This window comes from Falco rusticolus, chromosome 7, assembly GCF_015220075.1.
Source record: "Falco rusticolus isolate bFalRus1 chromosome 7, bFalRus1.pri, whole genome shotgun sequence".
NCBI classification, from domain to species: Eukaryota; Metazoa; Chordata; class Aves; order Falconiformes; family Falconidae; genus Falco; species Falco rusticolus.
The window spans coordinates 11,820,111-11,889,192 of NC_051193.1; the positions used below are offsets into that span (position 1 = coordinate 11,820,111).

Consider the following 69,082-nt stretch of genomic DNA (forward strand, 5'->3'; position numbering starts at 1 on the left):
GTAAATTAAATTCTTCCTTCCTGTCCCAAGCAAAAGGATAAATCCCAATTACACCCAACTGTTTTGCATGAAAAATAGGCTATAAGGAGGCTTTATAAAGTGCATAATCACCCTCCCATCTCTAAAAATTAGATGTCTAATAGTGCTCCAGGCTCCCTTACTAGCTGACAGAGAAATGGCTGAGCCACTCTCAACCAAGACACCTATTTCACAAGGAGATGAATTGCTCTTTAGAAGTTTCTTTTTCTCCCCTTGGAGCAGAGAGGATTTTGAGTGCGAGCTTCAGCTAGTCTCAAAGGCTCATTGTTCCCTTGAATTTAGAAGCTCTAGGGGCCGTTTGAATGTGGCTCTTGCTTTCCATATTGAGCAGACACTCAGAGCCATGGCAGCTCAGGACTTGGTGCTGATCCCTCACCTTGCATGAAAGGCTGCAGCTGCCATCTGCTTGCCTTAATGGACATATTACAACTTCTTTGTCCTTGAAAGCTAGGAAAATTGCTGGGGTATGTGTTGCCCATGACAGACGTTCTGGTTTTCCTGCAAGGGAGCTAGTTTTGGGGTGGCCAATGGTATGTGTTTCTGCTGTCCTGGAACCTGTGTTTAGCTTGCTTCTGATGAAGGGCGGGGGGGGGGGGGGGGGGGGGGGGGGGGGGGGGGAGGCGGGGAGCACAGAGAGAAGAAAAAAAAGGGAGAAATGCTGCTGAAGTTCATGGAGGTGTAATGTAAACCCAGTGTAAGTCAGGGGAGAATGAAAGCCATTCTGTGGTAGATACCAGAAAAGGGATAAGAGCTTATAAAGCTTTTTGTGTTCAGTACGACATTTGTTCCAGACCATACAACTGAGCTTGGATCACTAACTGAACCTGGCATAGACTGTTTAGGTTTTGCTAAGATTTCCTGTGGCATCTTGCTTGTTGAAAGCATGTCCATACATCCTCAGGTATCTGGGCTTTTCCTGTCATGTATGTGCAATATAATTAGATAAACAGTCAAATTATAACAGACTGCAACTCTTTTACTGAAAGAAAAGTCATAAAGACACTGAAAATGGTACAGCATAGAAACAAAATTACAAGTCCAGTCAGCTTTGGTTCTTTGTGGAGGAGGACAAAGAGGAGCTCTGGACCATAGGTTAGGGCTGAAGGGCACACTCATGCCATCACCAGGGTGTATTAGCAGAGCTCTGTCTGACCATGTTCATGCCTGCAGTAGCAAGGGGTGCTTGAGGACGGGAGCCAGCTGAGGCTTGAGGTGAAACCTGACATTATTCCTAGTCCTCAATAAATGTTCTCTGTTTTGTGCCTTGTGCACTACGAATGCCTCCGTGCTGTCAGTTTGTCATCTCCTGTAGTAATCCAGGCAGCCAATGCTGCAAGACTGTCAGCGTGTAGAGGACTACATGCCTCGATGACAAAATATCTGAGCAGTTACTGCCATGCGTCTTTCTGATAGGGGAAGAAAGGACTTTATTGTTCCAGAGATGGTTTCAGAAGCAGAGCAGGCAGGAGCAGCATCCAAGCTGCTCTGTACATAAAGACTGTACTCTCAGAATGGTTTGGAAACCAGACAGAATGGAATATTTCTTCTATTTTCTTTACAGCTGAAAAAACATGAAAAATCACAGGAGTGCATTTATTGCCATATTTCAGTTCCAAAGTTTGCCTTATTTAAAAAAAGAAGAAGAAGAAATAAAACTGGTTTTGCCCACCCCCTTCACTTTCCCCCCCCCCCTCTTCCTTCCCTCCCATTTCCTGGATCAGGCTGAGGTTTTTAACAGAAAAGCTCTCAGTCCTGCACAGAGGCTAGGAACATGCAGAGGGACAATAAAGTGTTTGTTCATAGAGATCACAGAGGAACGGTCTGTAGTTTTACACAGGAGAGGAGAAACCACCGTTTGACTCCAACACCTACAAGGGCATGGGACAGGCTGTTTAAACACACGTGAGAACCTTCCTAATGTCCCTGCTGGATGATGGTGTCTCCTCAGACCTCTTCAAACTTTTGGTGCCCATGTTGGTACTGAAAATAATAGTGCTGAAATAAGGCTGGATGGAGGTGACCATGTGTCCTAGAGAAACTAAGGTCTGTTCCCTGATGGGGAATAAACTGGAGGTGGAAAACTAGTTGAAGAGAGAGACTCCAAGACTAAATGAGTAGTGCTGGTTTTGACTCTTGTTCAGGAGCCTCTTTATATCCACAGTTTTAAAGGAAATATTGTCTTTGGAAATACCTTTATGGCCAGGCATATCTTCTAGGTAATGAGTGGCATTTTATTAGCTGCCAGAAAAAATATGTAAGTGAATTAAAGGTCTTCCAAAACTGAGAAACAAGGATGCTTAAAATGACCCATCCACCCCCATCCAAAAAAAAAAAAAAAAAAAAAAAAAGACAACAGCAGGATTAAGGGTGATGAAAATAAATTTAATTGCAGCAAGGGTGATTAACATGGTCTGGAACAAGTAAAGGCCACAGGAGAAACTGCAGATGGGACTCAATTAAAATAGACTAGAACAGAAAATGCTTTCCAGCAAGCAAACATGTTAGACTGGGCTGCAAATGGGCCATCTGGCTATTTTCCACTGTACAGTCTTACTGTGTAGGCACTTTGTTGGACTTTCACTGTGGTGACTTTTCCTTTTCTTGCTCCCTCCAGATTCTTCAGTCGTTTGAAAGCCTGGGGACAGGGTTGGAAGAGCAAGGGATTAAACCTGTCTGTATATATGTACACACTTCCCTCCACACACACTTAGATTCTCAAATAAACATATTTATATGCAGCCAATTTAGGACAGTCTGCACACAACCTGATACAGAAGCACAGCCTTAGGTATGAAATAAAGCGGCAATAAACTGCAGTGAAAAGGACAGTTGTTCTCTGGGGTGGAGAGCTCCTGAGCCTACCAGCATTTCCCAACTCTGCCTTTTTTGGAAAGGCAAGAGCTTTCCCTGAATTCTTCCTGGCCCAGACTGAATTGGAGAGGGTGTCTCGGTCACTGGTTAGAGAAGGTAGGATGGCTGAGATTTTTGTGGCAGTTTGGTTGGATTCTTGTTCCTCCAGCCTGCTCGGTACCCTGCACAGCGACAGTTATTCTGATGCAGAGGCATAGCCGTGTCCTTGTGTAACTTGTCCTACCTTCTCCTCTCTTCTGGCCACAAAAGCCGCCTACCCCAGCTGTTCTCCCAGCAAGCACAAATGGAGTTTTGCAAGAAAGCAGTCTGCAGGGCTGGAAGGTTTAGGACCTTGCAGAAAGCACAGCGTGATGACTGCTGCTTGTGTGTAGGTCTCTGTGCTGCAAGAACTAGTCCGTCCCTCCCAGTGCTCTCCACTAGAACTTGGACAGTCCTCTCTGAGTGGTCATCCTACAAACAGATCCACCAAAGTGTCTGCAGAGCTTCTTCCCTTCAAGATGACTTTTTCTGCTAGAAGATAAGGACCCTGCAACTGAATTGGTGTTTGTCAGCAGTGATCTGGTAGCTACGATGTGTTCAGTAGCTCGTCTTTTTCTAGTAGCCAGGCTGCCTCAATGATTTTTCAAAAAGGTAGTCAAATGAAGTTATCTCCAGAGGCCTGTGTTATGATATATATGGTAGGGGCATTGCCTGTATCCCCAACATGTTGCTCAGGTCCACCTCTCTCCTTAGCCATCTAGCTACATTGGGGGCCAATCAATAAGATGCTGACCAGGGGACATTCCTGCCACTGCTTAGTCTGCTCCAGGCTTTACTCTGCTTTTACTCAGTCGTGTAGCTCAGGCACTTCCTTATCGATGAAAACTTTTCCTCTATGCCAGATCCCATCTCAGCAAACACACACTGCTTTCTCACACGTGCTGAACTGTACCTTCATGCTCCATGGGCACAGCTCATTCAATCTGAGCCCAGGCCTCTGCAGAGACAACATCCACACTTGAGCTAATCACCCTTCTCTGCTCTGACAGTCAGTGGAGAGGAAGCATCAGTTTTGAGGAGTGTGCTATATAATCTGGTTTAGATGTTGCTTTAGAATGAGAGGAGCAACCTCCCCAGATCCCTTGGCTAGACAGACCAGGTTTCCATCACCTATGTCTACATCTCCTCAGACAGACCTCCGTCTTTATTTACTTCCAGAATGGCTCCTTCAAGCAGCTGTTTGCTGATTACCATGTGCTTGGACATCCCACTAGAAACAACACAGAGCAGACATATTGCAGCATGGAATCACTGCTGTAACAACAGGACATTAATCAAAGGCATTCCCAGCACAGTGAATCCCAACCAGACCTGTGCTCAGACTCAGGGCTGGATCTCTTTGGCACGCTGAAGGGGAATGAAATATGGAGATCAACATTGCAAACAGCACCCTGAGGAGTAGATTGGGTTTCTTACTGGCAGGGAAGCAACTCTTTCACAGAATACACCCAAAACATTGTTACTGTGATTTGTTTAACTACTACTCACAAGGAAAACCCATTGCCTCTGGGTTTCTGTAAGGTGAGGGTGGGGTTTTTCTCCATAACTAAACCAAACTGCAAAGAAACTGCTGGTCCCAGCTATTATCATATGAGGCTCTTTTCCTTTGTGAAAGATCAACATAAAGCTTGAATAAGACTAGGAGTACATGAGCTTGTCTTAGCTTTTAGGACAAAGTGCATTTCCTCTTTTTAGGGCATTTTGTTCTGTGATGTCTAACTGATGGACAGATGAACCTGCTCTCTTCCTACCCATTGCCAATGTAACACAGAAATAACAACTGTATGTGACTCAGAACAATACCGGTTTGCTGTAGGCACAGACCCTAAAAGTCTTTTCAGCCAGCCAGCTCCCGTTATATTTAAGCACCTCTGTTTCCATGCTCTAGGATGTTTCTGTTCCTTAGTAGGTAATCCGGGTCTAAAGCTGCCTGCCTCTCCTGGCTGAGCTTATCTCCTGACACTCAGGGCTGTTCAGCTTACTTGGATCCTGGCAAAATGCAGAGGCAGCTGAAATTTACCTGTTCTAAGGAGCCTGGAGAAGTAAGAGATTTTATTTAGTGCTCAAGTGAGTATCTTGGCTAAAAACTTAGTTACTAATAGCTAGAAAAGTGTTCTCTACCTGAATCCCCTCCAAGTGCCTTCTGCCCAGGAGGGTCCACCCCTGCTCCCAGGACTCACCTGATCTTTGCTTTCCTATTTCTCCTTTTATTCAGAGGGTGAGAATGGAGGGTATCCACCGGAATGGCAGCTTTGAGATGGTGCAAGTAGAAATAATCTGAGCTCACCCCACAACCTCATTTCACAGAGACAGTTCTCACTTGATGTCAGGCTGGTCCCTAGTGAAAGCAGTGACCTACTTTAGAAGGGCTCTGGATGCACAGACTCAGAGTTATTTGTTCTTGTAGGAAGCTTTCCTCTAACTAAACAAGAATATGCTTCAAAGAGTGGACTTCGGTTTCCCCCCAAAGCTTAAAGATACACCAAAACACAGAAGCTGTGTCTGCTTCAAGTTTTCTGCAGTGCCTCATGTGTTACAGACTGGTCTGTAATCTGGAGATGTTCCCCAAAAGGTTAAGCCCTTTTCCTTCTCCCCTGAATCCCTCTCTCCCTACCTGACACGGCCATGGGATGCCTCGCCTGTGCGGGCTTCAGGCATGGCTGGCTGAGACTGAGCAGGGAAGGGGGTTAATTTTACAGGATGCCTTTTTGCCTTAGATCCTACAAGACACGTAAAAAATGTGTGCGATATCCATAAACATGATTCTTTGTACTGCCTAGAGCCAGGCAAGATGAATAATACAAGACCAGAGATCGAAACATTGATACATTCGTATTCATGAATTTTAATGTCAGAAGGGACCATCCTGTTTGTTTTAGTGTCAGATAATGGCAGTAGCTCTCCTGAGTGACTGCTTTCTAGGACACAACATCCCACTGTCAGGCATGCTCTGCATCCCTTCTATAATTTTATATTTGATTCTATTGAAATACAGACTATTTGGAAACACATTGGATCTAATACTGACCCCTGCAGATGCCCATTAGAAATATCTCCTTCAACGTCAGTGTCCGTCAATGGCTCCTTTTAGAGACCTGCCAGCTAAGCTTCTGCTAAGCCATTTCAATGTATGTACTACTGGCATTACAGATCTTCGTATCATGGAACCCTGTGAAAGTCAGACCTTATCAAATTCTAATTACATTATGTTACAACCATGCAGGCACCTTTATCAGACAAACTTAGAATCGTGCCAGCTAATAAAATCAAGTTTGGAAGCACCTGTTTCATATACAAGTGCCTCAACTAAGATTATTACACCTATTCTTCAGTGATTAATGAACGGAAGTCTGTATCAGATTTTCCATTATTTTGCCTGGAATTTATGTCAATCAAACTAGCATGTATCTATGAGGCTTATCTCTGTATATCTTGGCTGACTATTGGCACAGCACTTCGGTATTTGGGACCTGCCCCAGTGCTCCAGCACAGATTATAAATGAACATCAGTGGGCCAGCAATTTACTCAGCCAGCTTTTTAAGGACTCTTGTGTATGGCTGTTTAGCCAAGCTGATTTCAGACTGTTTATCCATAGCAGATGGTGTTTCCAATTCTCCTTGCTTACTGATGAGCAGAAGGCACTTCATTGCCCCCCACCACCCATCCTATGGGCACATCCCCGTGCCATCATCCAGGTACTGACTGCCAAACACTTTGACATCTTCTGCAGCATGGCAGATGACTTGGTACTGGCCATCAGCAGAGGGAAATGGCGAAGTCAACTGTCATGCTGCAGAGAGGTTCATAATACATTGCTTGTGCAGATATCATTCCTAACCAGAGAGACACTCAAACATATGTGCAACTCCACGGTTTCTCCCTGAGCTTGGCACTTACCTGAAATTTTTTTCCCACACCCAGAAGAAATTGAGACATGTCCATTTGATCTTGTTCAGCCATACAGCTGCAAACACGAGCCTTCATGCTTCTCTGCTGATGTGTTCCAGCCCTACTCTGTCCTATTTTCCACCAGTATGGTTGTCTCTGTTAACTAAAGATTTCACAAAGATAAGTTTTTCTGATGTGTCAGGTTGAAATTAATGGAGGTCCACTTTTTCATAAGTGAAAGGCTAATGCTGGACTGTAGAGGATAAGGTTTATTTTTGGCCTTTTCTTGTGCCAGTGAGGGTATTTAATGAACTTTCCTGCAAGGTCAATAGGTATATGCTCAGAATGTTCCGTTAACATTAACATAACTCCGTTAACAGGAGTTAAACAGACAATATTTGGGCAGGTGACCTCAAAGGAAACACCAGTGATTCAGTAGGTGTGGTCCTTCCTTCTGAGTCAGTCCTGAAATGTGGTGCCAAATGATGCTGTGTTGCCAGAGAACATGGGTTTTATTTGAAATATTAAAACCAACTTGAATATATGTGGCTATTTGATATCCCATGGTATTATACTGGATGATAATCCAGACAGGATTAATTTGCTTGGCTTCCCTATATTGCTTCTGCCATTCAGTGTCAGTATGATGCTCTTTTCCTTTCCTAAAGCTTTCAGAAGTAGCAGGTTGCTCTGACTAATTGAGGGACCCCAGGAAGATATTTTTAGGGTGGAGTTTAGATGCCCAGAATTGTATCCTGTGGATTTCTTGTATCAGTTCAGGATCCATTTACAGTTAAGGTTATGTATGCTGGCAATGCAAGTCTATTGGACCAAAGCGTTGTAACCTCTGGGTTTTTCACCATGTAGAGGGCAGGTTTCCCTTCAGAGCATTTTGTGGTATACAAAATGCATCCAACCATCTGGCCTGAGAGCCAGTGCTGGCTTGGATGGGGGATGCTGGTGAGGGGCAGCTCCTGCTCCGAGACAAAGGCTTAGTGGACGTGATGGTCCCTCTTCAGTAAATACATAGTAAGCATGAAGATCTTTTGTAAAATTGTCTTTCTGCTCCACAGGTAAGATTGAATCACAAGAGAGAGAATGGGACAGCAATATAATAAGTGATCAATAGTAACATTTCTGTCTGATGTACATAGCAGAGCATTTTGTTTATTTGTCTTATGGACAATTCAGGAAATGATTCCTGAAGCAAGAGGCACTTTGAGACAGCATCCTTCCCCAAGGACTGGCTTTCACCACCAGCCACATGTAGGAGGCTTAAGGGGTGGCTGAAAGCATTGCACTGCCTCACAGCAGCATCCACAGCTTTCGGCTCCCTATGAACATACACCTGTCATAAATCGTTTCTCCCTGTGTTGTTTCTTGCAGGTAAACTATGACCACTTTACTATTAGTGTTTGTGTGTTTGCGAGTCATCACTGCAGCCACCGCTGTGGAGCTCTCAGGTACGTGCCCTAGGGTGTGGGAAAGTGGGACTGAGCAATGTGCTGCACTCTGGTTCCATCTCCCGATATGTGCAGCTGACAGAAATAAATGTACATAAGATCTGCTCTGTGTATGCACAGGGCTCCTCTATTTGGATGGATGCTATGCCATAACCTCTCACTGTTCTTGGGGAGCCAGGGAGATAGCTCTAGGCAAAAGCAGATTTATGAGGAAACTAAGGGAATTTCAGCATTCCCCATTTTAAACCCGATCAGGTGTGATCCTACAGCATGGGCAGCAGCTACACGGCAGTAGACCCCTTCATTCCCACACCCAGCCCTAGTCCAAACCCAAAAGCAACCACGGCACAAAGGTCATGGTTGTAACTTCCCTTTCGGCCAGTCATTTTCAGCAGACTAGACCAAAAAGCGTATGTATGTCCGGATATGCAGGTACAAGTTTGCAAAGCAGATATAGGCATTGGAGCATACGGAAGCACTGGATATTTTGGATTAAATGTGTTGTTGACGTGACCATTGCTTTGTTTGGGAACTGCAGACAGAAGTGATGGCCTGGAAGTCAAGATACCTGAGCAGTCTCCCCTGCTTGTTGTCCTGGGAAGCTCCCTGAACATCCCCTGTTACTTCAACATCCCAGAGGAACAGGACACCAGTGCTCTGCTGACCCCACGGATCAAATGGAGCAAGCTCTCAAACGGCACCGAAGTTGTCTTGCTAGTGGCCACCGGTGGGAAAATCCGGCTCAACACCGAATACAGGGAGGCGATCTCTTTGCCCAATTACCCTGCCATCCCCACTGATGCCACTTTGGAAATCAAGGCGCTGAGATCCAACCACACTGGGATTTATCGCTGTGAAGTGATGTACGGGATTGAGGACAGACAAGACTCAATAGAGGTCCTAGTGAAAGGTGAGATCCTGCCCTTGCTCTTTCCTCTCAAGATTTGCTGCCTGCCCTGGGCAGAAGGGAAAAAGAAATATATGGGCAGAGAAGGTACTGCTGTCCCTGCAGGCATAAACCCTTTCAGCCAGGTCACAGAGAAGGCAATGGGCAGGCAAGCAGAAGCCATCAGCCAAGCATTTATTTTAGCAGGCTAGGACCAGACTAAACAAACCAGTAAAATGACTCATGGCAGAATATACAGCAATAAAACGACTCTTCTGGCAGAGGTGACTTACAGAGACAGCAAGACGACATCCTTGGCAGGAGGTGGTACTGGATATGCTGGGCTATTGCTCAGAGGGATGAAGCTGGAACAGGGCTGTTACAAGACCTTTTATTTCTCCCAAACATTTTAGGAGATGGGATGCCCTCAGCTGGAGAATTGGTCTGTTCTGGAAAAACTTTCCCTGTTGTCTTGCAAAGCCCATCCTAGTAATAGGTGGATAAAATAACAAGTTTCCTACAACCTTTATCTTTATCCTGGTTTCTGCATTCAGTGTAGGACAGGGAGACAGCTTCCACTACAACAGTTAACCACCATGTCTCTGCTGCTCACGTGCGCTGGAATACATATCTGACAGTGGAGGCTGGGAGCCCTCTCATTGCCTCCTGCTGAATTTCCCACTTGACATAAAGCCTGCTCATGCCAGACCAGAGTGTACCAATAGCCATCCTTTATAAAGATCCCCTTCAACAAAAAAATACAACTTAGATTTGCAGCAGATCTGGAGGTGTTAAGTATATTTGCATCTTGTTAAGGTTTCCTGGGTGTTTGTACAGTGATTGACACTCTGCACCCTTGGTCCTGAGCAGGACCTTGCGAGGTGGCAGCTTTCAAACCTTCACAGCAGCACAGTCCTTGTTCTGCCCCACTGGCTGGTTTCTGAACCATGCATTCAAAATGCTGCGCAAAGCTGTATCAGGGAAGTACTGAGTTCTGATGGTGATATAGCTCTGTGTTCTGGGTGATGGGTTTCCTTCCACTGTTCACACTGCTGTTCAGGTACTGGCCTTTAATGCCCCGTGACTTTGTTACAGCACCATGGGAGAGCAGTTGCTCTCCTAGGTCACCAGTGTGTCCCAAAAGGTCCTGCGAAAGGAGCCCACCAAGTCATGCTTGGCTTGAGATGCTCAAACACAGACAATCAGCATAAATAGTTCATTGTTTCTGGTCGACATGTAGTATCTGTTCTTTGAATCCATCACTTCTTTGGAAGGCAAGGGGCTAGTTGCTCTGTAGTAGACGTGTGAGTGACAGCCATTGTGTTTTCCAGGCATCGTATTCCACTACAGAGCAATCTCCACAAGGTACACCTTGAACTTCGAGAAAGCAAAGCAGGCCTGTATCCAGAACAGTGCTGTCATTGCTACTCCGGAGCAGCTGCAAGCTGCCTATGAGGATGGGTACGAGCAGTGTGATGCTGGCTGGCTGGCTGATCAGACTGTCAGGTAATGAACGGTGGAGGGGAAAGGAAAGCCACAGCAGGGTCATTAGGGAAAGGCTTCTGTAATGAAGCCACTGACCAAAAACGATTGAGAAACAGTTGTGAAATAGCAGCTGTTGTAATTGCTGGCGTGCAGAGGGAGGTGGTGGATTGCAAGCCATTTTCTGCCAGGGGGAATCTATAGCAGGAAAGCAGAGTGACCACTGCCTTCCTCAGCTGGTAGTGACAGCTGAGTAGACAATGGTTTAATCCTGATCCTTCGTCCTCTTTAAACAAAACATGCTATGCCAAAATGCACAAGTGTGTCTCAACTGTACCAAGCTGTGTATCCCTCACAAGGGCAACTTGGCCTGATGTCTTTGGCTGGTGCTCCCAGGGACGTGCTGTGCTCAGGACCATCAGAGGGAGGGCAGGACAGCAGATCACCTTTCCCCATAACCCAGGAAAAGGCATAAATCATCACACTGCACAGTGCTCCACAGCCCCCTTCCAGCCTCACTGCGGCTGCCGGGGTCCTGGCCCCCTCTCTTTACGCTTCCTTTCTCCCCCAGGTACCCCATCCACTGGCCCCGGGAGCGCTGCTATGGCGACAAGGATGAATTTCCAGGAGTGAGGACCTACGGTGTCCGTGAGCCAGATGAAACTTACGATGTTTACTGCTATGCAGAGCAAATGCAAGGTGATTTGGGGCTTTTATTGTTACTAGACAAAGAAACAGCCAAAGCTCTGATCATGCCTAGACTGAACAATGGTAAATACAAAGGCAAAGGGACTAGAGGCAAGACAGGTTGAAGATGGAAAAGCACATACCCCAGCAAAGCTAGATGTTCTCTACAGTCTCTTTGTCAGACCTTGGACAATTTTAATGTCAAATGACTAATGCAGTACAGAGGGTGGAGTCCGTCTAACCTCCACAAAAGTCCGTGCCATCCTGCAAGTCGCTGGTCACCCATTAGAGGGTGTGACATTCAGAGGTGTCCATCACCCGTGCTTATGAGAAGGATCCATTGAAATATCCAGCACATTAGAACTGAAATTGTCTTTTATCTTCCTCTTGCCCTGTGACTCCAGTAAGACTCCCTGTCTCTCGTCTGTATAGGTGGTCACCAACATGGGGATGCAGTTCAGCTGTAATGTGCAAGACTTTTCATCTTATCCAGACTTTCAGGAGCGGGAAGGGGAGAGAAAGGGAATGGGGGTTGAATTCTACAGCTAATTCCTGTGCTAACGGATGGTGTGCTTGCAGGTGAAGTCTTCTATGCCACCGCCCCCGAGAAGTTCACCTTCCAAGAAGCTTTTGACAAATGCCGCAGCTTGGGAGCTCGTTTGGCTACCACGGGAGAGCTGTACCTGGCCTGGAAGGACGGCATGGACATGTGCAGCGCGGGCTGGCTGGCTGATCGCAGCGTCCGCTACCCCATTTCCAGAGCACGGCCCAACTGCGGAGGAAACCTGGTGGGCGTGCGGACAGTGTACCTGTACGTCAACCAGACGGGGTACCCTCACCCCGACTCTCGCTACGATGCCATCTGCTATAGTGGTGAGTGTGTCAGGGCTGCGGGACTAAGCAATGTGTCTCTACACATCAGCAAGCAGGAGCTCCCTGGCCAGAGCTGACCTCTTGCTTATTTATTTATTTTTATTTTTCAAATGGTCGGGGAAAGCGGGTTTGGCAAAGGACTTAGTCCCCTGCTCATGTTCAGGTAGGAAGCAGATCCAGAAAGTGCACAGATGCCTGACCTGTATGGGGGGGCTCTGCGGAGGTGGATGTGACACAGCCCTCTTCTCTCCAGTCCTCCCACACTTTCCAGCTTTGGCAGCTCTCCTGGAGACATGGAGCAGAGCTCAGGTGCTTCATGTACAAGACTTTGAATGCTAGAGATGGAAAAGAAGGAAAAAGAGAACAGGCCTGACCCTGAAAATGTGTATAGTGATATAATGTGCTGTGGTACAGACACATGCCTGAGTTTCCATGCTGGGATAAATCAGAGGCCGCAACAGTCTCTGACAGACAGAAATGGAGCAAAATCACACCTAGGAAGTTGAAAGCAGTCCAGCTACTCCCCTTTTCTTCTAACTGCACATTTTTCTCTGCAGCAAGAAGAGGGCAAAGCACAGTGGTATATGGTCTATTCAGGGCAACCAGAGGCTAACATTCAAATAGGATTGCCATCTTTTTAAAAAAATAGTATTTTAAAGTATGTTTCGAAACCCCTTTGATACAGACCTATCATGCCCAGATGCATGCATGATCAGTGTGTCAGGAGCCTCTGTAAAACCTCCCAGACACCTTGGAGGTATCCAGCTACGTGGCCAAACTAAAGATTGGTCCACCAAGCCACAGACTTCTGGTTATCTCAGGGTATGCATCTGAAACTGCTGAGCACAGCCAGCCCCTGTCTGAGCATCTCTATCTAATTTTCTGAATCCCTTGGGAGCTGAGAGTTACTGGCTAAAATGAGCTAGCAGGAAAATGGGATTGGAAATAAATAGAGCAGGGAAAGTGGTATTAGGGAAAAAAGCCTGATAGTGTCTCATTATCTCTTCCTCCCCAGCCAAGACCTGCCTTGCTGCGTACTCAAGACGTCCCATCCCTCCCTCACCTGGCCAGTTCTGGTTCATGCTGCTCTTTTAACTACCATCCTTGCTGTAGGCTGACCTGCTCAGTGGCATGTTGAGCATGTTCTGCTACAGCCAAGGGATGTGGCTTGAGCAGAAAAGTGATCTGGGAGGGGAAAGGTGGGAGTTATTTGAATGTATCTGGTACAGCAAGTGGCTTTGGCTGTCCCGGAGACGAGCTTAGCATGCTTAGATGTGATGAACTCTTAAGTCATCACCTGGGCAGAGCAGAAGGAGATGGTGATCCTGGTAAGACTTCATGTACTGAGTGTGGGGATCCAGTTGTCTTTCTCCCATGGCTCAGACCTGCTGTGGAGGTTACCCACGCTCCCCTCCTTCCCTCCGGCCACCTTAAATTCCTTGTAGCAGGCACTAGAGGTCAGTGCAGACTTGGATATGGGCAAGGTGTTCCCGGGAAGGAGAGCTGGGAGAGCAGGGAGAGTCCTCTGATTTATCAGCTGTGAAGCATGCGGTGGCTCGTTGCCTCTAACTCATTAACGTGCCCTCCATCCTGAGGTGATAGAAAGCCATCACGGAGGAAGGAAAGCCATTTCTTTTACCAGACTGTCATGATGTTCCTGCTCCTCTTTGAGCAAGCAAACACCCAGCATCTTCTCAGAGACAGCACCAGCACAGCACACCTTGCTAGACTGACCACGTCCTCTCTGATTGCTGCTTTGTCTCCTGATGCAGGGGAGGATGTTGAGACTTTGGTCCCAGGGCAGTTCATCGACGAGACGGGAAGCGAGCTGGGCAGCGCTTTCACTGTCCAGACCGTCACCCAGACAGAAGTGGAGCTACCTCTGCCACGCAATGCCACGGAGGAGGAGGCCCGCGGCAGCATCGCCACCCTGGAGCCCATTGAGATCACCTCCACTGCCACAGAGCTGTATGAGGGCTTCACTGTCCTGCCCGATCTCTTTGCCACCGGTGTCACAGTAGAGACAACTGCCCCAGAGGAGGAGAACATGACCAGGGGGGATGTCACAGCAGTGTGGGCTGTACCTGAAGAGGTCACCACCATAGCCTTAGACACTGCCATCACCACCGAAACAGCAGAGGTGAGCTCAGTGGAAGAGGTCGTGGGGGTGACTGCCACACCAGGACTAGAGTCTGCTTCGGCATTCACAGTGGAAGATCAGCTTGTGCGAGCAACGGCAGCCCCCGGTGTTGGTCTCCTTCCTGAGCAGCCCATCTCCCCCACGGGTAAGTCACCAGAACTCTGAGAAGCCTGAAGATCAGTTTCTCCTAGAGGTAACCTTTCAGCTGAAAACAGCTTGAGCTTCTGCTGTCGCAGAGGGCATCCAGGCCCCTGGAGGTGTGCAGGTCTGTTTGGGGTCACAGGCAGGCGGAGTACCTTGACTATGGTAGGACAGGAGGGGTGAGGAGGAGGCTGTGGGCCACCCCATCATGTGCTGAAAAGAGCTCAGCTGGCTGACACTTGGGATTGCAGTGGTCCTACTCTGCACTCCCATGTGCATCTGCCTCCGGGGAAGGGGAAAGTCAAGGTAGGAAGATCCTAGAGGAGGGCTGAAGAGATCCCCAGAACATCACCCTTGATGGCAGCAGAGCTCAATGAATGAGGCATCTCCATCAAAGTGGGCCTGACAGGCACTGGTCCTTGCACAATTATTGGGAAGACCCTTTCTGGTCATGCATCTCGGTGGATGAGGGGTCCCATATCTGCTGTTTCACCATGGCTTCTCTTCTCCCAGGTGTGGTGTTTCACTACCGTGCCGCCACCAGTAGATACGCCTTCTCCTTTGTCCAAGCCCAGCAGGCTTGCCTGGAGAACAGCGCAGTTATAGCCACTCCGGAACAGCTCCAGGCTGCCTACGAGGCTGGCTTTGACCAGTGCGATGCCGGCTGGCTGCGGGACCAGACAGTCAGGTAAAACTACATTGACTTGGGGAAGACACCTCTCAAAATGACTATTCAGCCACCAAACTGAGGCTGTACTCTGGGCTGTCCTGCTGCTCTGCTCATCAGCATCTAAAGCTTTGCTGACCTAAGGTTGTCTCCAGGCCACAATACGAAGTGGCCGATAGACCTCTTCTTTTTAACCTGTCCTACCTGTTTCCTAACCTGTGTATACACCCTGCAGCAGTGAGCTCCCCTGCCATGTTGGAAAAGTAGAGGAAAGTTGGTGTTCGTTGCCCCGAGCTGTAAGTGGACTTGTTTCCAAGTCATGCTGGGGACTCTGAGCACCTCTGATGGTGAAGTGTTCGTGTCCTACTCCCAAGTACACTGAGGTTCTCCAGTCCGGGGTACATAAGGCTGACCTTGGGTTACCTCCTCTCTTCTTTTGGTAGGTATCCCATTGTGACTCCCCGAAGTAACTGCATAGGAGACAAACAGGGCTCTCCAGGTGTGCGGTCGTACGGCATGCGGCCAGCCTCGGAGACCTACGATGTGTACTGCTACATCAACAGGCTCAAGGGTATGTTCTCCCCCTTCCTCTGGGCATGGTTGTGGAGCAAAACTGTGCTTCACACCTCCACGTGCAAAGGTGGGATGCAGGGACTCATGCCTGTTTTCTCTCCCGTCCCTCAGGCGAGGTGTTCTTCGCAACCCAGCCAGAGCAGTTCACCTTCCCAGAAGCTCAGCAGTACTGTGAGACCCAAAACGCCACACTGGCCTCTGTTGGCCAACTCCACGCCGCCTGGAAGCAGGGCCTGGACAGATGCTACGCTGGCTGGTTAGCCGACGGCAGCCTCCGCTATCCCATCGTGAGCCCCCGTCCCGCCTGCGGGGGGGATGCGCCTGGCGTGAGAACCGTCTATCAGCACCACAACCAGACAGGCTTCCCCGACCCACTGTCCCGGCACCATGCCTTCTGCTTCAGAGGTACCCTCCCGCTCCTTGCAGGGCATGTAGACCTGTATCCTCGGGGAAAGGGGTTTTACGAGGGAGGACGGGCATCAGGGTGTCGGTTTGGGCAAAGCACTTCACCAGCATCTTGGACTGTAAATTTTTGGAAACTCCCTCCAACACCTTTCTGTTCCAGCTCTGCCACCTGTGGAAGAGGAGGGGGTTACCTCATTCTTTGAAGAAGATGTGCTGGCAACCCAGTTAATCCCTGGAGTGGAGGGGGTACCCTCCGGGGAGGAGGTGACCGCGGAGACAGAGTTTGCCACTCAACCTGAGAATCAGACAGCCTGGGGGACAGAGGTCTTTCCAACCGATGTGTTGCTGCTCTCAGGTGGGTCAGAGCTTCCCTGTCTCCTGGGTCATGCTTAGCTGGCATCGTAGGGTGGGGAAACTACCAAAATAAGTGGGCTGTGCCCTTGTGAAGGGGACTTTCTCTAAATCTAGATGATTATCACCATTATCAGCAAAATCGGAGTCTGTGCACGCAGGAGGAGTTACACTTGTACGTTACAGGACTTTGGTCTAGGACTGAACTAAATGACCAGCAGGCCAGCACACACAGCACTGCCAGAACACCTTGCAAAATATGTTGTTGTGTATCCAGGATGGGGAAGGCTGGCTACAAACAGATCTCAGGCCATGCCTTCGAGGGAGGACAGAGCTGCAGCATGGTCAGAGCAGCATCAAACTTTTTCTCTTCCACATGTTCTCTCTGAGGAAGCAGTGGCTTGGTTTTGGCACCTGGGAATTGGTGTCACTGTTGCCATCGTCCCACATCAGAAGATTATATATTCTGCCAGTTTCCCAGAGGTATTTAATTTATAGTTGATTAACATATAATGTTCATTAACAATTTGAAGAGACCAAATTGTTTCTGCAAGCACATAGTACCTTTATCTCAAAGGTACCAGTTTAGGGTAAAGTCAATCAGGAAATTGTTACTAGCTTCTTTAAAACAATTTGGTAAATAATTTTCCTATCTCCCTTTGTTCACTCTTTCTTTTCCAGTGAGTCCATCTGCTTTTCCTCCAGCTACCGTAATACCAGAGGAAACAAGTACCGATGCTTCTGTCAGCGAAGTGTCAGGGGAGGTGATTGAATCTGGAGAACATCAAGTCAGTGGTGAATCTTCAGCATCTGGGTGGGTATCTGGAGTCCCGGATACAAGTGAAGAACCATCTTCTGGAGTTTTTGAAGTTAGTGGAGAACACTCAGGGATCGGAGAAAGTGGATTACCATCGGTAGACCTGCATACCAGTGGCTTTCTACCTGGAGAAAGTGGGCTACCCTCAGGGGACCTGAGTGGTGTGCCTTCTGGCACTGCTGATATCAGTGGCTTACCTTCTGCAGAAGAAGACATATTGGTGTCTACTTCGAGGATACCAGAAATTAGTGGGATGCCATCTGGAGTGGAAAGCAGTGGGCTGCCTTCTGGATTTAGCGGAGAAATCTCTGGCACAGAGCTAGTCAGTGGCGTGTCATCTGGAGAGGAAAGTGGACTTGCCTCTGGTTTTCCCACCGTCTCTCTTGTGGATACCACATTGGTGGAAGTTGTAACAGCAGCACCAGAACGGCGAGAGGAGGGAAAAGGATCCATCGGAGTCAGCAGTGAAGGAGATCTGTCAGGTTTCCCATCTACAGAGTGGGACACCAGTGGCCGAGCCCAAGGCTTACCCTCAGGAGCTGAGCTCAGTGGGGAGCCCTCCCGGGGGGCTGAGCTCAGCGGGGAGCCTTCTGGGGTACCTGAGCTCAGCGGGTTGCCCTCAGGGCTGGATGTCAGTGGAGAACCATCTGGAACACATGAGGTCAGTGGCCTGGTGGACCTAAGTGGCCTTGCTTCTGGTATCGATGGAAGTGGTGAGGCCTCAGGCATTACCTTTGTAGACACCCATTTGGAGGAAGTGACCTCAACCCCCACAGTTACAGGAGCAGAAGCAAAAGAGATTTTGGAAATCAGTGGATTGCCTTCAGGAGGTGAAGATGCATCAGGTGTAGTATCTGGGAGTTTAGATGTCAGTGGGGAGTCTTCCGGGCATGTAGACTTCGGTGGGAGTGTTTCTGGAGTGCTTGAGATGAGCGGACATCTGAGTGGAATGATTGACAGCAGTGGAGAAGTCTCTGGAGTTGATGTCACCAGTGGTCTACTGTCTGGAGGGGAAAGTGGACTCACCTCTGGCTTTCCCACAGTCTCTCTCGTGGATACCACTTTGGTGGAAGTTGTAACACAGACCTCAGTTGCACAAGAGGTGGGAGAAGGACCATCGGGGATGATAGAAATCAGTGGATTTCCTTCTGGAGACAGAGGGCTATCTGGAGAAGGGTCTGGAGCCATGGAGATCAGTGGGTTTCCCTCAGGGACAGGAGACTTCAGTGGAGAGCCATCTGGGATCCCATACATCAGCGGAGACATTTCTGGAGCCACAGATCTAAGTGGACAATCTTCAGCAGTGACTGATATTAGTGGGGAGGCCTCAGGGCTTCCAGAAGTCACTTTAGTCACTTCTCATTTAGTAGAAGTTGTGACAAGACCAACAGTATCACAGGAACTGGGTGGGGAAACAGCTGTCACATTTCCTTACAGTTTTGGGCCGAGTGGTGAGGCCTCTGCATCTGGCGAACTAAGTGGGGAAACATCTGCATTGCCAGAAAGTGGTACAGAAACATCAACAGCTTATGAAATCAGTGGAGAAACATCTGCATTTCCTGAAACTAGTATAGAGACATCCACGATTCAGGAAATCAGTGGAGAAACATCTGCATTTCCTGAAACTAGTATAGAGACATCCACGATTCAGGAAATCAGTGGAGAAACATCTGCATTTCCTGAAACTAGTGTAGAAACATCCACAATTCATGATATCAGTGGGGAGACATCTGGCTATCCTGAATTTAGCGTAGAAACTTCTACAGTCCACGAAATTAGTGGAGAAACATCTGCATCTCCTGAAATTAGAATAGAAACATCCACCAGTCAAGAAGCCAGGGGTGAAACATCTGGCTACCCTGAAATTATCATAGAAACATCCACAGTTCAAGAAGTAAGTGGGGAAACCTCTGCATTTGCTGAAAGTAGCACAGAAACATCCACGATACAAGAAATCAGTGGGGAAACATCTGCATTTCCTGAAATTAGAATAGAAACATCCACAAGTCAAGACATCAGTGGGGAAACATCTGCATTTCCTGAAATTAGAATAGAAACATTCACAAGTCAAGAGGCCAGGGGTGAAACATCTGGCTATCCTGAAATTAGCATAGAAGCATCCACGGTCCTTGAAACCAGTGGAGAAATGTCTGCATTTCCTGAAATTAGCATAGAAACTTCCACAGTGCGTGAAATTAGTGGAGAAAGTTCTGCATTTCCTGAAATTAGAATAGAAACATCCACAAATCAAGAAGCCAGGGGTGAAACATCTGGCTATCCCAAAATTAGCATAGAAACATCCACAGTCCACGAAACCAGTGGGGAAACATCTGCATTTCCCAAAATCAGCATAGAAACTTCAACAGTCCATGAAATCAGTGGGGAAACATCTGCATTTCCTGAAATTAGAATAGAAACATCGACAAGTCAAGAAGACCGAGGTGAAACCTCTGCATTTCCTGAAATTAGCATAGAAACTTCTACAGTCCACGAAATTAGTGGAGAAACATCTGCATTTCCTGAAATCAGGATAGAAACACCAACAAGTCAAGAAGCCAGGGGTGAAACATCTGCCTATCCCGAAATTATCATAGAAACATCCACAGTTCAAGAAGTAAGTGGGGAAACCTCTGCATTTCCTGAAATTAGAATAGAAACGTCCACAAGTCAAGAAGCCCAGGGTGAGATATCTGCATTTCCTGAGACTAGCATAGAAACATCCACTGTCCATGAAACCAGTGGGGAAACATCTGCATTTCCTGAAATCAGCATAGAAACATCCACAGCCCACCAAACCAGTGGAGAAGCATCCACATTGCCTGCTGCTAACATCGAAACAGCTGCCACATCTTTGGCCAGTGGTGAGCCTTCTGGTGCTCCCCAGGAGAAGGAAGTTCCTGATGCCACATCTGGAGCTGTGACAAACTCAATCGTAGGCATTTCAGGAGAAACCTCTGTCCCAGACATTGTAATTAGTACCAGTACTCCAGATGCTGAACCAACACAGGGACCCAGGAACCTTGAAGAGGCTCAGCTGGAAACAGAGCCCTCCCCTCCCGCAGTGTCAGGACAGGAGACGGAGACAGCTGTCATTCTAGACAATCCCCATCTGCTGGCCACTGCTACTGCTGCCCTGCCTCAAGTCTCACAAGAAGCAATAGATGCATTAGGACCCACTACAGAAGGTACCGTATCTTCTTCTCATACGGAAGGGAGTGTGTTGTGGAAGGGAAGGGAGGGAGGGGGCATAGCTGTCACTTTTTTTCCTTCTACAGCAGAGAACATTAGGACAGAAGCAGACCTGAGCAGAATATTATTGTGGTAGGAAGCCATAAATGTGGGGTTTTCCGTAGGTTGTGTTCATAGAAACATAGAATCATGTAGGTGAGAAAAGACCTTTAAGATCATCGAGTCCAACCTTTAACCCAGCACTGCCAAGCCCACCACTAAGCCATGTCCTTAAGTGCCACCTCCCTGGGCAGCTTGTCCCAGTGCTTGACCACCCCTTCAGTGAAGAAATTTTTCCTAATCCCCAATCTAAGCCTCCCCCGGCACAACTTGAGGCCATTTCTTCTTGTCTTATCACTTGTGACCTGGGAGAAGAGACCGACCCCCCTCGCTGCAGCCCCTTGCAGCAGCTGTGGGGAGCGATGAGGTCCCCCCTGAGCCCCCTCCTCTCCAGGCTGACCCCCCCCAGCCCCCCCAGCCGCTCCCCATGGTTCTTGTGCCCCAGCCCCTTCCCCAGCCCCTGCCCGGCTCTGGACACGCTGCAGCCCCTCAGTGTCCCCCCTGCAGTGAGGGGCCAGCGCTGACCCCAGGATTCGAGGGGCGGCCGCACCAGTGCCCAGCGCAGGGGGACGGTCACTGGCCCGGCCCCGATGGCCACGCTGTGTCTGACACAAGCCAAGTTTAATAGCTTCTGTCTTAACAAACGATAGCCTGTGTTTGGGCAGGTAGTGCAATTATCCAGCCACCATAACTGCATCCCCAGAAGCCTCCAGGGCCTCTCTCCTGCCTGCCCATGGCAATTACGCGACCCAGGACTTCAAGGGAAGCACCAGGGGATGCATATCTGGCTTTCCTCCCCTGCACCACAGCAGCAGGCGTCAATCACTCCTCTGAACCGCCGTTCCTGGCAGGCACGGCTGCACCCCAGCCATGATGAGCAGCCTGATGGAGCTGGCACCTGCCAGGAACATGATGGAGGCATCGCCTGCTTGTGTCTCCCAGTATACCCAGGTCATCACTGGGGCACAGGCAAGCTTTCCTCTCAGTGCTGCCAGAGGTGGGGGCTCAAAAAAAGAGTATTCTGTGAATGGTCATTGAGAGCCAGCGTGAGCAGGTCCCTGGGTGTGATATAGCTGGGGAAGGCACTAGGGCATTCACGCCCCCTCTGAAATTGCTCTAAACTGTTGCTATAATCTAGAGAAAACAACAATTTTTTTCTTCTCTTTTGGAAACAAGAGCAAAGACAGCTCCACCCACAGAGACTCCCACCCTGGCCAGGGAGCGCAGCTGAGAAGTTGGATAAGACAGGTTGCAAGTCTCTGTCTTGTTTTGTTTCTCTTTCTGTGGTGTGTTGACTTGCTGCCTGCATCCCCAAGTGTTTCATAGCGCTTGCCCCAGAGTGGGAGGCTGGCCACTAACAGCTTTGAAGTGCCAAGGGGTAAGAAGCACAGCAAGCCAGCTGGGGACAAAAATCTCTGCTCTCGGCATCATCTGCACTGAGTACAGTGTTTGTATCAGGCAAACTGCTCTATCCCTTCTGCATAGAGTGTGGCCAGCCTCTGGTCTGTGTCTTATGCTGTTTTCTGCAGCTAGAACAAGCTAAATGGGTGAGACTGCTCAAAGCACCACTCCCTTTTGTCAGCTCTGCTGATAAATGTCCTTCCTTCCACCCTGCCCCTTTCTGGCATTCTAGTGCTCTGTCTTGGTAGGATCCCTTGCTGCCAAGTATAAACAGACACAATATTTAAATCTAGGTAATCATTTATGGTGAAAGCACTCTGCTAGCTTTCTGACAAGCATCCTCAAAACAGTGCTCACATGCCATGGTGGAATTAGGATACTACAATTAGAAGAAAATGGGATAGGACGTTGTTGGGCCCACCGGTGGCTGCTTCTTGGCCAAGGGAAGAGCCCGAGTCTGGTAACACAGGGTGTCCTGCAACATCCTTAGCCACAGCTTAGTTTCACTTTGCTGCAGCCAGGAGCAGGCTCCTGGGGACAAGCCCCATTTGAAAACCATCGATGCTTGTGCTGTTGTATGAAGGTCCTACATATGCTCAGTTCTCAATGGGCCATACATTCAGGTAGGACATGTTGCTTAAGTACGGTACAAAATGTATGTTCAGTTCCTTCTAGCAAAAGTAATATTAATTCCACCCCTTTCCCCCACTACTTCCTGAACTGCTTCTCTTTGGTTAATTTACACCATTCAACACGGGTAGCTCTGGACTCAGTAAGGGTCTGTAAGTGCAGGGCTTTGTGAAGCTCAGCCTGGTTTCTAACATCATTTCCACCCCCAAAGTGTTTTGAATGAGTCACTGCGTTTTCCCCTGCATCACTTCTCTCCCTCTGAGAAAACAGGTAATCACAAACCTTTGTTCAGTCCTGCTCATAACACATTTGAGGTCCTGTGTGTCTCTGCTGAGCAGCTGCATAGAGGATGCAGCAGGAGTGGGTGAGGGGAAGTCAGCGAGCTCATCGCCACCACACTGGTCCAGCCTGGCATGACATCTGGGGCTTGGCAGGGTGCTGCAGGAGTGATACACCCAAAAACCCTCCTTGCAGACCTAATGGGCTCTGCTTTTGGACCATGCCCACTGCCGTGTCCAAGCCACAAAACAAACCACCAAAGGCAGGGCTGAGGGGAAGGAAGCAAAGTAGCCAGTGAGGCTCAGCCAAAAAAAAAAAACTTAAAAAATATTGGCCCCACAGAATGGTTTTATTTCACTGCTTTTTCTTTTTCTAAATTACCCACAAGGCGATTGCCAGATTCTTCGAAGCGTTTGTTAGCCAACATTCTTGCAAAGAATTTTGAAAGAAAACCATGTGTTCAGCAGCTCATGTGTGAAGAAGTTTGAAAAATGTTCTGAAATTGGAACATGTTGTGTATTTGCAAGTCACAGAGATGACGATGTAGCAGCTGGGTTTTTTTAGCAGGTGACAGAGAGAGGTAGTGACGACTGCATGAAGTTTAACCATACAATCTTTATAAACTAGAGACAGGCTTGAGTACATGTGCATGGCTGGTGCTCCCACTAGGGAAGATATTCTAGGGTAAAATTTCCCTTTTTATTGGTAAGCCTCTTTACTACAGTGTCCCTATAGGGTTAAATACAGTCCTGGTCAGGGTCTGAAGGCAGATCATCTAGATGGCAAAAAAGCTTGTTGACCTTGAACTTGCAACACCCCTGCAACAAGGAGAAATTCTTCTAAAGAATTAGAGCAAAGTGATGACAAAAGAAGAAGAAAAAAAATAGGAGAAAAATCACAGATTTCCTTTTTTGGGTCGTTACTCTTTACAGTGCTCTGGGGATTGTGACCATGGAAAGTCTACATGGAAGAACCATAGGCTGGAACCCAAAATCTATTTCCCATGTTGCGTCTGCCTTTTTACCTGAAGCTTCCTAGTCTGGAAATTAACTGATCTTACAAGAAGATCAGTTCTGATATCTGTGTGTTGTGCTGTGCTTAGAGTTTGCAGGATGTAGTTGATGACCGCTGAGTGCAATTAATTTTGACTAACATGAAAGCACAGGTGAAGCTAGTTCAGCTTACAGAAGGAGCTTAGAGCGAGGAGCACGGAGGCATGTGGCCACTGCCCTCTTGTCCTTTCATCGAAGGGTTCCAGTTGGATCCAGCAGTCTTTTTAGTAGGATGATTTAAGTAGAGTGGTATTTTTCTGCTCTGCTCTAGCCTCTACTTCTCTCTCAAACTCAGAGCCAGAAGCACAAGAAGACCGAAGGTTAACACTTGGAGTGCCAGTATTTTTCAGTATTTAACCAAACTGAAGGCTATGCATGCACGCGTCTTTAGTCAGCAGTTTGATTCTTCCACGAGGACAGGAACTCCACAAGCTTGAAGAATTGTCCATAGGCTTGGCTTCTTCATCCAGAGTTGTGCCAACTCAGCGGGTCTTTTTGCTTCTGGTAAGATTTGAAGACAAATAATTATTAGCTGAAAAAATAGCTGGCACTTCAATGAAAGACTGTGGTTTGGAGCACTCTGACCAGTGAATGACTTAAAAACTTCGCTCAAGTTGGGGGAAAAAAAGAGAAATGTGCTGAAAAGGCAGATATTTATGTTAAGTTTTGTTTGTCTCTGCTGAAACAAGTTCATGAAGTCTGCTGCCTATGGCCCCAACAGAGATGAAGGTTAGAAGGCAAACAAGGAAAGGTCTTGGTGGGCTTTCCTTGTTCTTCACACCCTGGAAGTCTGAGGGATAGAGTTTTGTTGGTCCAGAGAAGATCAACCCAGAAGAAAAAATCTAGAAAATATTTACCTGATTCATAATGTTTGACCTGACGTGGAATGAAGACTATGCTCTCAGGAAGGAGTTGGAGGTACCAGTCCTGGCTTTGAGGGCAAGCAAAAGCACAAACCACTTGTGGCTGACCGGGTGTTTTGATGTCTCCTGGATATACTGTCTATTTTGCATCAGAAGTTTATTAGCTTAATTAAAGCCTTTCTCTGAAGAGGCAACCTAATGTCCATAACTAGCATTATATATAAGTCAGTTGACTTCCACACATAGTATTTTGGAGGCAGAGATGTCCTGAGTTCTCCTTCCATGAGAGTGTTGGACAAATCAACAGGTTCTCCTGGAAACTTGCTGTTCCCTGAATGAATGTAACTTTTTAAGGCTGTAGCAATATCTGCCCCTTCTGCAGCATGGAGACTTTGGTTTAACTGTTGTACTTAATCATTTCAGTGACTTAATTGCTAATTAATTAATTAAGTCACTAGCTGGCTATCTGAAGTTTGATGCCAGCATTTCACTTAAAATGTGTGAGAACTGTTTCCCCACCTCCCAGGAGCCTCTGAAAAGCAAATTTTATTTGTACCTGGATGACTTTATTTTTCCCTCAGTCTCTAGAAGGTAATTACCTAGCTGGTCTGATTCCCTGTTTAGATAATTGCACTTACAAGAAGCTTATAAAGAAAGGGTGAAGGGCTCAAAAGGGACTGTTGGCTGTCCCGAAAATGCCTTGTCCTTCTGTCTTACCTTTTCCTCTCTATGAAACAAAAATAGGAGTTTAAACCCGAGTGTATATTTCTAAACCAATTGCAGCTTCAGGAAAACTATACAGTTTGTTCAGGTTTGGGGTAATAGCATCCTCTCTGTTCACAAGCTGCTTTTTCTTAGTAGATGTTTTAAGCACAAAGCTGACCTTTTTTAATGGGTATTTTTGCTCGTCTTCCATACAGGCTGCCATTGAGAGAAATGCCCGGACTGTACTGTTTTAAAAGTGTTAGCACTGATTCTAGTATTGTCTTCTTAACTTGGGAAGAAGGATTTTAAAAGCATTTCCTTCTCACCACTGACGCTGCATGTTCACTTTTGCATGCCATTTACCTTCTGAGCAAAACCAGCACCAATCTATTTCTCTTTCATTTCTAAAGGATTTCTCTTTCCAATTTCCATGATCTAGTACAGAAAATTGTTTTCAAAGGCACTGGGAGAATACTTACATTGTGTTTAGTTGCACCAGAAGAAAATAGTTCTGACTAAATATAGTATGTAGCTGCAATGTAAAAGGAATCTTAGTAAGAAAATGGTGAAACAAATTCAAAGTTTGCATTGTAGCTGTGTAACTGCCCTTGCTTTCTCCAGCCAACAGTTTACATCTTCCAGATGCAAGACCCTGTTAACATCGGATATTTTGTTTTAATTGTTTTGTTGGGTTGTTTTAATCTAGAAGTTAGACCTTGGGTCCTGTTAGTAGCAAAAAATAGAAACTGTTGAGAAAACAGATTTGAATAATCTTTTGCAACTTCTGGGCAATATTAACTGCAGTACGAATCGTCTTCTAAAGTGCTGCTAATTTTGCATTATCCTCAAAAAGTGAGTTAATAATATGTTCTAAATGGGCTTCCTATGCTTGGCACTGCAAGGCATCTTCTCCCCTGTCTTTGTTTCAGAGCTGAAGCTCTGGAAAGCAAGGCTGCCTCTGTTCTGCATTCCATGCCACATCACTTGTCCTTTGTTAGGGCTGGGTAATAATAGAAGTAGTCTTGTCTTGTCGGTTGATAAGCATTTGAGCTGCATCTCAAAGCAGACTTTTTGAATGACTGCTCACCCAAGCAAATAAATAGCTCGTGTCTGCATAAGATCCTTGAGTGTCAAGCTACCCAGCAGCCGGTGCTGTGGAATCGGGAGCTTGCTCCATGCTGCGCAGAGCTGGCACACCTAGCGTGCAGTGGGCTTTTCAGCTGGCTGAAGATGTGTACAGTGATTTACTAGCCTCATCTAGCTCTAAACAATATGGAAGTGGACACGTTTATGGTATATAAAAGGTTATGAAGAAAATAGCTTTGTTGCATGATAGATGGGATTATTTTTTTTTAACTAGAGTTCTCACCTCCCATAAATATCACTTAGATGTGATATGCTAGAAACACCCACAAACTGACTTGCCATGGTATACAAAGACAACATCACTGCCAATTTTGCGATTTAGAACTTACTTTTCTAAAAGACCTCCAAGACGCAGATTTTCTGGGAGGACCAGCGACACTTCCTCCAGCCCACCAGATGTGTTTCAGTTTCTTGGTATCAGCTTGGTGAGGTGATTCTGCATCTAGATAGAGACAGGGTCACTGCTCCAACAGCCCAATGAGTTGAAGGAAGAGTCTGGTATTTATGATCATCGTGCGTTTAAAACATCTTCTCTTCAGCCATTTGCAGCATGCTTCTGGGAAGAAAACTTGCCTGTGTCTCACTTGTATTTGTTGTCTGTTTTTCCATCACTACCTACAAGTACACACCCTTTTTCTATGTGTGATATGTAAAAATATATGTGTATAAGTACAGAGATATATATAACATATATTATATGCAGAGATTTGTTTTTACAGCATATATAATATGTGCAATCATATTATGTACAATATCTGTAAAAGGAAATTCTGTTCCAGTGTTATTTTCCAGCTGGAAATTTGTGGCAATGACTTTGCACTTGTGTGCCTGCTCCCTTCTCTAAGACCAGGGATGGCAACTCACAGCAGGTCTCCTGCATCTCAGAAGAGATCTCGGATGTGCCAGTTTCTAGCCCACATGGCCAAAGACAGCTGAAGACTCATGATTCCCTGCTAAATGTTCCGCTTTAGCTTTTGTACGCGCTTCGTTCTCACTCCTGCAGCCTGCTGTCCACTTCGTGGAGCCTAACGGACAAATGAGAGCCTTTCCTTACTTGTTCAGCTGGAGCCCACTGGAGTCAACACAAACTTCTGCTGCCACTGCTGTTGGGAAGCCCAAGGGGCCTCTAGAGTTGTAATCATCCCTCAGGATACCTCACTTTCCTTTATGCTCTCTATCTTCTAGGAACTCCAAGTGTGACTAATAAGCCATACTCAGCCAAGTTCAGCTCCTCTCTTCTACTTAGGCCTGTGACCCCCATTTTGTTCTGGAAAGTCTCAAAGTATTTATTAGTGTCATGGAAACAGGAATTCTCTTCCTGTTGCAGTGAACAAAGAAATCCAGAAAGCATTCATGAGTACTTAGAAGGGCAATCCAGAGAAAAAAATACCTTCTCTCAGAGGAAAACTGCGAAACTGGAGTAAGAAGTTCATCGGCCATCTGAGGAATAATTGCATTGCTTGCAGTGATACAGCCTGAAATAAAAATGACAATCTTCTTGTTCCAAAGCACAAACGGATTTACCATCCAAGGTCAGAAGGAATTTTTTCCATCACTTAGGCACGTTATGGAACTTGTCAACTTTTAGTTAACATATCAGACATTAGCCACTGAGTGACCATGCAGTGACATAGGGTATAACATGCATCTGCTCACACGTGTCTAGGGACACTGAGCAGCTGGGCCACTGATCTTCAAGGAGACAATATCTGACTGAATATACCCCAACCAGAAGATGAACAGAGACCTTGCGGAGTCACTGCTCTGCTCTGGTATTTCCATAGCCAGCATGTCTATCATCTTTGAAAGTTTCCTCACTAACCCCTCTCATCCACAAGAAGAGCACGGAGAGTTAGTCAGCACCTCTAAAGCCTTACATTTCTTCTGACCATGAAAGAGAGAAACGTCTTGCATGAGGATCTAACCTGTCACCATTTAACCTAACTTGCGTGGATGTGCTCCCCCTTTTGTCCTCAGTCCTCCTCCTTGTTTCTGAACATCTCTGAAATCTCTCCGATTTGAATGACTCTTCCTCTGATTCCAAAGATCAATAAATAGGATTGAGGCTCAGTCTAGAGCGACACTGGGAGAAGAGCACAAGCTAGATTTTGCAGTATATAGATACAAACTGGCTACCTGTGGCCTTCTTCAGAGCATCTATTCTTCCTTCTTTCCTTCTGCCCCAAGATGACAGGGGGTGGAAGTGCTACCAAATGGTGGCATCTACTACCCAGGCTTGTGCTAATTAGCAAGTTGAGAAACATTGGAGTGTTGGGGAGTCAAACTCTTTCCATACCAACTTCTCTTTTTGCCTCCAGAAAAGCTAAAAGGATTTTAAGGGCTGTTCTATCTAGATGGCAAACTAGAAGTAGTTTCCTCCACCAAGATGGAGTCTACAGCTGGAAAAGACTTATCATCTTCTTCCACCCCCATCACAAGCAAAAAGGTGCATAGTGGGGACAGGTCTGGAGAAAATAGCACTGCATTCCAGTATTCTTCAGCAAGGAAGAGGCACCTATAGTTAGGCCTAAGATCCTCAAAGAGAAAAAATTTAGGGCCTCTGAACACCTTTGAACCCAGTTCTTTTCTTCTCTGCACTTTCTTCAACTTCACTGAGAAGAGATGTCTTGCCCCAGAACGTCATCTAAATTATGGTTAGGAAAAAACTAGTAGCGATCACTGGCAGCAAGGAAGACCAGTTAGGAGATAGAGATCTGTTTCAGGATGTTTCCATCACTTATGAACATTCCACATTTTCTTCCTCATAGACCCATAACTGGTGAAGACACAGACACAAGTTAACACACTTGATGCATCAGGCAGAGACAGCGGACAAGGAAGAGTTACCACAGCTGTCAAAGACACTGAGTGCTGTGTATTGGATACATCTTGCTGAGCTGGTACTGCTATCTTCAGAGTGGTGTTCAACCATCAAGTGACAGAAAGCCAATGTCTTCCTTGTAGGGTGGGTTGGGTCTCATGCCTTCATTCTTCCAGCAGCAGCAGTGGCAGTACGTTCTAAAATAAGACCCTAGAAACTCCCAAGTTTCCCCAAAACAACTGATATTCCATCCTAAACAAGCAAGGAAACAAGTTCTCCTGGTAGTTGAGTTGTCTGCCCAGAGCCCTAATGGAAGCCCTTGATTTCTTGCAGACACTGATGAGTGCCACTCAAGCCCCTGTCTGAATGGAGCTACCTGCGTTGATGGCATCGACTCTTTCAAATGCTTATGCCTTCCCAGCTACGGAGGGGACCTGTGTGAGATCGGTACGGCCTACCTGGCTTCAGCTAATCTTACTAACTGCTGCACGACCTTGTTGCCACCCTACCCCCAAAAAAAGCTGATCCCAAGTGGTCCCATTAGTCCTGCCCTCATCTCAGTAAGCTAACCTCTAACAGCAGCGTGAAGTACACTAGGGAAAAGCTTTGAGACTTTTCCTTATATATTTTAATTAGTTTGTTCGTCATGACACCATGTCTTTTAAGACACCTAAGCAGGAGCTTCTGGTGTCTTCTTCAACTTACTCTTTTTTAAGTTTCTCTAGTGAAGTTCCATACACATCATAACAATGTTGATCACACAAGTCACTGTCTCTCTGGGTCAAGGGTCTTTCTGTTCATCTGTAACAGTAAGGAAACATCTGAGTACATCCTCACCCCAGGCAAACTTTCTCTGCTAGACTGGAATTTCATAGAAGGATATTTCAACTGAGCCATGAAAAATGATTGTGTTTCTCTCTGTGAAGATGCAGCTGAGAGAAGCCTCATTCACTCCAGGAATCTCCACCAATTTGACACAGCATGACATTTTTGTCATCTTCAACGTAGCTTCCTGTGGCAAAATCAGCAGGGAATACACATCTTTGAGAGAATGTGAAGTGACCTATTTTTCCATCAAAATTAGGTACTCTGATCTGCACTAATACTTCTTTTTGTTTCTACAAGGAAATAAAAAGAGTTGAGCTTTTTTTTTTTCTTAAAGCTGGTGAAAGTCCAAACTTTTATCAGCTTAGCTGAGGGGAAGCTCTCCTGCCTTGCTCAAACAAAAGAGAAATAAGGTTGTAGTGTCTTCTTCACCTTGGCACAAGTAATGATAGTATATATTGGATTTTTCTCCTCCTCTTCCTCTTCATCTCTTTTTCTGCTTCCCATACAAACATTGGGAGCAGACCATAAGAAGGCAGTTCACAATCATTGGACCATCTGGGCAGGAATTGTGCTGCCTTAACATCAGTTTCCTAATGCAACCTAATCAGGCCCGTATTTACCCATCGTTGCTACCTGTTGTTGAAGATCCCTGTAATTCAACAAGAGGTTCTACCCTGCAGCTGCTTACAATCTTGTTTGGCCCAAGCCAGACTTAGTTTCCTCTGATTTATGGGCTCATGGTGCCTGGGGGCTATAGCCCGGGAGATGTAAGAGGAAGCCAGTGCCCCGAATTCAGTGGGGAGTATAAGCGTTCATTATTCCCGTGAGGCAGACCATCCTTTCTGTCAGTCTCCAAGAACAGCAGGACACCGTAGGTGGGCTCTGCTGTCTGTGCACACAGCCAATCTTTGTCACCATGACAGTGTCCCTGCCAGGGAACAAGATTTTTGCCATTATTTTCCAAGATGATTGCTGTCTCATTTCCCCATAAGTAACAGCTATGTAGGAAAGCGTGGCCTTTCTCCTAGGAAATGTCCTGCTGAGGATCTGTGCCATGTGCTGTCCCATCCCCAAAGCTGTGATGACAAGAGGTGGCATTCAAGCTGCTGGAAAAGAGTCTTAAATCTCAAAAGACGGAGCATGTTCTCTGCTCACCTTGTGCAAGCAATCTGCCTGCAAAGGCCAAGAATCCTTACAGCTTCAGCTGCTTCCAGATAATCCACGTGACCTGTTGAAGAAGGCAAGAAAATGTTTTTAGTGCCTCAGCAAACTATCAACCCTTCCAACATCTATGAAGGATCTGCAATCTTCAGTTCAAAGAACACCAGAAGGGTAGATTAGGAGGAATTACTGTGGCTGAAGGTGACAAGTGCTTTGACCTACCGAGTTTAACAAAGAAGAAAGAAATGAAGTACAGAAAACCTTACTGGAAAGGGAGAGAGGCATGAGGACTCATGAAAGCCTATCACTCCAAGATCAGCAAGTGCCTGAGAAAGGATGGTAGACAGGTATCTAAAAGGCTGAGACTAAACACATTTCATTTTCTGTTTCCTTCAGTCACATGGAGCAGATGTGTGGTGTTGCATTGCATGGAAGCTGCTGATGGTGTTTTCTGGTGGTTTCTCCATTGGCCTCTGCTCTCCCCACCTGTGGTTTTGCTTTTTTTAATTGATGGATTCTGCTCTTCAGTGTCTCTCAGATGGTAAAATATGTTCTGAAAAGTTGAGGAATTTCTGTACTTCCCTAGCCGCTTCCAAGCTTTTCCTTGAGATTTCATTTTCTCTCTCCACCATGCTAAGTTCCTGCCTCCATCTCTTTTCTCCCATCTCGGTAGGCTTGCTTCTCCTCCAGAGCCCCAGCACCACGTGATCCAACCATCCAAACCTGGGCTGTCCTCCCCTCTTTCATTTTCAACACATGTGTGTTGACCGTGGACAACTGGATTCAGATTTTGGAGTTTCTTTCCAAAGCAAGAAAACTCTGCAGGCCAGCACAACTGGGAAGAGAGGTGTTCCTGCTTGGTCTGTTCCTCAAGAACAGAGTCCATGACACAGGGATTGAATTGCTCAGGAATAAGTTTGCACCACTGAAGTTTTCTCATAGCACTGGCCATGTTACTGCAAACACGGGGTCTTCAACACAGGTTCCCCTCTGTGTGTGTGTGTGTGTGTCTTGGATGCCTTCTGATAATTTCCCCTGGGATTTCCCATAAGGGTTTGCTTTTTAGTGGAAGTGACCATGTGTTGTCCCATGCCATAAGAGCATGAGCTTCTAAGAGGTGAGTTGGAAGACTTCCAGACCCATGCACCAACTCCTTTTCATCCCTCCTTTGTGTGTTTCAGACCTGGAAAACTGTGAGGAAGGCTGGACCAAGTTCCAGGGCCACTGCTACAGGCACTTTGAAGAGAGGGAGACTTGGATGGATGCAGAGACCAGATGCCGACAACATCAAGCCCACCTGAGCAGTATCATCACCCCAGAGGAGCAAGAATTTGTGAACAGTGAGTGCTGAGGGCAGCCTGAGGCTAGGCAGGGTCCTTCCATTAGACTCCAAGTCTATGGGCAGATTCATCCAGAATGACATAAAAACCACAGTTTCCCCCACTGGTGTGTACATATTTCCTGATGAGGCCTCACCCTTGCGTGGGAAAGGAAGAACCTTGAGCCATGAGACAGAAGAGGGCCCTTTCTTGGCTAGGCGAGATCTTTGCTCTGACCACATTGCTGATGTGGCTTGTTCACAACGTGTTCACTTGATGCAACAAGTACGGTGACCCATGTCAGCGTGGGTGGATTCACGCTCATGGCATGCTGAGTGGGGAGGGAGATGGACAAGCATGATGCAGGGCAAAAGGGACATTGGGGGCTAGTGACTGGGAAGGAACTGAATGACTCAGAGGTGACAGGGACAGCTGAGATGGTAAAGAAACATAAGGTGTAGGGGAACCATGATCCACTCTCCTCTCCCCCTCTGGCTCTTCCAGGCCATGCACAGGACTACCAGTGGATCGGCCTCAGTGACAGAACTGTCGAGAACGACTTCCGCTGGTCCGACGGACACCCCCTGGTGAGCCCACGGCCCGCGGTGCGGGCAGGCACTGGCTTTCGGTGGGGGAAGAGGTTCCCCTTGGGTGGGAAGAGCCCTGTGAGTTACGTGCTGAGCGCTTTGGTTGAGCATTGAGTGGAGGCAGCCCTAAACTTTGTATGGCTCATGGTTTTTCCAAGCCTCTAGTAAAGCTGCTCAGCTAAAGCTCCTGGGCACCATCACAATAGAAATAACCGCTGCAGTAGCAGTGCTGGCAACCCATGGTCTTTGCTGGTGAGAGGCATGGGGAAGGCAGCAGCAAGGATGAAGGAGGGAGCAGGAGAGGGAAGAGCTCAACCTTAGGCGAAGGGCTTTCCTCTCTCTGCAGCAATTTGAGAACTGGCGGCCCAACCAACCCGATAACTTCTTCGCGGCGGGTGAGGACTGCGTTGTGATGATCTGGCATGAGCAAGGCGAATGGAATGACGTTCCCTGCAACTATCACCTCCCTTTCACTTGCAAGAAAGGAACAGGTCAGTATGCTGTGCTGCGCCAGCAAGGATGGGGGGCTCAGGCAGTGGCTGCGGGGCTGGAGTGGCACCCCCCAGTGCACATGAATGTGGGTTTTGTCACTGCAAAGGGTGGTCAAAGAGGCTGAAGGCAATAACAATAGAAGTTGGCCAAGGCTTTAGAAGAAAGTTTCCCAACAGCTTGAAAACAAGTAAGATGAGCCACCAAGGATGGGGTTTCGCACCCCCAGGCAGAGCCGTACCCTGGCTGCAGCATCACTCCTGCACACCAGCTCCATGCCCTCCCACAGAGGCAAGTGGCTGCTTTAATGCCTGGCCCTTGCTGCTTTCTCCAAGAGGCAGGAATGGAACCCAGAGGCAGACCACTGCTTAATTTCAAGGCCACAGGATTTCCATATACCCCTGCCCCTACTTGTTTGTGGACAGAGGCAATCTCAGAGGGATTTAAATTTTTTCGTGTGGGAGTGTCAAGGCTGTGGATGCCCAGCCTGTGCTAGGCAGGCAGGAGCTGCCCGGGTGCAAGCTGCTCGCTCAGCCAGGCAGGACCCCTCGAGCTCTCCGTGTCTCTACCCATCTCCTGCAGTGGCCTGTGGGGACCCCCCCGTGGTGGAGAACGCCAGGACCTTCGGTCGGAAGAAAGATCGCTACGAAATAAACTCCATGGTGCGGTACCAGTGCAACCAAGGCTACATCCAGCGCCACGTGCCCACGATTCGGTGCCAGCCCAACGGGCAGTGGGAGGAGCCACGGATATCCTGCACAAACCGTACGTCTCAGTCGCTTTCCCTTTGGGTTAGGGCTGATGCATCCCTGCAGCTGGAAGGAGGAGCTGGGAATGAGAGGGACATTGTCTTGGGGTGCACTTCAGCTCTGAGCCAGGCAGAAAGGGACATCATAGTCCCCTTTGCTTGTTGAAAGATCCCCTGTGATGGGGCAGTGGGAGCTGGCATCTTCTGGGCAGGTGTGCACTACGGGGGCTGGCCAGAGGGACAGCCCAGGCAACAAGGAGCTTACCAAGGGCCCAGGCTGCTTAAAGGAAGGAGAGGAAGAGAAACAGTTTCTGAAAAGGGTGAGTTTTGGCACCACCTGCATCAGCAGAGAGAATAGAGGCAGGGAGCTGTGGTCCCCCTCAGCCCTTCCCTGGCATCCCCCTGCCCTGGGAGCAGACGGGAGCCCTGTGGCAAAGCTAAGCCAAGGGACAGGGATCCCGACCCTTCTCCTGTCAGGCCTCCAGCTGACAGCAGCCATCCCTCTCCCACTGGTGTCCCAGACCACTCCCACGGCTGCCTACACCCACATCCCATCCCTGCTCGCCTGCAGCTTCCCAATAATTTCGTCGGTCTCAGCTAAATCACATCTGACCAGTGGCCTCCTTGCCAGGTCCTGGTCCAGCTGGGCAATTCCAGCTAAAGCAACGGTCCCACAGCCAGGAAAAGTTGATATGAGCTTAAGGGACAAACCTCTGCCCCAGGGAGGAGACGGAAGGAGGAGGGATGGAGGAGGTGTCCAAGGCGGCTGTGTGGTGCAGACCGCTGATTCCCTTGGCTCTGCTGCAGACTCAGAGAGCTGCAGGCTGCTCCCACCATGGTCTGCCAGCAATCAGGAGACCTAGGCTGTTCCCAACCAGCTTTTGCTGTTTCCATGAAAATCCTCCTGCAATCATCACGCTCTGGAGTGGTGCCAGCCTTGAGGGAGACTAGCAGCAAAGATCAGGCAGAAACCTTGTCCCTGCCAGCCAGACGGGTCTGTTTCCCCTCCTGAGCCCCGAGCACATCCCACCCCTGATGGCTATTTCCCTCCCTGTCCCAGCGGATTGGGGATTGACTGGTAGGACAGTGGGAGAGATGGGGAAGTGGTCCCCATGCTCACCCTGTTGGCAGAGCTGCCCTCCCAGCAGGGCATGGGGAAGGGATCGGACAGGCATCCGCAGGGAGGATGCTCCTGGCCAGGCTTTTGGAAAGCACCGGCCACCTTCACCCCTGGGTGAAGCAAACCCCAGCCACAGGGGCGAGAGGAGGGCTGGCTGTGCAGGGGCAAGCAGGCTGGTGCCAGGGCACACACAGCCGCCTGCCCAGCAGCGCTGCCTGCGCCTGCCCGTGTTTCTCCAGGGAGCCAGGGGCTGGGGCAGCCAGGGCGGGACAAGCAGCATCTCTGTCCTGGCTCCTGCTAACAAGGTGTCTTTTCTTCTGCTCCCTCTTCCGCAGCCTCCAACTACCAACGCAGGCTATACAAGAGGAGCCCCAGGAGCCAGTCAAGACCCAGTGGTAGAGCCATGCACAGACCCACCCATTAGAGCGGGGCGAGAGAGACCAAGGGGGAAAGCGAGAAAAAGAGATTTTTAATGGAACAGTTATATTAACAGAGTCAATTTCTTCTTCTTCTTGTTGCTTTTTTGTCATATAAGGAAAAAAAATTATATTAAAAACAAACCCACCTTTGTGTATATATATAAAAAAAAAATTAATGTTTTCCAAGCACCAAAGCAAAGCGAATTAGATCTCAGCATTTTTACTAACCGTCCGGTTCCAATTATCTTCATGCCTTCGGGGACAGGGGGGGGGGGGGGTTTGCAGAGGGCAGGGGGTTAAGTTAAATAATAAAGATGATTATTTTTTCCTGATTTTATCCACGAACAATGTAATTATTTCTGTTATTTAATCTCCAGGGTGAACAGCACCTTTTGGGGTTTTGTGTTTGTTTTTTTTCCAGAATCCTCCTACTGCTGCAGCACGTCAGGGCGGGTGGGGAGGGCCGGGGGGCTGCGGTGGAAGGAGCTGTGGGAGGAGGGAGGCGAGGGGATGCTGAGACCCAGGACCAGGGTGCTGGGGACTGTGGCCCCTCTCTACTTCCTCACCGCCCCCTGCAGCGCAGCACCCATCCCGGGACAACGTGCTCTTTCCAGGGGACCGTGCGGGGCACCAGCGTTCCCTGCACCTATTTATATTTTTGAACATATCCTATTTTGAAAGAACGATAAATAATAAAGAGAGTGAAATCGGAATGGGCACTTTGTCAGTGTTGTTTTTGTTAGGCAGGGCGGGTGTCTGTCTGGGCAGGGGGAGGTCTCCCATGGCAAGGCAGCAGGGAAGGGGTGAGCAAACAGAGTGCTCCAGGCTACGTGGGACCAGCTCAGCCCCAGCCAGCACCAAAGGGTCCTGCCCTGGGGACAATGGAGGTCCGGGGGAATTCCCAAGCTCCAACCAAAGAAGGATCCTGGAACAAAACAACACCTCCCTGTTCAGCTCTCGCCCCAGGAGGGGATTAACACACGTACCTAAAACCATCCCCAGCAGAAGCTGCCTCACCCTCCAGCTTTCAGTCCTGACACCCAGGGGGTTAATTAACACTCATTAACGAGGGAGCACCAGGCCCTTGCAGGAGCTCAGGTGGGCAAAGACATGAGACGGTGCTCAGCCAAGGATGAGACAGTCCCCGGTGCCCAGCCAGGGATCCCCAAATCCTCTCACTGTGGCAGACTCCTCTCTCGTGCTGGGACAGAGATGGGACACAGCCACATCCCTCCAGGGCATTCTCCACCAATTTATTAGAAGAGGTCCAGCAAAATACATCTTTTCATAACCAAATGCTTGAAGAAGAAGGCACCAGAGTTCAAGTGGAGTCCGAGCGAGAGGCACACGGAGATAAGGCACTGGCACTCCCACAGGGACAGGCACACCGTCATCCTTCAGCAGGATGGGGAGGGGGGGCTGGAAGAGGGGCCAGGATGCAACAGAGACACCTGCTCTCTGCCTCTGGCCAAATCCAGCCTCGCCTCGCTCCCACCCCATGAGCTCACGGGCAGGAGTAGCCTGGAAGGGCAGGCGGGTGTCAGTGACATGCTGCCACCATGGGAAGGGGCCACCACCCACAGGGTGGCAGAGACCAATTGGGGTGGCAGCAGCCCATGGGGATCATTCTTGCACGGACCCCATGCCAGGGACAGTCCAGCACTGCCCCAGCTGGCAGCCACCCCAAGCAGCTGCATGTGCCAGCTGCTGAGCAAGATGTGGAAAATATAAAGGAAGGAAACAAAATAAAACAAAAAGAAGCCTCCCCCCGCCATCCCACCGCCCCCTAGTCACCCCCAAAACAGCCCTGGGAAATGCCAAACACCAGGCACCGTCAGGCTGGAAACATCCTCTGGCCAAGAAGGAACCCTCCGGCTCCTTATCTTTCCTTGTAGCAGAAGACCCCAAACCTGCCCTGGCTGGGGAAGCCGAAGCTGCGGACACCGGGCTCCTCGGGGCCGCAGTTGGCTCGGGGCTTGGCAATGGGGTAGCGGACGCTGCCGTCTGCCAGCCAGCCAGCATCGCAGCGGTCCAGCCCCAGGAACTTCCAGGCAGAGTAGAGGTGCCCCACTCGGGCAATCTCAGCCCCTGCGTCCTGGCAGCTCTGCTTGGCCTCTTCCAGCGTCATTCCAGCCAGGCGGTCCAAGTAGAAAATCTCTCCTAGAGGGAGAGGGGAGCAAGAAAAGGGAGTGTCAGTGCTCAGCATCCTCCGGAGCATCCCCATCTGGAGCATCCCTGCCTAGAACATCCCCACCCAGGCTGTGCCCTAAGAGGGAGGGATTCCACCAACAGGACATAGCATCTTCCCCAGGATGCCACCCCCAGCCCATGGCCCAGCACCCACCTCTAAGCGCAGAGGAGAAGCAGAAGGCATCGAAGCGGTGCAGGTGCCGGTGGCGCGGGCCGTAGCTGCGGATGCCTGGGGCAAGGTGCAGCCCACCACAGGGCTTGCGGGGCAGACGGATGGGGTACTGCACAGTGCCATCAGCCAGCCAGCCCGCATTGCACCAGTCCAGCCCCTCGCTCCAGGCCTGGAAGAGCTGGTTGAAGGTGGCGAGGATGGCACCTTGCTCCTGGCATGCTCGCTCAGCTTCATGGAAGTTGAGCCTGTACTGCCCGCGGGGAGGCTGGTAAGGGAACACCACACCTGGGGGCAGACAGGGTGGGTGCTCAGGCGGCTCCATGGGCAGCGCCCCCCCCCCCGCCCCCCGGGGCCACCCCCAAAGGGGTCCCCATCCCATCCCAAATTCAGGCTCTGGGACAGGGACTACCCCAGGGTGGCACAGGCCAAGGCACAGGCATGCGGGGATGGTGCTGCTCTGGGCATGCAGGCACCAGCGGCGAGTTGCCAGCGACATCTGGTGGCACAGGGACATGGGGGCTTGGTCCTGGGGATACATGGACCACCCTTGTGGGGCAGCACCTGCACATACAGGGATGCACAGACTATGATAATGGGGGTGCAGGGACCATCACTACGTTGTATGGACCACAGCCCTGGGGACACACAGACAGTGGTCCCAAGGGAGGCATGTACCACCGCTGTGGGGATGGAGACACCGTTGTCATGGGGATGCACAGGCTACAGGAACAGGGACACAAGGACCCACATCACGGGGATGTATGGGCCGCAGTCCCAGGGACACACGGACCACCATCGTGGGGTGGATGCACTGCTGTCATGGGGATGGATGGACCACAGGAACATGTGCACCACCACCATAGACCACAGTCACAGGGACTGGTGGGGACAAGCCACCATGGCAGGCAGGGCCCACAGGCAGGTGTGGACAGGGCACAAGGGGGACGTTTCCACAGCTCTGAGCTTGCCTGTGGAGCCAGGGCTGAGTCAGTTCCCTCATGACAAGTGAGCAAGAGGGGTTGGACCAGTCACCAAGGTTCATCACAAGATGCATGGGGATACTCAGAGCTGGGAGGCAAGGGGGTGGCTGCACATGATGCAGCACAGTGGGAAGATGGGTGGATAAAAGCAGGAAATGTTGCAGCCACGGGGTCACCCCCAACTCTGACTCCACAGTAGTATTCCCAGCATCCCAACTGGGCAGTCTGCTCTGTGCTCACTTGCTGCTGAGACCCCACAGTCAGACAGCCCCAAGCCACCACGCCATCACACCAAGCATCCCAGACTCTTCCCATGACTGCACTCCCTGACCCCCCACATCACTACCTCCCTCGAGGAGGGGGTGCCACAGGAAGGCCAGGCGCTCTGGCTTTGTGCAGGATATCATGTGGTCCCCAACATGCCCCTACCTTGCAGCCGGAGGTCCACCACATCGCTCTCATCCTCCAGCCCATCAATGACCTCACAGCGGTATTTGCCATCATCCTGCAAGCGCACATCACTGATGACCAGTGAGGCCTCATGTCGCCCAGCCTGACGGAGGTGAGCACGGCCCTGGAAGTTCCCGAAGGCCACGTAGGTCTTCCCGATGGCCACCAGCACATCCTGCTCCTTAGTGTAGTCATCCCGCAGCTTGGACCACTTGATGCGGATCTTGCGCTTGGCTTCCTGGTCAGGCTCGTAGTGGTACTGGCAAGGCAGGGTGACATTGGTGCCACTGGAGCTGTAGACAGGGTCTTTAGGGGTGTCCACTATCAGTTTGGCTCCATTGAAGTAAACCACTGGGGACAGGGAGGGAAAGCATGATGAGCAGGTCAGGATCCAGGGCCAGGCAGCGTCCCCAAACCTCCCTGCAGCCACTCTGTTCCCTCCATCCAGCCACATCCTTTTCTGCCTGCGCATCCCATAAGCATCCCCCAAGCATCCATGGAGCGTCCCCGCCTACTCCTCTGGGCCCCACATCCCCCCCAAGAGATGGGTCCCAGCCCCATCCAGAGGCAGCCAACCTGCCGGTCCCCCTTTCCCCCAGCCCTGCCAATCCCCAATATACCTTTCTCCTGCCCACTGCCCTTGTCGTTCATGATGTGGTTGTAGTAGAAGCCGTTGTAGAAGGGGTGGTGGGAGCTGCTGCCCAGCCGCAGCAGGGTGGCCTCCAGGAGCAGCGGGAGCAGCAGCATGGCTGGGGAGCGAGGCCAAACCCTGAGCCCGGGCTGCGGAGGGGGAAAGGGCTGCCGTAACACCCCAAAATACCCAGGAGCGCCCCAGCGCATGTGGTGCCAGGCAGACCCCATCACAGGGGTGCAAGGAGAGGGGTGGGAAGAGCTGGCAGAGGAGATCGCCTGCAGGGGAGGGTGCAGGCAACCTAAGCCATGGCCCCAGGCCTGTCCCACAGCCAGGACTCCCAGTCCCCTCCATCCTCCTCCTCCCGCCTGGGTCACACCACGCACCACCACGTTTGCTGCTGTGGCCCATTGGGGCTTGTGGAGCTGCGACTAAGCTGGGGATGGGACAGACAGGGGAAACAGGATCTCAGGGCATCCTTTGAAGAGGGAGCACTGGGAAAACATCACATAGGGGGTGCAGCAGAAGTGGCTGAGCCCTGCTGCAAGCCGCAGGCTCGGTTTACAGAGGCAGCCAAGCGTGCAGCCCAGCCAAGGAGGGAAGGAGAGAGCTCGGGGCTGCCTCCGCTGCCCTGCCACCGGACAAAGCCCAGCAGCACCCAGCTGGCCTGGCCGAGGACCCCCGGCTCTGACCCAGGGCTGCCGCTTTGTGCCACAGACACAGCTGGCACCGACTCCATGCAGGACTTTTTGCTCTCGTACTATGTCCCCTGAATGAGAGGCCGCCCGGCTGCCCCACGGCACTGGAGATCCACACTGCCCCAAGCTCTGGGTGCCCCAGGCACCCAAGGGTGCGCTGCACGGGGCTCACCCAGGGCAGCTCACAGCAGTTATTTGCCAGCCTGTGAGCTTTCCCAGAGCCGGCAGAGGGGGCCCGGCGCCCAGCAAGCCTCCGGCAGCCCCCCTCCAGGCTTGAGATGGATCTGACATACGTGCCCCCTGCTCAGACAAGGTTTAGGAGTGCCTGCAGAGGTGCCCCAGGCCAGGGGGGCTGGGGGAGTGTGGGTGCTCTCCCCCAGCAGGGTCCAATATGGGGTACCGTGGTGGTGTCCAGGGACTGGGGTGTGCAACCGGCTGCTCTCACCATGGGTTGCTCACTCCTGGGCTCTCCTCCGCAGTCGGTACCGCTGCTCACCTTCCTGTGGGGTGCAGCCCACGCTTGTCACCCGCGGCTGTGTGCGGAGGCGGTGCTGGAGGGCGCGGGGTGCACCCACCCGACGCCAGCACAGCCCCGGGAGCCAGCGGCAGCGGCGTGCGGCACCGCAGGCACTGGAGCCTGGGCAGCACGCCGCCACGTGCTGCCCGCCGCAGCGGGCTGGGCTCGAGGCACCCACAGCCTCGCACCTCGGTTTGGGGGGCAGCAGCCCCGGACCCCCTGTGCCCCCAGTGCCTAGCCACCCCGCAGAGCCCAGCATTGCGCTGATGTGCTGGGGGGGGCCAGCATCCTCAGCAGTGCTAGTGAGCATCGTGCTGCAGCACCCACCGTGGTCATGCCTGGCACATTCCGTGGCGATGCCCGGCACCCTCCGTGGTGATTGCCATCCCTCCCTGCCCTCCAGGCATGCAGGGTGCCCGCCACCCCGGGGTGCCAGCCCTCTCCAGCCCTGGCTCCGGGGCCAAGCCCTACTCACGCTGAGTTTCAGGCAGGCTGCAGGCAGGCGTGCTGGCAGGCTGCAGGCAGATGCACTGTGTTTAGGGCTCTTGCAGGGCTGAGAGGAAGCAGCTCCAGGGCCTGCCTCTTAAAGGGAAACACACGCCTTTCCCAACCCCCTGCTCACAGCCTGGAGATGGGGTGGGTGCCCCCGGGCCCCCGCCTGCCCTCCATGCCTGGGCAACCACCTCACCGTGGGCCTGCAGGCTGCCTGCATGCTACCCACATGCTGCCCGCACGCCTCCTCTGTGATGTGCCAGCTGCCAGCATTGCCCCCAGCAGCAGGGAGTGGGGTGCCCCAGTGGGGCTGGTGGGACCGCATGCAAAGCCCTGGTGAAGCCACAGTGCCAGGGGAGAAGAGCCATCCTTTACCCCATGTCCCAGCAGGGGCACTGCCTGCCGTCCCCAGGCAATGGTGGTGTTAAACACGCATGGCAGGAGCACCACGGGCAGGAGCAGGAGCGGATGGGGATGGGTGGGCTATGGCCGGGGGTGGGCTGTGCCCAGGGTGTGCAGGCAGCGTCTGCCTGCTCTGGGGGCCAGGGAAGGCAGCTGAGCTGCGGAGTTCAGCCTCTTCAGGGTCCACGTGTGGCTGTGGGGGCAAAGCAGAGGCACAGAAACCAGGGCAAAAGCTTTGGGGTGCCCAGTAGCACCCATCTGAGAAGGCGTCGCTCCTAGGCTTGGGTGATGCCTTCCATGCCAGCTCCCCCTGGCACACACCCATGCAGGTCCAGCCCTGAGGAAGGGCAGCACAGCAGCAGCACAGCCGGGGATGCCGGTCTGGGGGTGGCCGAGCACACGAAGGAACCACAGACCAGCGTGTGCCCTGACCTGGCGACCCACCACCCCGGCCCAGCCCGCCGCTTCGCCCCCCGCTTTGTTGTTTTATGGCAAGGAAATGAGGCATGGGGGCCCCGGTCCGGCTCTTGCCGCGTGGAACGGCGTCAAGCCGGAAAGAAAACAACTCGTGTAAAAAAATAAACTGACCCAGGGCTGGCTGTGGGGTGAAGGGGGACGGGACCCCCTCCCAACAGCCCCCCAGCAGGGTGCATTTGGGGTGCAATCTTGTCTGCCAGCCGCCCCCATGCTGATAGGGAGCAGCCAGCATGGAAATCGTGTTATCTGCCACCAGCACCAGCCTGGCAGCCCCCGTCCCCCATGGGAAGCCCAAACCGGGAATGGCTGTGGGACCCAGGTTCTGGAGGCACTGCCCTTCCTTGCTCTCCTTTTCCCTGCACATCAGGGCCTGCCAGCCCTCCCGGAGGAGGGACACAGCAGCGCCAGGCTGCCCAGGGACACAGGAGTGTGACGGCCGGGCACACTGCCCGCTTGCCTGCTAGGAGCGGGCTGCTCCGCAGCCCACAATGAAGGGGCGATTAAATCTCCCGGTGCAGCAGCACGAGGCTGCTGTGCTGCCTACATCCCGGCCAAGGGTCCCCAGTTCCCCCAGCCCTGCCACATGGCCGGAGGAGGTGGTGGGACGGATGGCATCCCTGCTGCATCCCAGCTGCATCCCAGCCACCCGTACCCCTCTGCAGTTGCTTGCCCAAGTTACCCACGTCCCCACGAGCTGGCAATTGGGATGGTTCCCTCCACCGACCCCCACAGACAGACAGCCCCACAGGGGCACGCTGCTCCTGGAGTGGCCGTGCCGTTGTTTCAGAGCCCAGGAACAAGCCACCAGTGCCCTGTGCTGCCTGCACTGCCTGCACCACAGCACCTGCCAGGAGCCATCCTCTGTTCGGCCTAAGGAGGAGAGCAGTGCGGGCAGAAGGGGAGAGGGATGCTTTTGTGCATCTTTTCACATCAACAGTTCATGGCCCACATTCAGCCACAGTTCTTGTCTGGATATGGCTGACAATGCCCTCCACCTCCTCCTGGGGAGCAGGTGGCACGGGGAAGGATCTGGCCACCAGCAGCCTCCCAAGGAAGGAGGAATCTCCCTCACTCCCTCCTGGATCTCACCCTCTTTTTGGCTTCAGGAATGATCCCAGTTTTGTTTTCTGTTTCCCAAGGGGGACACAGGGTGGGACCATGGGTTTCAGGGTGACCGCGGCTGCGCAGTCAGGGTAGCTCTGACCCAGGAGCACGTGTTTAGGGCATGTGTTTAGGGCTGGCTGAGCTTTTGCTTGAACAGGAGCCATAAAAATGTCATCCCTGTCTTCCCTGCCTCAAACGCAGCAGCTGACAGCTCCGCAGTGGCCCCACTGGAGCGACTTCTTCCTGAAATTCCAGTGGGAACCTGTTGCCCAAGGCTCAAACCGGGGAGGAAAACCAATGTTCCTGGTGGGATGGAAGAGGCTGTGATCCTGGGCTTTCTGGATGAAGGCAAGAGGATGCTCTCCCCGACAGCTGCTTCCTGAGGAACCAGCTCGCGGGCAGCTGGCAGCACCGGCAGCCGAGTCAGCAGGCAGTGGAGTGCTGTGGCCACAGCATGCCGGCCCTCCTGGCCTTCCTGCTGCCCCAGCAACCCAGCCATGTCCAGGAAGAGCATCCGAGAGACAGGAACAAGCCATGAGGGGCTGTGCATGGTGTGGAGGGTGCCCCAGCCCTCACCAACCCCCCCATCCTGGGGCTCTGGAGGGGGAAGGAAATGCCATAGAGCTGGGATGGGGCTCAGCATCCGTCAGAGGATCACACTGTGGGGTAGCAAAAGGCAGGGGGAAGCAGCGGTGGGCACTGAGGATATGTCCCCTGCGCTGACACACAGCATCTGCTCCCATCACCCTCCCCATGGAGCCTCTGCTGTGCCCCTGGCTCGGGGCTGGACTCGGGGCTGGACTCGGAGCAAGCTGCACTTATCTCTGCCTCAGCTTCCCAGCGATAAGGGTGGCATGTCTGGAGGTGAACCAGGCTGACTGTCCCCCCTGTCCCCAGCTCTAGCTGTGGCTGCTATATGTCACCAAGCAGCCACATCCACAATGAATTCAGCCTGGTCTCTGCAAGCACCAACCCCCAGCCCCTCTGGTGCCCAGGGCTGGCCCGAGCCCACCTGCAGGCAGGGCCCAGGGAGGGGATGCACAGCCGAGCACAGCACCGCTGGCAGCAGGAAGGTGCATGGAGGTTGTCTGGAGCTGCAGGGATGTGGAGCTGCAGTGGGATGCAGGTGGTCCTGCACCATTCATGCCAACCTCAGGGGTTCCTGCTTAGTGTGGCAGGGAGAAGAGCAAAGCTCCTCTGTCCTGTTCACCCCAGCGCTCCTTCCTTACCAGGGACCCCTCAGTGTCGGGGGATCCTCCTCCAGCAGCACCTGTCTCCCCGTCCTGTCCATGGGGGGTCTGCTGGGAGCATCCCCACGGGCAGCCCTGATGAAACTCATAGCTCCCTCCAGCCCTGGGAGTGTGCTGGAGTGTAAGTCGGTTTTGCTCCAAACTGAGATTTGCTCCAGGATCAAAGCCAAAGGAGGAGACGCAGGGCGTGGGGTGCTGATAGCGGCTTCCCCTCCCCAAGTCCCATTCTGCTGCGCCTGGCCAGCTGTGAGCACAGGCTCCAACAGCTGCGACGGGTGGAGGCAGCGGGGAAGATGCACAAAGCCCTGGTACCTTGTTTTTCAGGCAGGGAAGGGAGCTAGAAGGGCCTGTGAAAGCAAGAGAGTTGTGGGGTCAGCACAGCAGCCAGCAGCCCCCCAGGATGGTGGAGGCAGCAGGCTCAGAGTGGATCCTGGGGTCCGCCAGACCTCCCGGGCTTTGGGAGATGGCTCTTGGGGAGGCACAGAGCAGCCAACAGTCCCAAAGTTTCAGCTGGTTTTAATACTGTCAAAAACACCCCGGAGGGGGGCCTCCGCTGCCATCCCACCCGGGCTCCCTTGGTGCTTGCCAAAGTGAACCTGCGGCCAGCCCGGCCACATGGCCGCTTTGCATCCCAGCAGGCAGGGGAAGGATCGCACCAGCACTGCTGCCCAGATGCCCTCCCTGCACCCCTGCTTGCCGGTGCCAGGTCTTGCTCATCACCTGCTGCTAATCCCGAGGGCTCGAGCATCACAAAAGGCTCCCCACAACCCCCCAGAAGGGGCAAAACTCAGGTTACAAAATGGGTCATGGCACAGCTCTCTGCCTACTGCATTTTGGTGGTTTGACCACCACCTTTCTCATCTTTTCTCCACACCCTTGTGGCTACAAACCATCCGTCCCCCACTACCAGATTGCAGCCCCCCTGGTCACCTTTGGCCCTGGGGACAAGGGACCTCCTGGCATCCCAAACTGCAGTAAGGTGGGGACGGCAGCAATGCTGAGACTTGGAGGATGCTGGAACCGGCACCTTTGGAAGCGGAATGAGCAGTGCCTGCCAAAATGTCAGCCACAGTGCTGGCCAGGAGTACACAGCGGGTAGAGCCACCAGCAATGGGGACTTGGTGTCTCTTGATAAGAGCCATCTCATCACTCCGTTCGCACTATGTGGTGCTGACAACGCAGGCAAGGAGACCCAGGACCTGGCAAAATGGGCAGGGGACAACAGCCAAGTAGGTTTTTCAGAGCCCCTGCTTGTAGACATGCAGGCAGCACGAGGCACATCAGAGGCTGCAAGCTGGGGTGCCTGCCCTAGGCCCCCCCAAAACTCCTGAGCCCTGAGCCCCAGTGCAGGCAGGGGACTGCTGCTGGCTGCAGCCTCTCTGCTGGAAGCAGAAGCAAAAAGGGGGAGAAAATTTGTCTCCAGGCTTAGTCAGGAGGATGCAGCCAAGCCCTGGTTGCACGACAGGGTCCCGCAGCAAAGCCCCATTTGCAGGGTGGGGTCCTCCAAGGAAGCCCCAGTTGCAGAAGAGGGTCATCCAGCCAAGACTCAGTCGCAGGAGGGGGTCTCACCCCTGGCTACTGGGGCAAAAGGGCAGGAGCCATCCCTGCATCCCACTTGCAAGGGCCCTGTAAAATGCAGTGCTGTGGCCCCAGCACCAATGGGGGGCAGGGGAGCCCTCCCAACCACCTCCCAAGTTTGGGGACATGGAGAGGGGGGTGTGAGGTTGGAGAAGGAGTGGGCAGGGGCAGGCAGGGTGCAGGCCGGGTGGCAGGGAAGAGCAGCCCCGTCCTTCCTCCCCACGTGCCTACTCATCGCAGCCCAGCAGCTCCACACGCAGAGTGATGCGGTTGTGCCAGGCCACAGGCAGGATGCGGATGAAGCGGGCGTAGAAGGGCACGTCGAACACATTCTTCTTGTGTGAGTAGTTGTCGCTGTTACCGTGGAAGATCTAAGGGGAAAAAGGTGGGTGCCAACACTGCCAGGACCTCCCCACCACCATCCCATCCCTCCCCACAGCGGCATCCCTGAGGCCCGGGAGGTAGCTGCCCACCTTGCCCTGCCCCACACACCTTGGTGCTGTTCTTCTGGCCATCCTGGTAGAGGGTCCAGGTTGTGCCATTGTCACTGTAGGCCACCTTGTAGGCTGCCACATATTGGATGTGCCCAAAGTCACGGGCTCCTTGTGTGATGATGCCCGTCACCTTCTTCTGGTCCCGGAGGTCAATCTGGCATGGAGACAAGGCTTGCTGAGGCTCCTCGCAGGAGCGGTGCTCCCACCCCAGAGCATCCTGCGTGTCCCAGAGGTAGCTGGGACATGCTGGCCCTCGCAAGTCAAGAATGGAGAAGACACCACTCGACCCCTGCCCAATGCCAGAGCAACCAACAAAGAACTGCTGTGAAATATTTGACCCATGAACACTTGCAGCATCCCTCAAAGCAACCCAAAGCGGGATGCAAACCCCACTGCCTCAGCACTCTTTCCCACCCCTACCCCCCTGACATCTTTTGCTGAAAAGGGAATTCAATGTGGGAATGACAGCAAAAAATCTCAATTCAAAAAAAAATAAAGGATTCCCGGAGGAAATGCATTTCCACTGGAAAGTGATTCTGGCTGAGAAAATATGCAGTTCAGCACAGTCTGACATTTGGGTAGTGAGATGGTTTCTGTTCTCTTTACTCTGCCACACTGCTACTGCTGCTGGCACGCCACAGGGTAAACCAGCAAATGAGCTGAGCTGTCTCCTTAATTTAGTTCCCATTTTATGTTCGTTGAGGGCAGTACTAGCTATACATACACATGTATATGTGTATATATATGACTGTGCATGTAAATCTATATACATGTACACAAACAGGCAGCCTGTGGTGCAACAGCCCAACTTGGTCATCCTGACCACATCAGCAGACATCTTGATAAGCTGGTTTATTTAGGGCCATGAAGCAGCTGCTTTTAATCATTTCCCAAATAAAAAGCGGGACAAATATCTAAACTGCTTTGTCCTATTATGTCATGAAATCATGTGAAAAGTACAAAAACAGTGGAGGAAAGAAAACTGAGAAGGAAATTTCAAAACTATTTGTTCCCATTCCAGACTGGGAATAGAAAAGCAAACCTGATTTTTTCCTGCAAAACAGAAACACGGTGTTCTGGGCAGCTGGAGGGTTATGGGGCAGTCATCCCGGGCTGCAACGGCACTTCCCAAGGGGATGATGCAGAACTGGGGTGCTGTGGGCTCAGCGTACCCTACAAGAAGGTCTGTGGAGGCAGCACCACCCTGTCCCTACGGGCACTGATGTTTCTGACCCAGAGCTCCAGCACCGCAGTTAAAACTGCTGGCCACAGCCCCATCTGGGCATGCCCCTGCGATCCCAGCTTGGGGAGGGCACTGCTGGGCTGTGTGCCCCACACCAAGGCTCCAGCTGCGCCGTCCCAGTGGCTCTGCCCAGCCTCTCCCACCGTGCACGTCCTGCGGAAGCACAGGAGTGGCCCAGGGCACAGCTGCAGGAGCTAGGGAGGAGAAAAGAGGTTACAGAGGAAGGGCACCAAGACCCACCTGCAGCCACTCAGACTGGCCGTTGTGGAGTGCTGTCCAGGCGTTGGTTTTGCCCGTCTTGTCCAGGCGAGCGTAATGTGGGTGCCAGGTAAAGGCGTCGATGCCCCAGGTCTTGTAGACACTGGAGGCTGTGATCTGCTGGTCGGAGATCAGGCGGGACTTCATGCCCAGAGGCTCCGAGCAACCTGCCGTGTTGAAATAAACTGTAACACAACAGTTTACACAGACAGTGAAAAGGAAAGAGTCCACAGCCCCATCCTGAGCAAAACCCCACAGCCCTGGCAGATGCCATCCCCAAATTCCCACATTCCCACTGCCCATAGCAGCAGGCAGGGCCAGGCAGGGAAAGGCTCAGCAGAGGCACAGGGTCACAGCCAGCTCGCCTTTTCCCAGGATTTTTAGCTCCCAGCTATTCCCTGGCTCACAGTGCCTCCTGCTGCAGGAACGCAAGGACATCCCCACAGCACAGTCCCAAAATACAGATGGCTTCGGCAGGAGGCAGAGGAGGATGCTTTCACAGGTGAAGAGAGCAATGCAAAGACACCCCCATCTGAAAGCACGGCTGGCACTGCACCCATGCAGTGGCAGGACAGGACCCAAGACCCCACAGCACCCCACTCCCACACGGGCACTGGGTCCCTCCCGCCCAGCTGCTGGGGATGTGCTGCAGGGCAGGAATGTGGGAGGCACAGGGAAAGGGCTCTGGCTAATCATCCCTCATGTTTCCCAGAGGACTTTGATCCTCCAGTGCTTCACAAGTTCTCCAGCAGGAAAAAGCATCCAGTTCACAGCTCACACAGGGAGGGGACACAATAAAAATCCCAGCTTGGGAAGGTGTTAGCAGCATGAGAATGCAGCTCGAACCTGGCTGAGCTGGTGGGATTAGTGGCTTGTGCTCCCCAAAGGCACCCGTGGGTATTTCCAGGCATCACATAGCCAGCACGAGGAAAAACAAGCGCTAACAAATCCCCTGCCCCAGGTGATGAGAAGCAGTACGAGGGGCGATGCCCTGCCCAATGTCACCCCCTGCCCTGTGGTCCCTTGGAAGGGAACAGCCACCCATATTTACCATTCATCTCACAGCCGATAAGTTCAAAGCGCAGCGTGCAGGCACGGCGGCACATCACGGGGTAGATGCGGATGAACTGGGCGACGATGGGAGGGTTAAACATGTTGGTCTGCATGGTACCATAGTCCACGTTCCCCTGGAAAACCTGTAATGGAGAGCAGGACTGAGTGCCCCAGCTCTCCCACAGCTTCACGCATGAAATCCCTTGGCCCAGCAGACGCACAGGCCTCGGCACCGCCGGCAGCAAAAGCAGGGGAAGCTGGGCTCTGCTTTTGTGCCCTCGAGCAGTGCATGACCTTGCAGCAGCTCCACTCACAAGAGAACATTGCAACACTCCCTGCTCCATCCTTGCCCCATGGAGCTAGACATGCAGCAACATGCACTCCCTCCCACTATGGCAATACTCCTCAAATCACAAGAAGCGGAGAGGTGGCTCACTTCTTTCTTTTTAACACAATAAACAGAGTCAGGTTGTGTTTTCATGCATTTTTTCCACTGCTGCAGAAACAAGAGAAACTTTCCTCTTTTTTTTCCAAGAGAGGCAGATACTCCCAGCCATCCCCTGGATACTCAAAAACCATCCAGGAGATGCTTGCCATAAAAAACTGCTATCAACAAGTACTCCTGCTTTGAGAGCGACACACACTGTCAGCTCATGCTTGCCGCAGACACAGCACCGAGCTGTGTAAGCCGTTCACTCGCACTTCCAGACCATGCCCAGTTCCCACAGTGTGTCAGCAATAAAGATATTATCTGAATGACCTAAATAAGTCAGCGCTACATCTTTGGTTATGCTTATTATGGCAAATTAAACGGAGCCAGAGAGCGCTGCCTGCTGCTGGAACCGCCTGTGTCGTCACACTGCTAGGACCAGTTCCCAGCATGGCTTTGACCCAGGTCAAAAGCACCTTCCCAAACATGGGGACAGTTTGGGGTGCAGCTCACAGCCACCCCAGCGCCCACAGCACCGCTGGGTAGGGAGAGCTGGCACAGCCCCCACATGGAGCATTGCAGCCCACCTTCTCTGTGTCCTTCTTCTCGTCCTTGCAGAAGGTAAACTCCCGCCCATCCAGGCTGTAGGCAACTTTGTAGGCGCGGACGTACTCTGGCTGGCCCACACGGCGAGCGCCTTGCGTGATGATCCCGCTCAGCCGCATCTTCCGCAGCAGGTTGGCCTGGGGAGGGGAGAAGAGCATGAGCAGGACAGTGTGGATGGGGTGCACAGCCCCTGTGCCCACCAGCACCGCCAAGCCTGGATGGGAGGGTGGGCTCAGTCTCAGCACTGGGACCAGGAGAAGGGGCTGCTCAGGACACTTTGACCTCCTCAGGGCAAAAGCCCTCCATCCCTCCAGCATTCCATGCCAGGGCGAGCAGAGAAGGGGGGACCACCACCCCAGGTCCCCATCTTCCCTGCAGGAACCTTGCCTTCTCCAGGCACATCACAAGATGCCCCTGGGTGGCACCTTGCTGCAGCAGTTTAGCCCCACATTTGCCACCAGGAGCAGAGAAATCCCATGACAGCAGCCCTGTAAGACCAGCCATGGCTACCAGGGCTGCCTGCTATCCCGGTGTTCCCAGTCCTGCTGCAGGTACCTGGATCCAGGGGTTCTTGTCATAGTTGCTGGAGGTCCAGGCGTTGACGATGCCGTGGTTGTTGAGGCGGGCGAGCTCTGGACCCCAGCGCTGGAGGCCAAGGAAGCCGTAGTGGACAGAAGATGCCGAAAGCTGAGCATCAGAGATGGCTCCTCCTTCCATGCCCAGGAGAACTGCGCAGCCTGCGAGCAGTGGGGTCATCAGCACCAGAAAGAGATGATGACCAGGGAGCAAAACCAGGGGGTCATTTGCCTGTTGTCTGGAGCCAGGGCAGGAGATGGAGGCCAGCCCTAGGACCAGGCTGTCCCCAAGGTGTCCCCCCATCCCTACCAGTCTTCAGCCAAAACAGCACCACCCATCAGCCCCTCTCAAAGCATGGAGGTCTGGGAGGAAAGGGCTGCTCTGGACTCCCCACAGACAGCACTTTCCCGGGGATGCTACCTCCATCAAGACCAGGACTGCTGGCATCAAGGGCAGCTGGCACACAAGCACCCACAGCTGCCCTCCAGATCCCCCAAACCACCTGGTGAGATCTCTCCTGGGCATGATGGCAATGGGCAACAGAGCAGTGGGGAACACGAAGCGAAAGGGAATTCTGTACAGTTGGTGCCAGGGACTTACGGACATGGCAGGTCTTCCCCAAGAACGGAGAAGGGCATTTGCAGGTGTAGTCGCCATCCAGGTCCAGGCAGGTGCCTCCATTTTTGCAAGGCTGGGAGTAGCACTCGTTCTTGTCTAGGAGACAGAGTGGGGGAGCTCAGAGGTGACTCCAGAGCCAGGCCTGGGGAGGAGGCCCCTCATTCAGGGCAGCGGGAAGAGGGGGAGGCATCCCCTAAGCAAGGGCCATGGCAGGGTCCCTGCTGATACAGTGGCACAGGTTGAAGCTCTGACCCATGGAGCTGCCTAAATCACGTCCCTGCTGACTGCAGCCACATGGGTGCATCAGGACAGGTAGCCACAGCAAGGCTGGGAGCCTGTGTGGAGCAGGTTGAGCCTTGAGACACCCATTGCCCCATTACTCGAGGTACCATGTCCCTCCAGAGATGCAGAGCAAGACTCAGACACAGCCGTGACCCCGTGTCCCTCCACCCTGCAAGGTCCAAACCAGCCCGTGGTCCCCGACAGAGCCTAGCACCCAATGCAGCCACAGCTGCAAGACACCAGATGTCCCCCTGGTGCTGCCCAGGGGGTCCCCAAGCCCTTAGCGGCAGAGCAGCCCCCCTCAGTCCCCCCCACCCCACTGTACTCACTGTTCTGGCAGTGCACCCCATCGTACCCTGCAGGGCACTTGCAGATGTAGTCAGTGAAGACATCCCCCCGGTTTGGGACCAGCTGGCATTCACCGTTGTTGTGGCAAGGATTGGGGTGGCAGGGGCCTGGAAAAGGGGGAAAAATGACGGTAACACGGGCATAGGTAGAAAATAAGAGCATCTAGTGGGCTACTGCTCCCCAAAGACATTGCATTCCCCCCAAGTAATGGAGGTCACCGCATCCCTTCTCGGATCTCCACTCTATATGCCCATCAGCAAGGCTGGACCCCAGAACCAGATCCCAGGCCCAGTGGTGCAGAGCCACAACGAGAGCATGCTGTCACGCTGCAGGGCTCCTGGCCTTCATGGAGCATCCATGAGGGGGTCAGCCCCTCACCTTTCTCTGTCTCATTGCAGTCAATCCCAACGTAGCCCTCAGGGCAGATGCAGAAGAAGGGGGTCTCATTAATCCCGGTCAGGCAGGTGCCCCCATTCTGACAGTGGTTCACATCACAGAAGTCCCCTAGAAGTAAAGCCATGTGTCACTGCAAGCCATCCCTAAGGCAAGCATCCAGTAGAGCCCCACGGATCCACACAGAGGCATCCCAGCTCAACAGTAGGAACTGCTCCCCTGCAGATGCTGTGGGAAGAGGAGCACCTGGCATGGACCACTTGCTGGATCCTGCACGGGATCATCGGCATTCAAGAGCAATGGCTGAGACCAGGAACACGAGAGAGCGGCCAGGACCTGCCCTGCCCTGGTTTAAAAGGGGTTTAACAGAACCTGCATATCAAACCAAAGCCAGAGGAAACCCAGGGGTTTTGTACGTCAGATGTTTCTGCCGCTCAGCGGGGAAGTAGGGGCAGCCAAGCTGGGGCTTGCTCAGGCACGAGCAGGACAGGATTATTAAAGGGAACAAGGCTGGTCCTATTGCTTGGTTTTGCTAATGAAAGTTAGCATTCATAAGACACACAAAAAAAAAAAAATTATTGTAGGGGGAGCCCGCATGCCTCAGTTCATGCGAGGAGGGAGCACAGTGTCCATCCCTGCATGACGCCTGCCAGACCTCCATCACTCTCCCAGCAGCTCCCACGAGGCTGGTTCCCCCAGGGAACTGACAGGGCTGTACCATCTTCCCTGCCTGTTCATCCACCTCCAGCATCCCCCCATGGCATTGAGTTGGGGGGGGGGGGAAGGAGGCGTGCTACAAGGGTGGCTTCTGCCAGAAGACACGAGGAGCTGTCCCCATGTTGGAGAGCACCAGTCCCAAACAACTCCGAGACAGACCCACTGCTGCCCAAAGCTGAGCCCATCACCAACACTCATTTGCTTCTGTGATAATATATGTAAGATAAGGTAAGAAATGCTGCACAGCAGCTATGTGACAGGAGTGAAAAAAATGTGAGAGAAGCAGCCCTGCAGAAACCCGTGTCAGAGAAGGAGGGGAGGAGGTGCTCCAGGTGCCAGAGCAGGGAATCCCCGGTAAGCTGTGGTGAATACCACAGGGAAACAAGTTGTCCCCCTGTAAGCTGTGGTGAATACCAAAGTGAAGCAGCTTGTCTCCCTGCAGCCTGTGGAGGACTCCACGCAGAGCAGTCTGTTCTGATGAGCTGTGCCCCATGGAAAGGACCCACACTGGAGCAGTTCATGAAGAACTGCAGCCCACGGGAAGGACCTACGTTGAAGCTTTTTCATCTGTTCTCCCCTCCGTCCTGCTGACGAGGGGGAGTGAGGGAGCGGTTGGGTGGGCACCTGGCAGCCAGCCGAGGCCAACCCACTGTACTCATCAACCTTCTGCTCCCCATTACAGTGCTGAATTAGACTGCAAGAGCCAAGCTGAAATTCCTCCCACCCCCAATTTGTTCTGACTCAAGAGCTGCAAGATAGTAACGCTCTCTGTAAACCTGGACCAGATTCCCACAGATCTGGCTGAAAGCCTCAACAGCTCCTCACCAAGCACTGGAATGGCACACACCTTGATGCCAGACTCTTCTCTGCCACGCTGCAGCGGTCAGAGGAAGGGCTGAACTCAGGTGGAGACCCAGGAATAACCCCCCACTACCTGCATGCCCTGAAGAAGGTGGAAGTTAATGAGCTGTGGCTTCGCCGCCCAGACCCACACCAAACAGCACGGCTCTCATTAGCCTAAGCCACTACACAGCGAGCTCTTACTCATTAGTCTTTTAATAGCAGGGCTCCATTGAGTTAATCCCACTCTTCCTGACACTCCACATCTGTAGGGTACACACTGGTGGCAGACAGGCCTGCATTACGTGAAGGCTTCTGAAAAGATGCTGTAGCTCCCTTAGCCCAGCCTCAGGAGGCAGAAAAACTTGGGCACTGGTTCAAGTCACTGCCTGCACTGCCCAGCCTGTTCTGCATGACCTCATGCTCCATCAATGTGCTGCCATGAGCTACAGCACGGGAGGAGAGCTAGTGCTGATAGTGGGGATGCCTCTGCCCCACGCCCCTCCGCAGGTCTCGGGCACATCCAGCCGCCCCATCCCAAGGATCTCTCCCGGCAGCCGGCCGAGGCCACACAAACAGAGCTGCTTCTGTTCGGCCATGGGGGCCGGCTGCTTCCCCAGGCACGGAGCGCCAACGAACGTGTGCTCCCCAGCATCCGCGCTGCCTCCGATGCAGGAGTTTCTGGGGTGGGACACAGCAGCAAAGGAGCTAGGGCTCCTCCCAGGGCCAGGACAGGAGGGGTCCCCCAGTTTTGGACTCCAATTATCCCAAGTAACTGGGCTCCCTTTTATCCCCTCCCAGGAATAATCTGTTACGCGGTGGGTCCTACTAGCCAGCCCCCTGGCTAGCAGCAAGACAAACAGGTCACATTTTCCACTGCAGGAAAATAGTTTTGGATGCTCCTATTTCTTAGCTGTTTCAGGCCTGGTTTTGGAGCCATTCAGCATCTCCATCCTCCTCACACACATTTTTCTCCCATCAGAGACAGAGCTGTCACAGGCTGGACAATCAGGAACCAAGGCAACAAAGATCAGCCACCGCTTTTGGAAATGTTTGCTTATATGAACCCACAGGCTGGCTGGAAGGCAAAAATAACATCCTCCAAAAACTGGGATGGCTTATCCCAGCAGAGCTGGGGGAGGTCAGGTCAAGCCTGTCTCGAGAGGGCAAAATAGGCACCTCTGCCCAAGGAGAGGGAGCACAAACAGGGTCGTCGTCCCCAGCACACTTTCCACCACCTTTGTCCCCTGGCCTGGAGCCCACAGTTGGTCTTTGCTGCCCTTTTCCCTGGTCTCATCCCTTTGGGAGTCAACGACCCCAGGGATGATCCACAGAGTGCTGATGGAGCAGCTTCTCCCCGGGATTCCCCTGGCCGGACCAGCCAGGTGCGCTGTGCCAGGCAGTCCCAGGGAAGCTGTTTACATCGCAGGCGCGGTTATCTAAGCCTGAAAGCACGGGACAGCCCCGCTGGGCTGCTCGGGACTGGGGAGCAGGGACAGGGACAGGGACAGGGACATGGCCCTGAGCTCCTCTGCTGCTGCAGCCCTGAGCGCCGCACACCCCCTTGCCCCCCCTGCACCCCACACAGGGCAGCCCGCACGCTCTCACCCTGCACCCCAGATGCTCTCACTCTGCACCCTGGATCCCCAGCACTCCAGATCCCCAGGACCTCAGGCTCCCCCTGTTCCCCTAGATCCCCTGCACACCAGACAACCCTGCACCCTGATTCCCCGGCACCCCTGATCCCCTGCACCCCGGGGTCCATGGCACCCTGGATTCCCTGCACCCCAGCTCCCCTGCACCCTGGCTCCCCTGAACCCCGGGCTCCCCTGGCACCCTGGATCCCCTGCACCCCGGCTCCCCTGAACCCAGGGCTCCCTGGCACCCTGGATCCCCTGCACCCCGGCTCCCCTGAACCCCGGGCTCCCCTGGCACCCTGGACTCCCTGGCACCCCTGATTCCCTGCACCCCGAGCTCCCTGGCACCCGGGATCCCCTGCACCCCGGCTCCTCTGAACCCCGGGCTCCCTGGCACCCTGGATCCCCTGCACCCCGGCTCCTCTGAACCCCGGGCTCCCTGGCACCCTGGATCCCCTGCACCCCGGCTCCTCTGAACCCCGGGCTCCCTGGCACCCTGGATCCTCTGCACCCCTGCACCGCGGCACCCCGGCTCCCCGACACCCCACAGCGGCCCGGCACCCCGGCACTCACCGACCACGATCAGCAGCAGCGAGAGCCCCAGCCCCAGGGCGAGCAGCGCCTGCCACTGCCTCACCGCCCTCATGCTGCGTCCCGAGCCGCGCCGAGCCGAGCCGAGCCGAGCCGAGCCGAGCCGAGCCGAGCCGAGCCGAGCCGAGCCGAGCCGAGCCGCACCGACCCGCGCCGCGCCGCGCCGCGCCGCGCCGCGCCGAGCCGAGCCGAGCCGAGCCGAGCCGAGCCGAGCCGAGCCGAGCCGAGCCGAGCCGAGCCGAGCCGAGCCGAGCCGAGCCGCGCCGAGCCGAGCCGCGCCGCTCCGCGCCGCGCCGCTCCGCCGCGGGGCTCGGGGCGGGGAGTGACTCAGCCCGGCCCGGCGCGGCCCCACGTGCTCCGCCGCCCGCCCCCGGGGCGGGACCGGCCCCTCCGCGCCGGGCAGAGGCTGACCCGCGGGGCGGCCCCCCCGAGAGCCCCCACCGGGGAGCGGGGGGTGGCTGCCGGCTGGGAGAGCGGGGGGGCAGGCAGCAAGCGGGGTGCAGGCGGCAAAGGGGGTGCCTGCGGGGGCGGGGAGGGGGGGTGGGCGGCTGGGGGCTGCAGCAGCAAGGGGGGTACCCCCGCCCCGGGTGCAAGGTGTAGGCAGGGGCGGGGGGGCGAGAGGCAGGGCTGGGAGACTGGCCTCAGCCAAAGGTGCTTCATTAGCGGCCGGGAAGCGAGAGCCACCGCGGCACGCTGGTGATGCTCCGGGTGCGGGGGGCCGCTGGCTCAGCCCCCGGCCCTCGGGTGGCCGCTGGGGACTTCTTGAGCCTGGCAGTGCCCAGCCCTGGCTGGCAGGCAGAGGGGTGCAGGGCTGGACCGGGATGCACAGGGGGCTGCCAGCACTTGGTAGGAGGAAAAGCTGTCTTGCAGCGTAAACCCTGCTTTTCTCTCCCTGGGTGGAGAGAAAGCTGGAGAGGGCTTCCCCTCCGCGGGGACCTGGCATGCATGAGTGCCTTGTGCCACCCTGGGCACCCAGCATGCCAGCAGCATGGGGTTTTCCCAGGCTCCTCCTAACCAGCATCAGGGAAAACAGCTTGCAGCCAGGTCAGGTGTGCATGGGAGGGAAAGGGATTTGGGGTGACACCGGCTCTCTGACCGAAGCACCACACCACAGGTCTGTTTGTTCAGCCACAAACAAGCGCCACTTTGAGTTGTGCCCGGCCAGCAAGGGCTGGAAAGGCCTAGCCATGCTCTCAAAAGGAGCTGGTGTCATGTGGGGAGCTCTGCCCTGGAAGGCAGAAACCATCAGGCTAAATCATATTCAGGCTAAATTCATATTCAGCAGCAAAAGCTTTGGAAAAGAGAAATGCACAGCATGGGAATGCTGGATCATTTGACCTCATGCTGGAAATCTGCTCCCAAGCCCTCCTCCTAAACATGAAGCTGATTTTATCTCTTCTTGCAAAACCCTTGATTTCAGCATTAACAAACCCACCTCAGACACTTCAGCTGCTCGTGTTTACATGTTGACTCTGCCTGAGTGTTGCTACATTTCTGGCTTTGGCAATGCGGCCACCTCAGCCAACAGCAAGCTGGGCAGCCCAGCCTAGTGCCATGCACTTTGACCAGGCTTTCCATCTCCTTTTCCACCTCCACTCCAGCATCCTGCTAATGCTTTTCTTGGACATGGTCAACCAGTGCCCCAACTGGTTGAGAGCACCCCAGGGAAAGACTCACTGGCAGGTCCAGCTGTCCCAGTGTGCCGGCGATTTGCTTGGTGGTGGTGGTGTTGCCAGAGCACCAGGGCATGAGGAACACAGGGAGCAGGACATGGATTTCCACCCAGATCCACCACCCTCGCTGGTGGTGTTTCCTTAGATTAATAGCAGCATAAAGGAAACTCCAGGCAGAGTTTAACTCCAGTGTAGCAAGAAACAGCAGCTGGAAAGGCGGGAGCAGACAAGACACAGTACTTGCTTTCGAATAACCCTTCAACCTCAGAGTAATTACTGCTGTGGTGTTCAGAGGAAAACAAGGTCAGGAGGAAGAAAGAACAGGGCAAGATTCCCAGGCCTGTGCACAAGCAACTAGGACAAGGGTGTTTGTTCAGCCTCTTCGAGGGGCTGCTGCCTGGACTGGTCTCGGAGAGGATACAAGACCCAGAGGGAGCAGCAGAAAAATCATCAGCCTCTCTAAAAACAGAAAGCAAAATGTTTTTCTTCTGTCCCCAGGGGCATGAATGCCGATGTCCCGAGGAACGTGCATGGGAAAGGATATTAAAAAGCAACTGGTGGAAGCCAGGCGGAGCTGTGCTTTCCATAGGGATAGCACTTCCTGGAGGCATCAGTGGCTCTTTGAATGGAGACCTGGGATGGAGCAGAATGAGAAACTGGAGTTGGGAAAAGCCTGTGCAGTCCCAGCTGGAGGAGGGAAGATCTGGCTATGGGAGACACAGAAGAGAGAGGAGCAACCTGTCAAGGACAGGAAAGCAGCAAGGAAAGGAGACAGCCCCCACCCAGGCGAACACCACACCCCGGGTTCATACAGCCGCCAAGTTTTCACAAGGGATGGCTCTACTTGAAAGAGTTGGGTAGGTCGAAGGTCAGGCATAATTTCACTCCCTTCTGCAGGGACTACTTAGGCCTTGTTATAGCAGGATTTACCACTGGGTTTGGTTTCTTCTGCACAGAGATCTGCAGGCTTTGTTGTGCCGTAACCCTTTCTGAGCCGTGCAGATAGCTGATATCCTGGTTTCCATAGCTGAAGTGGGGCTGCACAATCTCTGACGCAATCCCCTTTATTTCCAAGCTCATACAAAGGTGTTTTCCTGTGAACAATACACAGCCTGCCCCTTGCTCAAGCATAAAGCCCCCATCTGCCCTAAAACTGGCCAGGGTGTGTCTCATGGCGGATGATTTTGCAGTGATGGCTCGGGTATCGTGATGGTTTCGTGCTCCTTCACTCCCTCTCAAGACACTCACCTCTGACCCACGGGATCTCTCCCTCCACCATCAGGTAGCAATGACACCCCCTCACACCCAGCAAAGTCCTGCTCAGCCCCTGCATGGATTTTTTTTGGTGGTAGCCGCTATTGTTTCAGCTATCTGTTCTATAAAGGAGTTCACATGCTTTAAGGTTTATCTCAAAAGAAAGGCAGCCTTTACACCCCAGAGGGATTCCCCACCCGAAACCCTCCCACAACCCTCTCTGAAACATGGTTTTCCTCCCTCACCCCAGCACTGACAACCCCCAAAAAAACAACCCTGGCAGAGGCAGCCAGCCCCATTCCTCACAGGCACGGCTCTTTCCTAGAGCCCAAAGTTGTGATTTAGGCCACAGCACAGGTCCTGGGAAGGTTTCCTGCCCTGTAGGATCAAGCCTCCCATCCTGCCACACGTGCCAACCACTCTGAGTGGGAAGGAGAAGCGATCTGCAGCACAGCCACAGATTAAGCCCCAGTCTGCTCCTAATCCCTCTAACAGGATAACCAAGTGCTCAGTGCCAGCATCTCTAACCTCCTGCAGCCCTGGCCAGCGTCACTGCCTGCTGTGTGCCAGCTCGTGGTTTCTAACGGCTGCAGAACACATCCACTGGCCAGGACAATCCTTGCACGCAGCTGGGCTTCTCTGTTTATTTTCTAGAGAAAAAAAAAGCTTTCCACACTCTCTGCCCGTTCCACCAAAAGGGCGACAGTTTCTTTAAACTCAGGCTTTACGTTTAGGGATGCTAATGTTTAGGTACCAGGAACTTTAGGACTATCTGAAGAAACCTAGATATTGAATATCCTCTGGGCATGGAAACCTCATACAGCTACCGAGTGCCCTTCAGGGTATGTAAAACTTTGTAATTTAAAAGAAGGCTGCAAAGGGCAGCACCAGCCCCCAGTTTTGCTCCATTCCCACTGCTGATCATGTCAAGAGCTCAGATGAGATTCCATTCAGTTTAACTTCAAGTCCTTTGCTCTAACCTCAATAAACAAGATTATATCCAGCTTAAAGCTGTTGTGTCTGTGTAAGGTGCTTAATGTAAGCACCTTTATATAACCCCCTTCTCTGAACTGGAATGCTTTGCAGTCTTTAGGAATTTATCTATGCATATCTCCAACAGAAAAGGTGTTGCCTTCATCTTCATTTGACAGATGGGAAACCAAGGGCTGGAGGGGCTTGAGGGAAGGACATGTGTCCCTTTATTTTGTCCATCTAAAAGGTAGACACGCAGGCCTGGCCTCTTACACACACCTCCTCAGCAGCCAGCAGTAACAGCAAGATTTCCAAAGGTCATTCACATCTACTACAGGAGGAATCACCCTGGGAAATAGCTGTCTCCCCACTGACAGTGGATCAGCACTGACCACTGGCCAGGACTAAACCGCTGCGTTGTGGTGGTTCCCCGCAGTGCCCATCTCCAAGGGCTGCCCAGGACGGATGGAGCAGAGCCCCCATCCCAGGCTTGCCTTTGCCCCTCTCTAGCCTGTGGGTTGGAAGCACCCATCCGGTAACAGGAGCTGACACCCCGTCGTACACTGTGATGCAGAATCGAAACCGCTCACGGATTAGCAGCAGAGAGCAGCCTGACCATGCCCCAGCACTGAGCAGATGCTGTAGGCAGATAAGCTGTGGCTCTTTTGTTCTTTTTCAGGAAGCTCTTGGCAAGCTCCTGCCTTGACACAAAGCACTAAATTGTGTACTTGATAACTTTATCGTCGAGGTTCCTCTGATAACCCAGGTTTCTGTGGCAAAGGACAGACCCTTGTCATGTTATCAAGCTCACAAGACCCCTCCTTACTCAAGCCATCAATTTGGCGTGTGTGTTTCTGGCATACGCTTGGTGGAAGGTCCTCCACGACCTGTAGGGCTCAAAGGCAAGCTTGCAGCCTGATTAAACATCAGGGGCCTGATGGCACTAATGCTATATGAATATGTAACAACACTAATGAACTCTAACGAGCTGGGCTACGGGGCTTTGCAAGGAGCCCAGAACCTGTCTTACCGGCTGGTGAAGAAGAGGCAGTTTGCTCATTACGGCAGGCTCCCCTCCCGCCCATCCGTGCCAGGGAGAGGCTCTGCCCAGGTGGGGGCCCTATTAATTTGTGAAGTTGCCTTTTGATCTCTGTATCTCAAAGCATAATGAGAAGATTTGAACTCTTCCTGTCCCTCCCCCTCTGTGCCTCCCACATGCTCTGATCCCCCAGAGCCTGGCAAGCAAGGGGAGATCTGCACACAGCTCTGGGATTTGTTTCTTCCTGAAGAGAAGCATATTTGGGGCCTTTTAAGGCACACGTCAGTAGCCACATCTATGGCTGGTTGTAGCAGGAAGGCACAGGTCCCTGCACACCTCCCTCTCTCTCGCGTGATCCCGTGGGGGCATCCAGGGTGATCCCGTGGGGGCATCCAGGGTGATCACACCTCAGAGACAGTTCCTTATTCCCTTGGTTCCTGCAGCCTAAAGTGGCTCTTGGAGGCCACCTGGAGCCAGTTGTACCACTGTGTGGGGTGGCTGGGGACCACCGATGCAGGACATTGGCTCCTGAGGGACCTCTGCTCTGGGAGAAAGGTCCTGGTGCCCAGTGCCTTCAGGGGCAGCTGCTGCAGGAGCTCCTCTGCTGGCAGAGCCACACATCCCGCCCACCCTGAGACCCGTCAGAGCCTCCCCCCTAGTGATTCAGTTTCTCTCTCATCCTGGGCAGATCCTGCACCGCTGGCACACTGGTTGAAGCTCCTCCACCGCTTCCTGCCCCTTGGGCTGCAGCCTCCAGAGCCGCAGCAGAAACCACAGCAGGAGCTTGTTGGGCACCACAGTCCGTGTCCAGGAGAGAGGCTCAGCTGCTCAGTTACTCCTCTCCCCATGACTCCTCCTTTCCTCAAAAGGAAACGAAAACAAGCTCCCAACCAGATGTGTCGCCATCTGTGAGAGCCATTGACACAGCACAACCGGGGCTGTTGCCTGGTCAGGTGTCCAGACCCACCACAGAGGTGTGCACGTAGCCAGCCCCATAGGCAGCATGCACCTAAGGGGCCACAAGGCTGGAGCAGGGGATGCCGTGGGACTGCCAGCGTGGCTGTGTCCTCCCCGAGCACTCTGCCTGGGGCTGCACTACCTCCTGTCTCAGCAGCAACAACTCCCAGGCAAGAAGCCAGCTGATAGCTCTGCACACCCACTGACGTCTCCATGCAGTTTCCATACACACCATTTGGAGTGGTGAAGACCTCCTTAGCAGGAACAGGAGTGTCCTGAGGGACAGGGGTATCCACCCGTCCCCTGGCTGCTTCACAAATTTCCTCCAAAGGAAATTTCCTACAGCTTAGTTTTGTATCAAACCCTTGTAAAGTCTCCCAAGTGTTTTTCCCTCCCTGCCAGGAAGTTTACACTAATGGGTTTTTAAGACATCCATTCTGTTAGTCATACCCCATATGTCCTCTGCATTCACTCCTCCTTCTCAGTGGGATCTCCCATCACGCCAATTACCTTGTCCAGCCTCTGCCAGAGCCTTTATTACAGCATGAGCCAATTTGTCTTCTGCCACCAAACCCCCACCAGGCATTTCATGATTCACTGTTCCCTCTCACCTCCTTGCCCTGCCCCACAGCCCTGTCGATACTGGATGCAAATCCCACCTATTCTGCATCTTCCCAGTGGCTCCTGGAGAGTTAAACAGCCTCAGCTCCAGTGCTGAGCCCCCAGTTGTCCCCAGGGGACAATGAGCTGCTGCCCTGACAGCCCCTGCCCTGTAGGATCCAGTAGCAGTAAAACCAGTGGCCCTTGCCGGAGACATGCAGAGTAGATACAGTGAGTGAGAACACGTGGGCTTTGCATCCTCCCAGAGCATTTCCTTTGGTCCATGTTCTAGTCCAGACTTGTTTGTGCCTCCTGGACATGTTCCTCAGGGACCTACGGACGCAGCCCCCAGCAACCCCCTTTGGCACACATGGTGGGTCCAGGGCAGTTACTGTGGGCTTGTGTGGTAACCTGTGTCCAGTTTAGGATGCTCCCTTCCAGTCCTTGCTATACCATCTCAGGCTCGAGGTGGAAAGTAGGAGGTCACCTACATCAGGACCGTGGGTCATTTCTGTGAGCAGGGTTGGCTTCACAGGCACAGCATGCTGTATGGATGCTGCTCACCCAAAAGAACACCAGAACCTCCCCATGACCCAGAGATAGGTACAGTCCCTTTAGGGCAGATGTGAAATGGGGCTCCTTTGTAGTCTTCCTCCTCCTTTGTCATGTCTGTATCTTCTCATTTTTGGTAGGTTGTCTTCTGCAAGACCTAGGAATGTAAGAAAACTTCTGCCTATGCTCCTCCTCTTCTAGCTATGCCTGCACATTTGCCTCACCTGCTGCTCGAAGCCAGACAGAGCAGATTTGCCAGCAGTGAGGACAGTGGCCCCACCACCGCAGCTTTGGGGTGGCAGGGCTGTGTTTTGCAGAGCACGTGCAGCCCCACCCGGGAGGCACGTTCGCTCTGGCTGCCTGTGGTTAGCTGGCAAGCTTTCCAGGGAATAGTGATCTGCTCAGAGAGCTGCTTGTTTGGGAGCATGTTGTGTTTTTGCCTGGTCTTGCAGCTGCCTGTCAGCTACTGTACAAACACAGTCCTGTCTCCCAGCTTGCCTGTTCTGCCTCTCCTCAGCTCTGCTCCTGCTGGGCTCAGGATTAGCCACACCTCAGCTGGGTAAACAGGAGCTGATCTTGCCCCATTAGCCAAGGGCTTTTCAGCCTCAGCCACTGTAAGCAAGAAGTGCTCCTTGATTTTCCCCAAAGCAAATCTCCCTTTTCATCATTCAGCAGGTCTGAAGCCCTTAACTGGACACAGCAGCTGATGTGATCCTCTGCACTGGTTTCATCTTCTGGTTTTTTTCTTTATTCTTCTCTGCTTTTATTCCACTCAGCTTCCTTATCTTCTGATCTGTTCCTCATTTTCTCATTCCTTTTCCCCACTCCTGTCTCTGTCCCCTCCTTTTTGCTTTCTCACCCATCTGAGAAAAACCATCCTTTCTGCATGTCACTTTCTGGGTGCTAACTAATGAGCTAGACGGGGCTGCTATTTTAGTCTGAAAAAGCCTTGGAGGTTGTTAGCAACTACAGCCAGCACCTTAGTCTTCAGCTCAAAGGCAGCGTTTCCTGAATTTTTTTACCTGCCTTTGAAGGGACGCTGAGCAGGGAGGGAGGAGGACACCCATTCCCTGCAGCACAGCACCCTCTAGCCTCCGCCGGGGCAGCAGCTCTTTGCTGATCTGGAAGGAGGACCTTCACCACCATCATTCAGCCCTGCATCCTCCCAGTCCTGCAACACTCCATACATGTCCAGCCCTGAGTAACTCCAGCAGAATCCTCCTGCAGCATTACTGCCAAACCCAAGGATGGATTTCATGGGAACTTCGGGGACCAGGATCGTAAAGCTAGTCTGTTCTGAGCAGATGAGATAAATCAGGTGGCATTTCCAAAAGGCTGAGACACCAGCTTTGCAAGGTGGAGCCTGCGGTAAGCCAAGGTAGTGTCAGCCTGGAGAAGCGATCATTAGACACGTCAGCAGCCCTGTTTATTTCCTCCAGCCCATGCAATAATTTGCCTCGGTGGTGGTACAGGCAGAGTTTTCAAAGGGGTAGTGCTGCAAAGCCCAGTTAGGTCAGCTGGAGGAGTGGCATGGGGTCAGTGACGGCAATAGATCTGCAGTTGCTGTGTTCTCCTGGGAGGCTGATCTGCAGCCTGCCAGGTCCTTGTGCGTGGAAGAGGGTGATCACCTCCGGCTCACCTCTGGACGTGGCAGCAGACCTTCCCTGCTTGGCTGTGATTGCCAGTGCATCTCCAGGAAAGCATCTGGCAGATGGGGATACTCTGGATTAGCCTTTCATCCTGGCCATCCACTGCTCCTTGCTGCCTCCTCCCCGCCTGCCTACCCCCTGACCACACTCCTGTGGTCCCCACCAGCCTCATCACAACCCACCCACCTCCCCACACCAGCATCAAGCCTGTTACACCCCTGCTTTCCTTCTACACCTTCAGGAAACAGAGCTCTGGCTGTCTGCACCCTAACACCATCACCCTTTCCCCCAAAGCACAACATAACCATCTCCTTTGTACTCACTCTCATCCAAACACAGTTGTGTGCTCCCTACCTCCCAGACCCACCCCAATTCCCACTATTTTGGCACAAGGTCGTAGCTTTCACCTCCATTCACTTAATTTCCATAAATATTGCTCTCTAGGAAGACTCTCCTCCCCATTCCTTAGGTGATAATCCCACTGTTCAGTTCACTAAGCATTTCAGTTTGCAGGATTGCAACCGTTCGTTCTCCTCATGCATCACTACTTCTATGGCAAATTTTCCAGAGAAAGTATTTCACAAGCAGCTACTGAAAAAAACGTGGCTTTAGCAGTCTCCCTGGCTGGCTTTCTGGGGCTGGATAATCATAGTCTTTCCAAACTACAGCCTCAGGAACACAGTATAATGGCAAATGTCAGACATACCACTCAGAATTAAACACAAGACAAACAGTTTCCTTTATTCCATATGACCTTGGAAATGCTCCAGAAGCTCATACATCCTTCTGGCTTTACTACATTCATTGTTCCAATCCATCCTGCTTTCCACCAGAGGTACCTCCTCTCCCTACTCTTGCTGCCTGCCAGATACCTGCTGCTCTCGTGCAGCCTCCCCTGCACATAACTGCCCTGCTAGTGCAGATGGCTTTAGGGACAGGTGCCACATCAAAGCACCACTTGGCTCCTGCAGCTGTGTCTTGATTTACCAAAATGTGTGATAAAGGGGCAGAAATGACTGTGAGTAAACAAGAGGTGGGATTTGAGGTAGCTTCAGGCAACAGGTCTGCTCAGCCTGACAGCTTTTGGTGCAGGAGGTAGGAATTTCACATAACTCAACTCCCTGAAAAATTCAGGAGTGTGGCGGCACAGATTCATCTCAGGGAGATACAGACGGATCCTTCCCCTAGAGTACTGAGCCTGCTTGTGGAGCAAGGCAGTGTCCAAGTGCCATGGAGCATCCAGAGGCAGGACCAGCAGCACTGATGATGCCAGGGAGTAGTTTTCAAAGCCTCTTCCTCTAGCCAGCAGCTGTGGCTGGACATGTGGTAAAAGGAGTGAGCTGGCTGTTGGGAATCCATGGACAGAGGTGGAGGAGCACAGCCTGGTAAAGTGCTCAGCTCAGTGGCATTTCTCTTCTAACCTAAAGAATTTGGGAATGCAATAGCCCATCTGCTCTGAAATAATCAGTGAAGCTCCCTATATTAGCAGTCAGAGCCCTCGGGTTTGGTAGAAAAACAAGAGTCAGGAAGTCTCTAGCAATTGCCTTCAGCAATGAGACCAGGGCCTCTCGTCTACAGGGCAGAAAAAGGTGAACAGCAGTAACTCAGCAGGGCTGAGGTTAGTCAGTTAAGTTCTATAATTAGGAAATAAATAGCATACTAAATAAACCCAGAGCAGAAGCTTTTAAGGAGGGTGACAGAGCTGGAAGTTGGCAAGGAACAGCTGAATGAGATGGAAAAATACTGAGCAGGTGGGCCACGTGCCACCTCCCCGGCTGGTTTGTATGATGCAGCCGTTCTCCCATCCCTGGCACTTGTCTCCTTCATCGTCAGCTCCTCAGGACAGAGGCTGGTCTATTTAGAGATCTGCAAAGTGCTCATTATGCTTTTAGACACCATTTTCAGAAAATACGTAAGAGTCCAAAGAGCACTGTGCATCCAGATCCAACAGGCTCCCAAAGAGCACGGCTCTGCAGCCTGCAAGCCAGTGCCTACTGGCACTGCAGGGAAGGCAGAGCAGGCAAAGAGGAAAAAGCATTGCCTTTATTTCCATCTGCAAAGCTTTTTTGTGCTCACATGTCCCTGACAGGCACTTCACTTGTTTTCAGCTGGCAATCAGACCCTGTCATAAAAGATGTTTTCCTTTTTGGTCCTGCTACACTAGCAGAGATCAACACCCTGATGCTTCCTGCAGCAAAAAGGTTTCCTCAGAGGTTCAAAGTCCCCACCAGTCCTTCAGGGCACGGTGAGTTTGCTGAGCATGAGGAAAGCTGGGCCAGGGGAAATGAAGCAGAAAAAGAGTGTCAGTTTTTTGTGGCAGCAACAGCCAGAAGAGACAGGGATGTGAAGAAAAGGTGACTATCACCATGGTGTTGCATGGGGGTGTCTCAGGCTGGCTCAGCACCGTATCGAGTTCTCTCTGCCTGCTACCTTTCCAGTTGCTGGGTTTAAAAAGGTAAAATTATCATCAGCCTTTTTTTGGCTTCATTGTACAGAGGTAAGTGCCTGCCCAAAGCACAAGGCAAAGCTGTGTTTTTCCTGTGCCTACAGTTTCCAGCACATATATTTGACTTCTTTTGCAGTAGTCATGCTACTCAAAGAGGGATCCTCCTGTCTCCAAGGCATTAGGGTGTTCCTGGACACCCCCATCCCACTTCTCTGCAGTAACCTCAGACCAAAACATCCACTGGGCTCGAGTTGCCAAATCCCTCCCTACAAGGCTGGGAATGAAGCTTAGTTCTTCCCAGCACCCTTCCTTTATGGGATGGTTTGGGCTACTGCTCAGATGACATTTCCTGAGCGTGAGCTGTTTGCTGCGAGCGGTACAGTGTCGCTTCTGGCTCTGGGCCAGAGCACTCCACCTACTGCACACACCACCGCTCCCAACACCAACCAACCCTGTGGTGCTCATCGTCACACCGGTAGAAGCGTCAGCTTCACACACACTCAGAGGGAGGGCAACTTCCTTTACAAGCCACAGCGCGCAAGCTGTTTTGATAGCCCAAAGCTGGGTTTGGATTCACAAAACACTCTTGCTTCCTCCGGCCATCTTTGCTCCCACACCAGTAGGTGTGGCTGAAAACCCCCAACATTGTCCAGAGTAAAATGCCAACTGAAACTAACTTGCACTGGTTCCTCCTGCCCTTTCTGGAGACACATCACCTTTTCCATCACATCCTT

At 52.4% G+C, this 69,082-nt stretch overlaps 3 protein-coding genes across 5 annotated transcripts; 1 reads left to right on the forward strand and 2 right to left on the reverse strand.

Annotated features, from left to right (window-relative positions):
* The first annotated feature begins 8,207 nt into the window (after window positions 1–8,207).
* ACAN (aggrecan) lies at window positions 8,208–36,431 on the forward strand. Its single transcript, XM_037395890.1, has 16 exons — window positions 8,208–8,301; window positions 8,840–9,211; window positions 10,519–10,693; window positions 11,241–11,368; window positions 11,936–12,229; window positions 14,002–14,514; window positions 15,024–15,198; window positions 15,621–15,748; window positions 15,862–16,155; window positions 16,316–16,510; window positions 17,188–20,508; window positions 32,679–32,837; window positions 33,321–33,403; window positions 33,750–33,894; window positions 34,475–34,657; window positions 36,096–36,431. The coding sequence occupies exons 1-16, from the start codon at window positions 8,232–8,234 to the stop codon at window positions 36,182–36,184; spliced, it is 6,324 nt and encodes a 2,107-aa protein (XP_037251787.1). The 5' UTR covers window positions 8,208–8,231; the 3' UTR covers window positions 36,185–36,431.
* A 980-nt stretch (window positions 36,432–37,411) lies between these two features.
* Window positions 37,412–42,723, reverse strand: HAPLN3 (hyaluronan and proteoglycan link protein 3). Of its 2 annotated transcripts, none has more exons than XM_037395889.1 (5): window positions 42,293–42,723; window positions 40,592–40,751; window positions 39,951–40,322; window positions 38,524–38,826; window positions 37,412–38,339 (listed from the first exon to the last, which is right to left on the reverse strand). In XM_037395889.1, the coding sequence occupies exons 2-5, from the start codon at window positions 40,716–40,718 to the stop codon at window positions 38,059–38,061; spliced, it is 1,083 nt and encodes a 360-aa protein (XP_037251786.1). In that variant the 5' UTR covers window positions 40,719–40,751; window positions 42,293–42,723; the 3' UTR covers window positions 37,412–38,058. The 2 variants fall into 2 exon arrangements, with proteins under 2 accessions (XP_037251786.1, XP_037251785.1); XM_037395888.1 differs by lacking the exon at window positions 42,293–42,723 and adding an exon at window positions 41,746–42,286.
* A 3,315-nt stretch (window positions 42,724–46,038) lies between these two features.
* MFGE8 (milk fat globule EGF and factor V/VIII domain containing) lies at window positions 46,039–57,356 on the reverse strand. Of its 2 annotated transcripts, none has more exons than XM_037395451.1 (10): window positions 57,189–57,356; window positions 53,407–53,532; window positions 53,010–53,135; window positions 52,381–52,494; window positions 51,760–51,941; window positions 51,186–51,341; window positions 50,167–50,311; window positions 49,098–49,282; window positions 47,613–47,768; window positions 46,039–47,491 (listed from the first exon to the last, which is right to left on the reverse strand). In XM_037395451.1, the coding sequence occupies exons 1-10, from the start codon at window positions 57,259–57,261 to the stop codon at window positions 47,348–47,350; spliced, it is 1,407 nt and encodes a 468-aa protein (XP_037251348.1). In that variant the 5' UTR covers window positions 57,262–57,356; the 3' UTR covers window positions 46,039–47,347. The 2 variants fall into 2 exon arrangements, with proteins under 2 accessions (XP_037251348.1, XP_037251347.1); XM_037395450.1 differs by having other exon boundaries at window positions 49,098–49,300.
* Between the last annotated feature and the right edge of the window lie 11,726 nt (window positions 57,357–69,082).

What these genes read in the sequence shown, in the direction of transcription:
- MFGE8 (XM_037395450.1), bottom strand. Translation starts at nt 57,261, where the DNA reads ATGAGGGCGGTGAGGCAGTGGCAGGCGCTGCTCGCCCTGGGGCTGGGG. An exon ending in GGGGAAGACCTGCCATGTCC is followed by an intron (nt 51,942 to 52,380) that starts GTAAGTCCCTGG and finishes CACTGCTCGCAG; the next exon opens with GCTGCGCAGTTCTCCTGGGC. An exon ending in AGAAGAAGGACACAGAGAAG is followed by an intron (nt 50,312 to 51,185) that starts GTGGGCTGCAAT and finishes TCTCCATTACAG; the next exon opens with GTTTTCCAGGGGAACGTGGA.
- HAPLN3 (XM_037395888.1), bottom strand. An exon ending in GGTGGACCTCCGGCTGCAAG is followed by an intron (nt 38,827 to 39,950) that starts GTAGGGGCATGT and finishes GTCTGCCCCCAG; the next exon opens with GTGTGGTGTTCCCTTACCAG. An exon ending in CTTCTCCTCTGCGCTTAGAG is followed by an intron (nt 38,340 to 38,523) that starts GTGGGTGCTGGG and finishes CTCTCCCTCTAG; the next exon opens with GAGAGATTTTCTACTTGGAC.
- ACAN (XM_037395890.1), top strand. Translation starts at nt 8,232, where the DNA reads ATGACCACTTTACTATTAGTGTTTGTGTGTTTGCGAGTCATCACTGCA. An exon ending in AATAGAGGTCCTAGTGAAAG is followed by an intron (nt 9,212 to 10,518) that starts GTGAGATCCTGC and finishes TGTGTTTTCCAG; the next exon opens with GCATCGTATTCCACTACAGA. An exon ending in ACGGATATCCTGCACAAACC is followed by an intron (nt 34,658 to 36,095) that starts GTACGTCTCAGT and finishes CCTCTTCCGCAG; the next exon opens with CCTCCAACTACCAACGCAGG.